We start from the raw sequence: 72,089 nt of genomic DNA on the forward strand, positions 1-72,089 counted from the left end.
ACATAAATACCAGTGGCGGATCCAGGCTGGACGCACCGAGATTGCCCCCTTTATTTCTGGTTAAAACAATAGAAATAAAAAGATCCGCCCCTGTATACATACATTATCGCTACTACTACTACTGCTGCTGCTGCTACTTGAGTTACTTTCAACACTGAACAGCAGCAACTCATGGTATGTCCACATGATTACAGACTTAAATTGTGTGTTTATGAAACTAGTACATGATTACCCAACCACAGCTCCCTCCCTCCCTCGCTGCATGTGTATGGATGCATAAAGTACGGATAAAGTTTCCAAGAAGGTTACATGCAGAAGAAAGGGTGGGAATGCGCGGCGGCGGGCTATTGTAGTGACTCAGGATTCCAACGGATGACCAACACATCCATTCAGCCCTGCCCGACTGGACAATAGGGGATCCAAGAAATGGCAAGTATATTCATGCCACACGGATTTGTTTGCAGCCTTGGACACAGACAATAGGGGTATACAGCCGCTTATTGAGGGGTACGTGGTCACTCAGAATTGGGTCACTCCTTTGAGCCTCTCACGTACTGTCCATTCCCAAACGCAACTGGAAGAACTGCCCCAGAGGTTTTGTTGGAGAAGACGCCCAATGATCACTCCAAACTTACCAGCCATTCAATGCTCGACGTGTAATACACAATCATGATATTCATCTTTATTCTTCTTGATTTATTGTGACAAAGGATTCTTTTTTTTTCCTCTCCGAATAAAGTGAAACATTTTACATCCAAGCGATAGGAGGCGTCGTCACATTTTGTTTATTAGTAGTTTGTATCTTTTTTTTTTTAATTCGTCGAGCGTTCAACATGTTCAAAGTACATGTATGATCGCTGATATTTGGTATGCAGTTTCCAACTTACTGATGTATGAAATTATTTGTCATGGATAGTAGCACCAAAAAAAAAAAAGGTGATGACAAAACACAGACACAGCAAACTACATGATAAGCTTGAGATAGTAGAGAATTCATGTTTGCATACCATCCGTTAGACCATGATGAATACACACCGATTTTGCTTGGCTAAACATTAAGAAGCACGGATCCTCAACGTTTGAAATAAAATGAATAAAATAACAAATAGATAACACACCCACTAACTTGCCCTGACTGACTGCAGTCAATCGGTAAACATTATAATTGTATTATTCGTCACTTTTATCATGTTCATAATGATGGTTGCGGTGCTAAAGCGTAGTACTTTTCAAGAGACAACATGAGTGGTTTTGACGCGGCCAAAGAGGACGAAACACTTTAAGAATTCTTACGGCCTGGGATTTGAGATAAAATCATTCAGAATGTGTACGCATCACCTTGATAGTCTTATGCAAGTTATCGTTTCACGTTACAAACATTGCAGTGTACACTAATGTTCGCCTAAGCTGCTCACTGGAATGACACATGCCCAAAATCGGTACTTTTCAATAGAATTCTAATCATAGAAATGGTAAAGACAATGCAGTCAAACAAAAGTCATGACATATTGAAAGGAGTGCACGACCCAAAGGCAACAGCAGCAAAGGAATGGCCACGTTTTATCAAAAAATGCACCACTTGAAACTGGTCTATTGTAGCATTTTAAAGGTCAACACAAAGCGTAATTTAGTCACGCATATTTTCGTATTGATAGGCAACGATGACGATCCAGTACATCGAGTTCGACGACAACACTCAATGAACGCCCTATTTCGTCGTTTTTGAACCCGTTTCACCCCACCTGTGGATGTACCACATACCTTTTCATACGGTGTGCACTCAAAAGAGTTCAACAATTTTGATTGGTGAATACTCTGCCAGTGACACAGAGCGTGTATACAATGAATGGCTGTGTCGCCACCAGTGCTCGTCTGTTCTTTTGACCGCGCCCAGTAATTTCGGTGAAAACTTCTGCATATGCGTAGACGCGTATTGACTGCGGGCAAGTCGGGCCAAATACGGTCTTTGTGAGTTTGTGGCGCAGAAGTGTTCAGTGAGTGGTACGGTGACACGCCGGAGTTTGAACGTCTGCGCGCTCTAGATTATGCAACTTTGAATCGAAAAAACAGCTCAGATATTGCCGCAGTTCCTGTTAAAAACTTTGTGGTGACATTTTGAAATCGAGGAAGGCCAGTAAAGTACAGCAAAATGGGACGACCACAGGATGAGGTGAGGAAAATCAACTTCTCTGTGAACAGGTCTTTTCCTCCCTTTCTAAGTTAATGGTAGTCACTTCGAATGCAGCCACGTATCACATTCGGCTCATCGATCTCGAGATCAGCCTCGTTGCAATTGATTATTTTTGTAGACGAGCATATAATATTGTGGAAAAACGGAGGAGGACTTTCCCGTCTTTGACAGTGCAAATTAAAAATGGCAAGATATGTGTTTAGTTAAGAGATAGAAGGCGAAAGTGACATGTAGCTGAAAGTTGACAAAGCGCATTCGATTCGTTAGCAAACTTTTCAAAACGTTATGACTAAGACATGGGCGTGATTATCAACGACACATAAACCCACGCACGAGAGAAAAATAGGGTATGTCATTTTTTGAATGTGTGTATGTAATTGGTGCGTATACAAGGAGGCAGCAGTTCTGAAATGAAACGAGAAATATATCTACACGAAACAGTCCAGGGAAAGTGTTCCTTATGTCCCCCCCCCCCATGTCTAGTTTGCGCAAAACGGATAGATTGCTATTTTTATTTTTTATTTTTTTTTTTACTAATAATGGACTAAATAAAGGTTATGCCATTTGTGGGAAGACTTCCCATAACCTTTATTAAGTTTATTATCTGTAAGGGGGAATAGATCTACTAGTTTGTTTATTTTGTGCAAGTTGGTGGGGGGACATACCTAAGGAACTCTTTCTAAAAACGGTTCCATATTTTTCGTATTTATAAAGAGTAAGTTGTTCTTGAATTCATTTTTCGTCTGTGATCAGGGGAGACATCGTTTCTTATCGTGATCTCTGGATGGATTGCCATCTGATTTATAGTCAATGATCAAAATAGTGTGTGTGTGTGTGTGTGCGTGTGTGTGCGTGTGTGTGCGTGTGTGTGTGTTTGTGTGTTCGTGTGGGAGTGTGTTCCGAGTCTTTATGTTTTGTGTATCAGTAAATTCATCTGGGTGTAACGACTTCTTTCTTAGTGATGTATGCAGCAGCAAATCATTTCTTTTTTTTTTTGGAGAGGAGTGTACAATGTTCCGCAAATTGAGAATGCAAAACAGACCTTCACAGGAACGGGTCTGAACAACGACGCTATTATTTTAACTCTTCTTGCCATACATTTTGTTTTCTTCGCCTGTTCTTTTTACAATGCTCCTCATTCCCACCTCCATTCTTTTATGTTCGTTGGTTGCAGCGTGACAATAAGCTTCACATTCTTGCGTTAGGCTGCGTTCACATAGAAATATACTATTCGGGTATACGGGCTCGTTTTTCGAGGGCACGCGAATAGCTTGAATCGAACGATAGGATTTCCTCACACCGGTTCACATGAGAGGGCACTATTCGAAAGTACCGAATAGCTGCGAATAGTATAGCAAAGTGGGAATCGAGCTTGTTCGATTTTCTTGCAGCGTATACCGTCTCTCGTTTACGAAATAATGACACTTTTGGTCTGGATTTGCCCTTTAGCAAAAATAAGCATGTAGACTGACATTCTGATGCAGTTTAGAAATTGTTAATAAGGTTTGCTGGGATGTAGGAGGAAGAAATCCTCACTGCATGGGATGGTGAGTTGACGGTGCGGGTGATGGTGTATTCGGTGCCCGAATATAGAATAGCGAATAGCGAATAGCGAATACTTCTATGTGAACGCAGCCTTAAGTAAGCATGGACCTTAGGGTTGAGCTAAATGAAACAGGAGAAAACACCTGAAGAATGCAAACAGTATCTGATGCATTCTTTAAATCTGCTCATTTCTAAGCATGTTTCCAGCCCTATTTCATGTCACTCGAAATAAGGTACCTTTCCAGACATTTCAAAAGTAATACAAGCCCCTTTTACAAGTCTGTTTTCATTATACCTTTACACGAGATTCTGGAAAATGCTGTTGTCACATCAGTCAAGTTTCCAGTTCTTGCTCTTGTGGTCTAGACTCTTTCTTTCTATTCCTTTCGTTTCGATTCACCCTTCTCTACTCTTCTCTATTCCTTTTGTTTACCACTCACATGATTATCACATAATTATCTGATTGTACATGAAACTTTTTGAGATATATACACTAGGAGAAAATTAGTTTGACACATTGTTTCAACATTGACCTATCAACAGTTTTAGAAAGTATTTTTTTCTTTCTTTTTTCGACAGTCACTAAGCATTTATCATTATGCAAGCCTATACCTTATCCACAACTCTGACCTAAGAATCATTTGGTGACTTAAGAAACCCACTAAGTATTCGTTGTAATATATAAAAAACTATTGAAATATATATGTATACAATTTTGCTCTCTGTCCCAAAAAAAAGGAAATATTGGCAGCAGTAACATGATAAACAACAATTCCGTAGAAATGAGTTTCCTAACCTCATGGGTTGGAATATCAACCTCATTGATCGTATACATGTAGTCATAGATATCATCGACAACATAATGATGAACAATGATAAAGTACTAGACCACCCACCCACTTATTTGTCGAAACGTCATGGGTAAACATTACAGTTATGAAGTCTCTCAGTTTACTGTGATGAGGTTCAAAGGATATCTCCCGAAATTGTAAAACCAGCGTGCATTCCTTAGGCCTAGAATTTGTGAACTTTCATCCAATAACTTAGTCGCACAAGCATCATAAATTGCTTAAACTAACTATTTCGTTGTAAAACTGACATAAAAGGTAGATAAAAGAGCTTGGCTGGCTGACAACACAGACCCCCGACTGGTTGTTTGCTCGCAAGGATAAGAGATATTCATTGGTCTTTTTATTTTCAATGTTCCGAGTCCACATATCCGACTGTTTTTCCCACTATAGCTTTGCTTTTTATATTTTTTTTTCATTCCTTGCAGAGCTTTCCTATCTCTCTCCCCTCTCCCTCTCTCTATACTTGTCTCTTTCTTTTGTGGTTGATCTATTGTACTTGCTTGATGAAAAGCAAGAACCCAAAGGGGGTATGTATATAGGCTTGTTTGTGTGCAGATAATCTATGTCGCTCCAAAGAGGTTGCACGCAAATTGTTAACAAAGGCGATCTTTTGAGCGAAGGTACTTTCGGTTGTTGGGGACCCACACAAACTTTGCACAGACACACGTTTATTGAACACGCCCATCAGCCATCCTGAGTCATCTACATAATACTCACTTCAGGATGAATAACGACAGTGTAAGATTGTATACGGGTCTGCTTTTAGTATAACCACTTTTATTGTGACTGTACCAGAGTGATACAGAACACAAGAAACAACAACAACAACAACAACAAAAATCACCACCTGCCCAGAAGAAAGTCGCTGATTTCAATATCAAATTTTAGATTTCAGCTACCAAAAATGAAGATTCAATATTGTCTGTAAATTTGCTGCAATTATTCTTATACGAGTCGATCCTATGTTGGTATCGTAGGCTACATTGTACATGTAGCTATCGATCGGCTTTGACGTGAAACATTTTGTAAAGAGAATCAGCGTAGACTGCTTCGAAGGGTTGTTTGTTTCTTGTAGGTTGTGGCACATTGAAACAGGATTTTAGGTTTCGTCAAAGGACACCAATTAATATTCTTGCTGGTTACCTGTATCGTCATGAGTCTTGATATTAAATGATATTTACATTTACATCGTATCGTTACGTCTAGCTCACCCAGCTAGCATGTCGATAGCTGGTACTTTACTTCAAGGCCCTAGGTTATGTCGATTGTAGTCTTCATACTGATAATGCATGTGTTCTCTCATCTGATTAATGATCTAATTATTGGGTCTTTTGTTTTTTGTTTTTATTTTTTTCACTACAGTGCAGACAAGACAGAAAAAACAAGTTTAGGGTTGGTGGTAACCCCACTTCTAATGAGAAGTGGAAAGATTGTGGAGTCATTAACATAGTTATTCAAGTCAGTTGAATTTTGAGTCTATTTTGATGCTGAGATATTTTAATGCTCCAACATGTCATAATATGTCGTAACATAACTTAACACAACATAACGTATCGATATAGGGCACTTTTTTTTTCTTGTTACAAAGCGCTCTTCGAAGAATGAAAACACTCATTATTTTGTACAAATTTATCCAGACCGTACGTCGCTTTCAATCCCATGAAGAAGAAAACCTCATGAGTATTAATTTTGTCATTTCATTTTTTTAAATCCATGACACGCATAAAAACACACACAAAATGGAAAGAAGCCTGTCTGACATGTCGGAGTCGATTCAGTTATTTTCATACATGTATAGGAGGAAAAATGCGTGTATGTATTTATATGATACTACACGTACTTAATCTCAGCAAGCTGTTCCAAATTCCCTAGTTGTCGGAATTTCTTTTGAGCAGAATACAAAACACAATCGACGCGGGGGCCATCACTTTTTGAGGTGTCCGATCTCTTCGTCAACCTGCCATGCCTGTTCTTTCCTCAACAGCATGAAGAATTGGCGAAGAATAAAAGATGTCTCACACATTGTACAGATTCTCATACAGCATGCTTTAACAGCACTCCTGCAATTACAATAGCCAAGATAAGCATAGACAAGAATTAGTTAAACGAAAAAAAAAAGTTTTCATAAATCGGGCCTCCAAGAATTTTCACAGTGATGTAAACAGCCAATGCTATAGAATAAAATACAATAGAATAAAATACAATAGAATACAACACGACAAAAATACAATACATTGTATGTTCGATACACTCTTTCCATGGGGCTTAGAGTGCTTAGAGTTCACTTGCACCACCAGGAGAACAATAGACAAAACGCCTCAGTCATGTTATTTACTATCTAAAAAACATGTGATATAATACCCTCCCCTCTCTCCCCTCTCTCTCTTTTAAAGTATATATATATATATATTTACATTCATATATATTTTCCTTTTTTTCCTTTTTATATTCTTTTCTTGAGTTTCTGTTAGCTCAGTTATCAGTTATTGTTCGCGAGGAAACTGCAAATGTGTACTATGTAAAAAAGACCTGTGTTTCAGAATTTCCATCCATTTCAAACCATTTGGTTTCAGCACAGTCATACAAGTCACGGTAAATAATAATACTTCCTTTATAACACTGTTGTATTGATTATGAAAAAGTATTAACAACATGAAAATGTTTTGCTGCTTTTGCATTTTATTGAAAATGAAAATAAATGAATTATTGGATATGATAATGTTTGGCTACTGTAGAAGTGTCCTGTAGAAGTGTCCGATAACCAGTCATAATAATTATCATGCAGGGCTTGGATGGGTAAAACAAATGCACAATCAAACAAACACACCCTTACATAAATACTTACATACATTCAAACAAATATCAAAAACACTTTCTTCAGGGCCACAAGAGAGAAGGTGAGAAGGAATCAGAAAAAAAGTTTTAAACATTTGAAAATAATATCCAAAGAGTTTTCCACACGCATGCTATATATTTTATCATTCATGTGTCGATGTCTCCTTAAACTACTTCCTGCAATGGCATGGAACTAAAAACTATAATCCTTACATTAAAGAGATTTACAACATGAAAAGAAATGGGGAGGAGGGGGGGGGGGGTGAACTCTCACAAACACCAACAGTTATGGCAATGAATTTAAGAAATGCAGCCTTGGTTCTCACAAGGAAATGTTATCATTAAACATTAATTGTCATTTCAGAAATGAGATGTGCTGCCTCGATGGCTTTGTTCAGTATTAACGTAAAATCCCACCAAGTTTGAATTTCATTGAGTAGAGTGGGCAATAAATACAAAGAGAATTATAGATATTCATCAAATTTGGCATGTATTAATGAGGTTGTGTGTAGGACCTTGGAAGTGAATAGTGGCGTTGCTACAATTTAATTACTAGTGGGTGTGTGTGTGTGTGTGTGCGTTTGTGCGTAAAATTAATAAGCAAATTTTGTCTTTTTTAAGCAAGATTTTGTTTAATAACAAAACAACACTGGGCTTTAGGGGAAGGGTTGTAGTTGATGAATTATTGATCAAAATGTTAAAAGAAATGAATACGTATTTGTATAAAAGACCGGGAGAGTTATGAAAATATCATAATTTCATCCACTTTGCATATGAGATTTGCACTCAGCACAATTTTCTTGTGAAAACATAACACCACTTCACATCATTTAACCTTACCTAAATAAAGTGGGAACGAATATTAGCTGTAAGTTGTGAAATTGATAAGAACAATGCTTATGGCCGGGGCATTAGAATTGATGTTATGTCTGTCATAGAGAATACATAATATTATTGGCCTGTCTTTTATCAAGAATTTTGTTAAATCATTTAAATGTATTGTTTACCATTGCGAGCAGTGATGTAAGAAATGTTCGAGTTATCACATTTGATGCATATGAGTGGGTCAGTTGTATCACAAAGCATCCTACCATATTATGAACATTTTGCAATAAAGCCTCAAATATAAAGATATTACTGTTTTTCTCAATAAACTATAGATGTACATGGTTTATTCTATAAATAATTTCATTTTTTTCTTCCCGTAGCGCTTATAAGCTTGTAGATACATTTCATGTGATAATGGGCTATATAAATGTTGTGAATTATCATCATTATTATTATAACCATTTTGCACATTTTGTATATTTAACAATACTTTACATTGATTATAGTGTAACAATTTTTACATTGTTTTTTTTCTATCCCTAACTCATATTTTGGAACTATTTCGAAGCACTAAAGCTGGGTTTTTTTTTTCAACCGCAAATGGTAAATAATGCCTCTAATATCTAGCGCGGTCATTTAATGAATGCTGTATCAAAGGATGACACTTCTACTCTATTTTGTACCCATTTTCACAGGGAGCTGTGGAGGTTAAGGAGTTTGAGGGGGATGAGAACACCGAGAGGGGTAACTGGGGGAATAAGCTGGACTTCATCCTGTCCTGTGTGGGCTACGCCGTCGGTCTCGGAAATGTCTGGCGTTTTCCCTATCTGGCATACGAAAATGGAGGAGGTAAGACAGGAATGGGAATTCTTCCGTTTTCCTTGAAAAAAAATTGTTGAATGAGCGTGCATTCAAGGTATAGCTCCCTGTTTTACTTTACTTTTTTTTCAGGCTTACCGTAAGTTTATCATTAGTTTACCCTAACCCGATTCCTGGTTTACCGTACACTTTTCCTCAATCTACCTAAAGCTTGCCTTTAGTTCACCTCAAGGTGTATTATGTGCCGTGGATTACTTTATGCTTATTTGTTTTTCATTTTTTATTATGTGCTTGCCTGTTATTCATCAGGGACTTGCCTTCGGTTTACCTTGCATTGGTATTTATAATGTTGGTTTACCGTAGGCTACAATGTATAGATTGTCTTTGGTTCACCAGGAGCTTTTTATCACCACACCTATGCGTGTTTCCCAACATGTGTGGTTAATATACTTTAAAGGGATGGTATAGTCGGTGGAGATGAGAACTGGGCTTTTAACTTTTGGCGAGATACCAAGAAATCACTCATGTACAAAGTAATAGTACATTATTTTCAGACACCCTACCGAGCTTCACGCAGTGAAAGTAATAATTGGTGCACTTTTTTAAAGGTACAGTTTACCTTCGGGAGCAGTGATTTGAAAAATGCTCGAGATATCACATTTGATGTATACATAATGATATATGAAGGTCAGGTGTATCACAAAACATTCTATCATTTAAAAAAAATGCAATAAAGTCTCAAATATATGGAGATATCACTAATTTTCTCAATAAACCATAACTGTAAACTGTTTTCTTTATTATAACTTTTGTTCGCATTTTGTATATCTAACAATACTTAACATTAATCATACTGATTCACATTGTTACATTAGTTGCTTCTATCCAAAACTCACATTTCAGAACTGTTTTGAAGCACTACAGCTCGGGTTTTTGTTTCATCTGCAAATAGTAAATTATGCCTTTTAAAATATAAATCACATTATTTCGTCATCCTCTTCTCAGGGGCTTTCTTGATCCCTTACGTGGTCATGTTGACGTTCGCCGGCCTGCCCCTGTTCTTCATGGAGGTGTCCTTCGGACAGTACTGCAGTCAGGGACCCATCACTTGCTGGAGGGCCATCCCCATGCTTCGGGGTAAGCATCCTTAATCCTTTGTGTGTCATGGACTTGCACGACGTGTATACAATAATGAAATTTATGTGCCGATCTGCATGCGGAACAGACATATAGTTAACATCACTAAAGTGAACTCACATTTTCCACTTATTTATGAATTTATTAAACAATAAGAAAAAACTAATGACAAAGAAAAGTGAAAAAAAAGCTGCTCTGAAGAATACACAATAGACAAAGTTTCTTCTCTTGTCAACTTATTTTTGAGCAACACAAGAATAAAGATCATTGAGACAAAATATAACTGTACAGCGTTAGCGAACTCGCTCATACATTGTACAATGATCAATTTCATAGATGGGCGATGTTTGGTTATTTTGCACTCAGACAACATTTTCACGACACATTACATGGGTGCCAACTATTTAGGAAGTTTACAAATTCATCACTTTAACCCTAATTCATTTGCTAGCAAACTGAGGACAACATTTTACATTCTTTTATTATTCTAATTCCACCTTCTTTCAAATGTGTGTAATGAGTGCACGGAAAGGGAAAAGTAATGATGGCAAATAATTCGTCCACTAGGCAAGATTTTTTTTAACCTCAATTTTTCAATTGGTTGCTGTTAAAGACACTTTAGTGACGATTTCCTCTTGTCTTGAACAGTGCGGAAGATACAAGACACACTGAATAAAGCTTCCAAACCTATTAAACTTTATGACACCATACTGATATTACAGTCTACTTGTATGTGGTGTTGTCTCCGGAAGTGTTTGTGCAGTCAGTAACCAGACAATTCTGTGGTGTTTTACTGTTTTACAACGTCATAAAAATGACCGGTCATCTTTGTCCTGTGTCAACATCGACGGCAAGTTTTCCCCGAAAGTTAGGGGTGACACAAATATGTAGGATGCATTAAACTGTCTTTTATAATCTTGTACGATTGTTCTCCTTCAACAACTGTTCAACTTGCGAACAATCTAGGTCAACTATGCAGCCACATGTTATTTTCATTGTCAAGTTACTCAAAGATCTTGGCCGTCTTGCAGCTATCAGTAGTTTTGTCCGCAGTTTAAAAGGGGCGTTTAATCTAAGCTCTAAGTTGGATAAAGCACTGTTTTGGAAATGCGGAATGATTATCAAATCAGTCTCTTTAGTGTTCAAAAGCAAAAAAGAAAAAAGATTCATCAATTAATTTGATCAGTACACATCTGCCGAAAGAAGAGAAATTTTGGAAATACTGCACTAAGGTTTAAATTTTACAGATTTTATGCATTGCAAAAGAACAGCGTTTATTTTGTTCTGCAACCTGAGGCCATGAACATTTAATAAGCCATTGTGACTTTCCCCCCCTCATTAACCCCCCCCCCCCCACAAACTGAATAGATACAAAGTTGGTATGGACCTATACCTTTCTGCTTACGCATTAAAATGTCTCCTTCCAGAAAGTAGGGACATGTATCACTTTATAAGCATCTTCCCTCCTTTTTTTTTCGGGAGGGGGGGGGGGGGGGGGGGCAGAAAGTCATCAAGTTGCCCAAGGTGCAAATTTTCGGCACCTCTATAGGCTTAGATTTCCAAAGAAATCCTAAGGAGGTGTTCACCTCGTATACCTCTTTGAAAATTCTCACACTTGAACATGCTCGATTACACTTGGGCCAAGGGGCTGTCGAAATACAAGTGTCAAACGGACTCTCCAGCTTTTGGACTCTTTGCACCGTTCCTTTCAGCAATGCAGAGAGAGGAGTGGGATGAATTATTTTTTCCCTACAGTACATTCCATCATCATCAAAGTATTGGTGATGGAGCTACCCGTTGTTAAGTGGTGCAGCTCCCGACTTTGCGGAGTTTTGGGCAGACCCTATTCTATAGCTACTTCTGAAACTTTTCTCTTTTCCCCCCACAACCACGATTGGGGGGGGGGGGGGGGGGGAGGTGCGCAAAGCACACACCCACGACTGCTCTCTTCTATTCAAAAATTGTAGTTATGCAAATGAGTCAGTTTCATCGGTTCACTGGTATTTGACAATAAACTGCCATCATCAATAGCTCTTTTGTAACTCAGTTTCATTATTCATTCGTGCAACCCGCATAGCGGCTTCAATTGTTTCCTGGCTCCGCTTGTATAAAAAGGCAAAAAAAGACACTTTCTAAAGAAAAATAAGAAATCAAAATAAAGTTTTCTTTTTTTTTGTCAAGCTGGGTATACCATGCTCAGGTTCTTAAAACTGATCAAGCGTGGCCAGTGCCCTTGTATGTCGTGTTTTGCGCAGTTGAATAGGTTGAATGCGAGGTCGGAGTTATTTGGGGTTCCTGCACTGTTGCTCCATACAACCAGGCTGATCCTAGCAGTCGGTGCCAAATCATACAACGCTATGAAATGCGCACTGCTTGTTTGCTCGACTTTCAGTTGATCAATCTAACATGTAGAGCTCGAGGAAATTATGTATTGTCTTTCTAATGGTCTGTCATTAGTCAAACTGTAACATGTATACAAAGTACCACCAGGAAGTTATCACATACATAAGTGAAAAAAAGTTAAGAATTTGAAAGAGATTGATTGTCATGGGAAATTTAGAGTTTGCAGAAATGAGCGTATGACAAGGTGATATCATAATCATAACTTAAAATAAGTTTTCAGTTGATTTGTAATGCATTTTTTTTTGTAGAAGGATAGGATAAAGCAGAGCAGAAATGTGAGCCAATGATTTCAGTTTTCATTAACTTTTGTGGTTGAATGATTCTAATGACCATCAACATGACGACTTCTCAACCATTTGAAAAGAAAGCTTCACTTCTGCTTTTTATGCTTTGAATCGTCTTTTGGTTTCCATTGTTTGGGTAATTTTTCTTTTTAGATTTGAGCAAAACCTGGTGAAAGTCTCCGGCAACCTTTGGGAACAAATTTCAAACAAACTTTAAACACATCTCACCCCCTCCTCCACAAAAGAAATCTTGACTCATCAAATTCTCATCTCAATATGATGTTTGAAATGAAGAAGGTAACACAGTCACCACACCAACACCCACAATATGTCTGTCGTATCATTTGCATTGTTATACTTTCCGTATTATTTTGTGATTCATATTTATTTCAGGTATCTTGACCATTTAAACTGAGGCTACCCCCAAAAACAACAACAACAACAACAACAACAACAACAACAACAACAACAACAACAACAACAACAACCAATTCTAATCATAACAATCACTTTACTAGGTTAAAGATAAGCAATAAGTAACAATGTAAAGCACCAGCTATATACTTCCTTCTTCTCTTGCACAGCGTCAACTCTCCTTTTACTGAATCAGCAAATTTGACATCTCAACCGACAGCTTTGTACCTTCTGGGTACGTCGCGTGTTTCATAATCTCGACCTGCACAGCAAACTTGTGTGTCTATAGGCATAGAGTATGCTTACACTTGACAATGATTTTATGAGGTGAATATTTGCTATTGACACTTCTTGTTCGATATTAGAATCGCTGTGAGAGCACTTTGGTCATACTTTTTCTTTTCTTTTTTCCCCCTTTTTAGGGGGATATGTGAGCTTACTGAGCTGTAAATCCGGGATGAGGTTTGCTCCTCCAGCAAACAAAACCCTGATTAGATTACTTCATACGGATACCATTAAACTATTTTGGAGATTTGCAAATTTTAGTAAGCTGGAGTGATTCTAGAGGAAATGTTTCCCCTTCATGTCCGTAAATGTACATCTCAGTAATTAGGTCCATAACAGATCCCCCTACCAAATATCGTAAATGAAAGACATTCTGATGGCGAGGGGTATTCTTTTTTAAATATCAAATGTCAGGAGTCTCATGACAGCATTATGGCCTCTGTATCTTTCGCCCCCCCCTCCTCCTCCTCCCCCTCCACCTTCGTAATGTATTGACATGAGTAGTGTTCGCGTCAGTGCAATGTGCTCGATGCAAACTCAATACGAGGTAAACAAGTGTACCCATTTGATATGAGAAATTCGCAAATGTTTGCATAATATTCTTCTCCTCCTCCACATTTTACGAGTAGACAAACAGGCAACTTCAAAAAAAAAAAGTTATGGAAAATCAAAATGAGGCAAAGTAATTCTCAAGAAGAATAGTTAAGGATGTCACTGCACGTTATGTCCACCAATAATATTGATGAAAGTCCAAGTGGAATAATAAATAGGAACGGTGAACGTATGTGACATGACTTATCCCCCCCCCCCCCTTTCCTGATGTCAGCACAGATTACAGGACACGAAACTCGGATCATATACATATCAATTGATATACCTATGCGTATATATTGTCATAAAGATGATTGATCGTAAGATACAAACGGGAGTGCATTTCACATCTCGTGATCATATCAAATTCCCAGAGCATGTACTTATCTACCCTAATGGTATAATTTTTATGGTATCGTAAAATATCTGTCAGTGATAAGTGTATCTTCCATCAGTTATACGTGATGGACCCATACTTTCAAACGGATTCCGTAATCCAATTTGTATCAATATGACATATGATAAAAGCTCATAAATTAAAATGCAATCCCAAATACCAACATTTACAAGTCATTCCCAAGGTTCTGCATCCAAAATACCAACATTTACAAGCCATTCCCAAGGTTCGTTATTCCGAAACACACAAATCATCTATACACTGTACCTTGATCGAAAGTAAACTGAGGTTCGATAATCCGAATATGGGGGTGGGGGGGGGGGGGGGGGGTGGGGGTGGGGGCTGCGTATACAAACGAACCCCCGGAGTTTCGACCCTTATCTATTTTTTATTTTCGGGTTAAAGATTCCATCTTCGGAATAACGAACATTTTCTCATTTTCGGAGAAACGAGCTTTCGGAATAAAGAACATTATTTCACTTTCAGATTAACGGACCTCCGGAATAACAAACCTTATTTCATCTTCGGATTACCGAACCTTCAGACTAACGTAATGTAACCACTTCGATCGGGTCATCGAGATGTCGAAAATCAAACACACCCTTTGTTAAAAGTGCAGATAACTCCACAAAACAGATACCCATCTACCAGCCATAAGAATCTCATGAACTTATAGAGTCATGAAAACAATTGGGGTAATAATAATGATATAGAATAGAAATACTTCTGAACATCTCCTCTTTTGTGACTTTTCTGTCGATGCATTGTTACTCGGAGAAGCAAAGAGGCAGGACATACCTGGACTTTGCGCCCTCGTTTTGGACTTTCCCGGATTGCAAGTCGATGTTTGCTCGCCATCCATCATTTTTAAGTGCTTTCATCTCTTGATTTTACCATGTATATACGTTTTGTCTGATTTTTGTTTGTCTCCTTTTCACGTTGGGTTTATTGAGCGAGCAACCCCACCCCATCTTGTTTACACTTTGATCAATTTCATGTCCCGGGCTCATGTCTGACACATTTTTTTTTTTCCTTTTCAGATGTAGTGAATGAGCCACTGATGTTTAGGTAACGTTTGAAACCGTACACCAATGTATACGCAAGTAAATTGGGACTTTTTTTTTGGGGGGGGGGGGTGGAGGGTTATGAGCCTGAACTAGAATGACGTGAATTAGCAAAGATCTCTATATATCCCCTTCCAAAAACAGACAGACAAACAAACAAACAAACAAACAAACAAACAAACAAAAAACCCAAGCAGCAGAAACAAACGAAAGTTATTTAACAATTTATTATATTTTTTTTTCTAAGAGAGAAATAAAAAAAGATAATAACACACTAGGTATTTCAACAAGTGAATATGAGGGATTTTGATCAAATTCTTGTGTCCCGCAGGTGTTGGATACGGCATGGTCCTGACGTCAGCCTACGTGGGCATCTACTACAACGTGATCATCATGTACACCATCTACTACATGTTTGCTTCCTTCACGAGCAAGCTGCCGTGGACAAGCTGTACCTCCTCGTGGAACACCGATTACTGTAGCACCCTGTACACAGACTGCATCGAGGATGAAGTGCCGTCGGTAAGAAATATGCCACATGAGGAATTTCGATAGACTTTCCAATTCAATTGATGCTTTTTGTTAAGATAGAGGGTTTTTTTTCATTCATCACAATAGAAAAAAGTTTTCTTAATAATTGTCTAAAGGGATTTTGATTTAGTATGTTGAGTGTGCGCAATTTTCAGATTTTTAAATTAGTTATATGGTTTTTGTCTGAAAATATATTTTTTTTCTGATTAAGCACACCTATATATTTTTCGATCTGCTCAGGTTGTCAGCCATGCATCAGGCAAAAAAAAAAAAATAGAAACAAGGAGCTAAACATCATTAGAAGGATTCTACAAACAAAGGCATTTACAGGCATATCACAAACAGAAGATGCACTTTACTTCATATATCATGGGCGCATATACCACGGGATCAATACGAACTTAATCATCATGCTACAAGACAACTTTGAAAGCAGCGAATGATTGGAGATGATCAAAAAGTGGTTTAGTTAAAATATTCCGTGTAAGTAAAGATTGGGTCTTTCAGTGATTGTGATAGAGTTACTATGTCACAATCATACAGTAAGCATACCCCCCATAACATCTCGATCATTGGCCTATAGAGAGAATAGGTGGCGACCTGGGCCCCGTTTCATAAAAAGTTGATATGATAACAACTCTTGCTGGAATGTCAACTGTCATGGTAACGACATGAATGCAGCTTCCTAATTGGCTGTTGCTATAGGAAGTTGTCATTCCAGCAAGAGTTGACATCCTAACATCTTTTATGAAATGGGGCCCTGGAGGTGACTCAAGTCTCCACGACGTCACTCGGAGACTATCAGGGTCTCTAAAGGAGTCGCGAATTGTGTTTTGTTGCAGAATTCCTTATAGCTTTGACGCACGTGAAGTGAATCAGTCAATTGTTACAAAATTCGTTCATCTTACAATAAAACCTAGAGGTCTGCTCACGTCAGTGTAGGCTCATCTGTGCGTATCTGCCAACAGACAACACAAGTTAAATCGTCAATAATACATCTCGTCTCCACATGCACAGACCTTTGCTACAAAACCGATGGCAAAAACTCTGCAACCAGAGTTCTGAGATTTTTTCATATGTAATTGTCTTTCAGATCCCGATGTAACAACAACGTTACGCTTTAAATTAAAAAAAACCCTCTGAGTTTGCTATAGCGAAAGCCAATCGTACTAGTTGCCTTGCTATTCATGCATTTTTTTTTGTTGTGGTTCATTGCAACATCAGGTACAATGCTCTCACTTATCCATATGCTCACAAATATTTGTTCAAGTCATGTGTTATGCTCTCCCCCTTATCTGTTTTGATCTTTTTTTTTTCAGATGACATACTTGCATGTTGGTGCCTTCACTGAAAAAAGTCGGGTGATAGATATGAAACATTGAGCTGGTGTTAAATTTCCGGTGCTCATTTGTGGTGCAAAATTAACACATCAGGTTGTCACTTCAAAACATGAAACTCTCTTTAGGTAGGTAATTCCTACAGTTACTTTTATTCTTGTTGATTTTGAACTTCGACAAAGGAGGAACAAGAACTTCCCGATCAAGTACCTAATTTTTGAAGAAAAAAGTTGTGAACACATTTGCACCACAAAAACCCTAATATTGACATTGGGCAGGTGTTATACACTGTAAAAGCATCGGTGTTAGATTTAACACCACGGGTGTTAAATCTAACACCGATCAAACTTCAATAAAGTACCACACCCACAGGTGTTGAAAATGCACTGTGATGGTGTTGAAATGTGTTCACCTGACACTTCGTGGTGTTAATTTGACACTGTACCTGGTGTTATTTTGACACTGTACTGGTGTTAATTCAAAAATGACAACACATGGTGTTGATTTGATATTTGTTGGTGTTGATAACAATGGTTTAACACCCGTCCAGCTTCAATAAGGGACCACACCAGCTGGTGTTACTTTGGTGTAAATTTATTTTCACATTTTTTCAAAAATCTAGTATTTTAATGTAAAATTCTTGATCGTCTTGTTTAAATTAAAAATCAACAAGAAGTGCAGTTACTAAGAAACTCTTCAAAAAACAGTTTAAAATTTTGAAATGACACCCGGAGGTGTTAATTTAACACCATAAATGAGCACCGAAAATTTAACACCAGCTCGGTGTTCACTATTTAACACCGGACTTTTTGCAGTGTACCATTGACATTAACGCCAGCCATATCAAGTCAACACCATGTAGTGTCATTGTTGAATTAACACCAGCATGACCTGCGCAGTGTCAAAATTATCACAAGCTATAGTGTCAAATTTACACCCAACAAGTGCCAGCAGGTTAACACTTTTCAATACCATCACAACATTTCTTTCTACACCACTGTCGCTATGGTCCTCTATTAACACTTGATCGGTGTTAGATTTAACATCGATGGTGTTGAATCTAACACCGCTCTTTTTTTGCAGTGTTTATTTTGTATTTTGTTTTCTTCTCTTTCATCAGTAAGCATGTACAAATTTCTCTGCGTTGACATACTGATTACTCTGCAGATCATCATCAGCAACGGATCCTGCGTTCCCATCGCAAACCTCACCTCTGACGAACAGACTGCCTACAACGTCACGAGGAACGGCACTGGCTGGGACACCTCCAACTATGTCGACCCCCTTGCTGACCAGCGAAAGCGACCAAGCGAAGAATACTGGACGTTAGTGTTACACTCAGTTCTGCATCTGGAAATCTTTGGAAGGAAAACTAATCGATAGATAGATAGATAGACAGACAGACAGACAGACAGACAGACAGACAGACAGACCGACCGACCGACAGACAGACATGTATATATATATATATATATAATATATTTATATATATATATATATATATAGATGGATAGATGGATAGATAGATAAATAGATAGATAGATAGAAAGATAGATAGATAGATAGATAGATAGATAGATTATTAGGGAGATGGTAGAGGCGACAAAAATAAAAAAGTGCAGATGTACTTCTTTCTCAGCTTTGTGATAGTTTACATTACGTACAGTCTCTGCTTTCAACTAATAGCTTCAAATTAATTTCAATAATGTTTTTCAAACCTGTCAACTTATTGAACCTTGATACAATAGCATGACTTATAAAATGCATCGATAGGATAAGACGAATGATATATTTTTATGTGACTCCTTCAAACTTGTAACGTCAATAATTCATATGAGTTGAAACATCAGAATACGATATCCGGAGGTTCGCTATAGAAATATGAAGGGTTTACACACACGATTTTCTGTGCTGACCAACTTTCTTTATCAGCTTTATACCAATTTCAAGTCCAGAGGGGAATCAAACGTCTGACTCCATACAATATTTTTCTTCAACTTGATATAAAATAGATATATGTTATGATTATGATGTCTACGAAATGTTGAATCTTATAATAATATGTGCCTCTATCGCTTGTAGGAATCAGGTACTGCGCGAGGCCGATTCTATGAACGAGACCGGTAGCATTGGCTGGCAGCTCGCTCTCTGCCTCCTCCTCGCCTGGATTATCGTCTTCCTCTGCCTCATCAAGGGAATCAAGTCATCCGGCAAGGTAACAACACTATTACCCCCCCCCCCCCCCGACACTGTTTCATAAAGCTGTTCATAGAGTTACGCATGACTATAAAGCCCCGGTCACACAGCACTCCACGTCTAAATCACGTTCAAAAAGTTATGAAAATCTGGTGGACGCGGTCGTAAGTGGTAATTTTTTAGCTAATTTTGGTTTGGCCGTGCTTTGTACGGGGTATGGCCGTTGGCGGCTGTTCCACTACTGAAGCACTGCCTAAGCACGGCTAACCACGTCCAGCCACGTGTATGTACGCGGAAAAATCCATTTGTCAGTGATAAGCCGCTAAACACACGCTATTTCCCGTGATACCAACGCGTAGCACGCGTCAGATGACCATGCTCTGCCCGTGACAGACTGCTAAACTTTCGCGTCTTACCCACGTCTTACCGCGTCTCCCGAAGTTTTAATCACTGCCGGAACACGGATTATCGCGTGTGTTTCACGCGTGTTGCACGTCTTTACCACGTGTGCTGCCCGAGGTTGTCCATGGAATAAAATTTTGAGCAGTTCAAAACTTTTTCCGCGTCCGACACCGTTCCGATTTTCCCCGCGTCCTGCCACGTCTATAAATCGACCGTAGCTCGTCTTAAACTCGACATCAACGCGAACAACATTGTCTGCTTCACGGGAGACCACTTTTTGACGTGTTTTGGCCTTGAGTAAGCCGCAAAGCGCTGTGTGACCGGGCTTTAAAGTCGTGCGTAACTTTCACGAACAACAGGGCCCACCAACGGGAACACATTAAGCTATTGGACCATTAAGTTGTTGGAATCGACAACAAAACGATTACTTTTGTGAATCATAGTCATCATCAAGACTGTTAGCCAAATGTTTGAGATACGTAATAGTACACCCGCAAACCTTGGAGAACCTTCAGAATGTTAACTCTTTCTTGTCTTATATTCACCTCTATGATTTATTGGCCTACGACTTAGGAAAATTTGGTTTCATCGCAAACTTTATCATTTCCCGTATTTCCTTTTCAGATAGAAGGATGGGATATCTTCTATGATATCTCCTACTCAGTTCAAGAGGGGGGGGGGGGGTGGGGGGGGGGGGGGAGGGGTCTGTTGAATTTTCATGATAAAGTGTAATCTTAATGATAAATACACTTTTGATGAAGTAATGCTTGTGTAAGAGCTGGCTGGTAATGCTGAAATCCGTGACATATGAATTTTGACTTATGACTTACAAATTGGATACATCATTATCCCTACTTTTTTATATGTTAAAAAAAAGGGGGGGGGGTGGGATAAATTAAGATTATCAAATTCTGTCAAAGGAAAATCCTACGAAAATTGACAAAATACTAAATAGGCAGTGATTTTATTGAGATAGGGGACCTTGAAGTATGGGTCCTCAGTGTGCTGCTTACAATACGCACAATATTTCAGGAACGAAAAGGAGAGGGCTTCTGATTATGCGCATAGAAAACGAGTTCAGTCCACAGATCATCGTCTGTACAATACAGAGAGAAGATTAAACCCTGAACTTTTGGTATCATACACCAACAGGTGGTGTACTTCACTGCTACCTTCCCCTACGTTGTTCTCCTCATTCTGCTGATCCGTGGAGTCACACTTCCGGGTTACTACGAGGGAATCCTCTTCTTCATCGTACCGGACTGGTCAAGATTGTCCAATCCTCAGGTAAGAGAACCGCATCTTTGATACCACTCAGCGGTCCACGTCTAGTCCGGTTCTTTAGATGACGTTTGAATCATTTCCGGTATTACGGTATATAAGTAACCGGTGATTATCAAGTGCATACCTTAACAAGTTTGATAATATCTATCAATATGCTAGTCTGAAAGGAGATCAAGAGGATCCTTTTAAGTTGTTGGAATAAATATAAATGCGTAGAATAGATGAGATATGCTGATGACTTTGTGATTTATCAATAAGACAAGTGATAATTATGCAGAGTAAATTTCACCTTTTTTTTTTAAATGTAACAATCACGTGAAAGGCAGGTAGAAAATATGTGACCAGTAATATTTGTTATTATGTGACTAATTATTTATTCTTCATGTTTTTGTCACTTTCCTCTTGTGATTGAGATAGTATCCTGTGGAATCGAGCTAATAAAAGCAGATATATATATTTTTTTACTTATTATGAAGCTAGGAGACACTTTAATTGTAAGAATACAAAATTTCCATGACATGATTGATGTCATACGTCATATGATTATAATTCATCTACATGCATCTATTCACTTCTTATTTTCAGACGGGATTTTATTACTCATCGTATTATTATCACATTCAGCACAATGAACATATCGATTACAGACCAGTACACGCATAACCACGATTTTATCACCGTTACTGTTGTCACCACTGGGGTTACTAGTGACGTCATAATGAAATAAAAATACCATTCTATTTACCCAAATCTCCTAGGTTTGGCTGGACGCTGCCGTGCAGATTTTCTTTTCCCTCAGCGCGGCTTGGGGAGGTCTCATCACACTGTCTTCCTACAACAAGTTCCACAACAATTGCTACTTGTGAGTAAACCACCTTCACGCATTCTGTTTTCTTAGAGCAAGTTCCATACACAAACAGCTACTTAAAAATACAAAAGACATCTACAACTGTCGTCTTTTCTTCTTTACAACAAGTTCCACAGCTAGTTGATATACTTATATACATTACACAAACATATTATTGTCATGTTATTTCTTTCACTCATAATATTCCCTCGTTTGTTTTGTTATTTTTGTCATGTTTGTGGGGAGTGAACTACTATATGGTCCGTGATGATAAATATCAAGTTTTAAAGGGACTTTTGGTAACCTCAATAAATGCTGCATGAATGTTTGTTTTTGTTGTTTTGTTTTTGGTTTCTTTTCTTAAATCTCTGTCCATAATCGTGTATTTCCGCTGAGTGCACATCGAAAGCAGTGCTCAGCGAGAAAGTGCGCTGAAGCATTTAAGTCCCCCCCCCCCCCCCCCACGATATGATAAAAGGACACAATGTGTTGGAAGGAATTTTGCCTCGATCCAGATTAATGATGGAGATAGATTTCCGTTTACCTCAAAAGTAACTCTTCAAGGGAGGGCTCCATTAATTGCTTTCTTTGCGTTTTTGTTATTTTCTTCTTGGAGGGAACTGGACAAACGGCTCAAAAAGCAGGCCGCAAGTAATGCCTTAAACCTAGAGGATTATTCATGATTAGAATTTTAATGACACGCTACTTCTACTCAAGGCTTGTAGGCCTAATTACCCTTCCAATGTTCACTGCAGACCAAGATGGGATGAACTCCATCACTTTGAATTCAATCAAAATGTCTATCAACTCGAGAATACCCTCAGAGCACAGGGATTTGCTGGCTTAACCCTTATTGTGCCATCTGCTATGCCATATGGGGTTTCTGTCCCAATAAATCGGCACTCAAAGCACACAGATTGTCAAAGGAGATTGACACATTGCAACCAATCTGAAGATCGCCGCTGTCAAGTTCTGCAATAATCTATTATATATTGGCAGCAAGAATTCAATTGTTTCAGTTGCACTATTAAAAATATGAAATGACAAAGCTCATGAACTCAACACACTAAGGCGAATACCCACGAATCAAAAGAGGTTTAAATCACTATGAACTGCATGAAAAGTGTTTGTGTCTCTATTTTCGAGTGTGAAATCTACAATTTGAAATCTTTCTTTTGCTGAATTATCTATTCAGCACTTTGTTTATTTTCGAGATGGTGATATGTATTTTAACAATACTAATGGAAGATTAATGGACCAAATGGGTTGAAGTACCAAAACGAAGAATAAGTGAAGTTACTTTCATATCCTATGAAAACTTGCCACAGTTCAGAATCAGATGTACAGCTACTACAGCTAACAAAGCTAGAACTTGATCGAGGAACAGTCGTGATAGCAAGTAATTATTGTATGTGTGTTTAGCTTTTAATGACGTAACAATCTTTCAGAATACTTTAATACTTCAATAAATTTCTAACATACGTTAATGCAGTCATATGCAATTGTTATGATAAGGAAATGACTACTCAAAGCTGATGATTATAATGGATAACACGTAGCAGCGAACATTTCGGTTCAGATCACAAAAATGATACGTCTATCTGTTTGACTCTGCTTTCTACCAGTGATGCGGTCCTGGTTGCTACCCTGAACTGTTTGACCAGCATTTTTGCTGGTTTTGTGATCTTCTCCATTGTGGGATTCATGGCCCATACACTGGACCAGCCCGTGAATGAGGTTGTTGATGGAGGTGAGCCCATTGAACCATTATTCTTTGTGCTTTTGTGCTTTAATTGTGGAGCAGCTATAGCTCAAAACATGCTTTTACCGAGCTTTCTCCGCTTTTAGTTTTAAAACGCAGTAAGACTAATTGAAACCTATAGTAGGTCTATTGATCGAGTATACAGGAGTTCTCGGGATTACTTAATCTGATTCCATCCTTATAGTGTTACATTGCACAGCAATTGAGTAATCTGATTTTATCCCCATTTTTTGTGTTACACCGACAATGCGCACGAGACCGCACCATGTTACACTATAATGGCGGGAGCGGTTCAGCTATGGGTAGTTTATTGTTTGCATGGTTGCATTGAAAAGGATTACACTACCCCGTACATTCATGCCATACCTGGAAAATACTAGTATACCGTAGATTTATCAGGCCCAATTTTACCCAGCTAACACAGGACGTTTTCCGAACGTTCTTGAAACATTCCAAGTTCGTTATTTGGACGTTTTATCAAAACGTTTTCAGAACGTCTTTTTGTGGAAGGTTTTCGACGTTTTAAAATTTTTCAAATGGACGTTATAAAAACGTTTTTTAAACGTTAGAAAACAAATAAAAAACCTTTCGGAATTTTAAAGGACCTGCAGAAAACCTTTTGAACGTTGTGAACGTCAGTAAAACCTTTTTAAGAATATTCAAAACGTTCTGTGGACGTTTTGCGGACGTCCAGAAAACCTTTGCAAACCGTCAAGAACGTTCAAAAACGTTTTAAGACCGTCTAAAAAGTCTTATGACCCTTTCCAGAACGTTCAGAGAACCTTCCTTATTCGTCTAGAACGTCCAGAAAATCTTTTAAGAATGTCTAATGTTTAATTTTTATAGGGTATCAAAAAATTAGTAGTTATGAGATAATAGATGCAATCTGAGATTAATGTATCCTAATCCTATATAATCCTATCCTAACCTATTCCTAATGTCCTACCACCTACACTACACCCTATCCCCAATAGATGAATCTGTATCACATTCGTTTATATTACCACCAAAATGTTGTGATGCATGGAGACATGGTTACTAAGATTAGAGCACACACACCTTGATTTGAATATTCATAATTAAGCATGAATATTCATAATAAAGAGACGTACAGAGGAGGAATTAAAAACGTTTTTTATACATTCATTAAAGACGAAGTCGACGTAGCAGACCTAATAAAAACGTTTTGTGGACGTTTACAAAGAATGAAGACATTGCAGACATGATAAAAACGTTTTGTAACGTCCATTGATGTTATTTCTAAAACGTTTTCCAAAAAACCTGTGCTTTGCAGTAAATGCTAAGTTTCCAATTTGACGTATGTACGTTTTAAAAACGTCCAGTTTATACGGAGACTTACGGAACTTCAAAAAACGTTTAGGAAACGTTCTGAAAACGTTCTGTGTTTGCTGGGTACCTATTCAACTTGTCACTTTGCCCACTGCTTGAGAAGGTGGATAAAAGCAGATTAAAACGAAAAATCACGTTCATATTCAAGCTGACTTGTTAACACTGAATTTACCCTGTACGAGTGTTTGCTTTATATAATTATATTTTTGTGAGAAAATAATTGCTAGTCATTTCATGCAGAAGTGTTCCAAAAAGATCTCATATTGGATTCGAGCAGTATGGTGTGTACAGATATCATGAGACGATAATGGCATCACAAGTTTCAAGTGTAATGTGCCATCCATATCAAAGTTTGATTCATCATTTTGTTATTCAAGGACATGCGGCAACTAGCCATTGTTTATGAAGTAATAATTATGTTTCGATCAGCGATACTTAAAGCACATTTTGAGCAATTTATGTTTTTGTTTTCTTTCCTATCCATGAAAAGCAAGAATGCAGTGCACATGCTGGGCGCCATTATACTTTGAACACAAAGTTTTAATCCTCCGTACATCGTAGTCAGTCGTTGGAGTGTTGCTGTAGTAACGGAAGTTGACTCTTTCGACTGATAGGACTTGATTGTCATCTCCTGCATTTTCGTCTCGAATCTTATTCCTTCGACACAGCCTGCAAATAATCGAATCACAAACTGATACATTGCCACTCGTTTGAAATCAACTTTTCTATGGGGAAAATATGATACAGACCTGGGGGTGTTTCATCAACGTTTGTCAGCGCTGACAAGTTGTTAGCGCTGACAATTTCAGCAAAATCCTTGGTTTTGATTGGCTGAGATGCTCTGGTCACTGACAGTTACTATGGTGATTGTCAGCTCTGACAAACACCCCCCCCCCCTACTGTAGTTGAACTCGTTCAGATGCATTTGTTTGTGCATTGTTAGATTTTTGAGTTCGGTATTGGCTCTCGATCATACCAGCTTTTGAAACTATCAGTGTTTTTCTCCAGTCAATCCTAATCTCCACCGACAGTCAGTCGAATGATGGCGCGTGGCAACTGATAAAATCATCCGCAGGTCACAATCATGGTGTATTGGGTTCAGCTGAATGTTGGATTTGTTGTGTCCTTATACAATGATCTCTGCAATGGTATTTCCACAAGACTTATTATTGACAATGACCCAGTAATTCCTTGTGAGATGGAGTGGGGGGGGGGGGGGGGAGCTATGCAATTATACACATGTGGGCTACTTAGTGCAATATGCAACCTAATAGTAATATAATACTTTCAGCTTCTCTTAATTATATGCATATTTTCTCTCACCTATTTTTCCCAGGTTTTGGTCTGGCTTTTATTGCGTACCCCGAGGCTGTGGCCCTCATGCCCGTCTCTCCCCTCTGGGCAATCCTCTTCTTCTTCATGCTGCTCACCCTCGGTTTGGACAGCCAGTTCACCATCATGGAAACTGTGGTCACGGCCATCGTCGACGAGTTCCCCGACCAGCTGCGCAAAAAGAAATCCTACGTCATGCTGATCGCCTGCATCGTGATGTACTTCCTTGGCTTCACTTGCATCACAGAGGTACGGAGTGCAGTGGGTTCGCTGTCTGCAGCTAGCAGTGTGTGTGTGTGTGTGTGTGTGTGTGTGTGTGTGTGTGTGACGGGTTCATTCTCAATCGACGTGGAATCTGGAGAGCCCTGCCCCACGAGATAAATATTGTACAGATAATCATTGTATGGTTGAACTAATCCCTTTATAGTCAATTTCTAATCATTAAAGTGACCCATTTGTCGTTATCATTGAGGAGGCTGAATATTAAAGAATTAACTTCCCCAAATGGTATGCGAAAGTGATTCCTAGAGTTATACATGATGCAAGAGATTATCCCAACTGAGTATAGAAGAGTATTTCAAATATCACCTGGTTACATATGAATGATATAGGAATTCATCCAAAACAATTTAATATGATTATTGTCATGTGAACATGAACATAAAATTTGTTTTTCGACCATTTAGGAAGTACGGAGTGCAACGTTGTTACAGTACTAACAGTACAGTATATTAATTCAGTATACGAATACAACATGTACTTGTTTTGTTTTGATTTTGCATATTCTTTTTTTTTTTGTTCCCTTCTGTTTCATGGCAGGCTGGACCCTACTGGGTCAGTCTCATGGACTCCTATGGAGCCGGTTTTGCCCTGGTCATGTTTGGAATCTGCGAGACTGCTGGTCTCTCCTGGCTCTATGGCGTGAGGCGATTCTGCAATGACATCCGCACCATGATCGGCGACGGCATCGTCGACTTCCCACTCTTCTACTGGTGGCCTTTCATGTGGTCTGTCATCACCCCGGCTCTCCTTCTGGTAAGGCAGCGGAAGAGTTTCCTCAGATTATTCTCGTCAATCATCAATCAAATATATATAAATATGTGACTCTGGATGCAGCTATAGGCCTACAGACACTGTATAGAAAATGTATACTATTAAGCATTTCAGCAGTAAATCATGGATAGGGTGGGATTAATAGTTGAAAACGTTGAGACACCAATTTTGTCTCCTTTTAAGGCCTTGCGTCTTCTTAAACCATTCAATGTCTCCCTAAGATGACATCCAAGAGAATTTCTGTTTTGTTCCCGTCTTTTTTCATTGAATAAGGATAAACAATACAATAATGTTCCCCTAGCTAGGCTATATGGACATGTGCGTGCATGACAGCAATAAATTTGAATATTATGGTCTGCAAGTCTACATAAATTTTGACAGTGTACACTTACATTGATGGATGGATGGATGGATGGATGGATGGATGGATGGATGAATACGGTTAGGAAGGGCCTACAATCCACTGTTAGATTAGCACGATTAACCCCCTTTACTTTTCCCACCGCAGTTCGTCCTGCTCTTCAACTGGCTGAACTGGTCTGAACCTACCTACGGCGACACTCCCTACCCTACCTGGGCTCGTGTCATTGGCTGGCTGATGATCACAGGTTCTATCATCTGGATCCCATTTGTCATGATCTTTGAGTTCCTCCGCAACGAGGGCAGTATCAGCGAGGTGATTAAATCTTTCAATCACAGTTCTAAGACGAATTCAACATCTATTTGATGAAAATCTTTGTGTGTGTGTGTGTGTGTGAAAAAGCTGAGAAATCCCAAAACAAAGTAAAACAAAGTGGTTCCAATAAAAGGCGGGACCCACCTTTTATTCAGACCTCTTAATTTCTGGATATTGCAGTCATTTCAAAACGGATTTTCGTCAAATAAATTTTGAATTCCTCTAAGAATTGCATAAAAATGCTCTCTAACGTTTTGTATGATAAGTTTATAATTATCTCGTAAAAAGGTTCAAACCCTTTGTATAGAAAGTCATCTCAATATCGGCACACAATTTTGGTAGGATTCAGATATGCCCCAAAACAACAATTGCTGATCGCAAGAACATTTCGTAATAATCATATGGCTTGCCTATGCAAGGTGCCAGTTTTCAAAACGTTTTATCACTCTGTGTCCCACATAGGCATTAATTTGTTAGAATATAATTCTTTGTGATCTTAAATATGGATGCAATCATTTTATTGGAGACACTTGATCGCGAGTGGCTGACAAACACACAATGAAACAGCAAAACAGAATCACCTGTCGCGTTTTGATAATAATAATACTGTCACTAATCTCAAGATTATAATTTCAATGAAATGTTGGACGTGAAGTGGAGCCTGCTGTCCACATTACCTTAAACAAAACAAAAAAACCCCAAAAAACAAAACCAAAAAAAACAAACAAAACAAAACAACTTTGTGTAGTATAGAGAGAAGTCAACGAGTCGGATATAAATGAAAATTCAAACAGGGTACACCAGAATGAAGACGGGAAATTAATTGATATTGATGCTTATTGTGTTAATTTTGTTCCGGCAGCGCTGGAGGGCCATCTCCAACCCCACGGAGACCTGGGGCCCGGCCCTGAAGGTGCATCGCGTGGAGGCAGCGGTCTCCCACAAGACTCACGGAACTTCCATGGGTGGTTCCCTGGCCTACGGCAGCGGTCCTGAGCCCACCGTCACTTACACGCCATCCTCCAACGCAGCCTACGACCATCCGTTGTAAACTTTTGATGATGATGATGATGATGATGATAACATGAAATAATAAAATGCAGTATACCCCCATCAAGTTTCAAGCTCACGATATGTTTACGTTTATACACGTAATGTGAAAACATCTTCATGTAGCAACTGTTTATCTCACAACCACGTTGACTGAGAACCAGAATTCGGAGTCACAAAAAAACAACAACAAAAAACCAGAAGGCAGACTTTCTCGGCGATTTCACACATTTGAAATGTTTGCATGCGAATACATACATGCAAGTTCTGCGGTGACACGAGACAAATCGTATGTTTTCGTGCATGCAATACATTTTAATCCCGAATCATATTGCACTCATTGAGCTATGCTGGTCGGTCAAAAATTAGACGGGTCAAGAACTGAATGGGTAAAAAAATTAGACGGGTCAAAGACGGATTGGGTAAAAAAATCAGACGGGTCAAAGACGGATTGGGTAAAAAAATTAGACGGCTCTAAGACGGATTGGGGCAAAATTGCCTGCGACTCTTGCTAAATCAGAATTGTGCGTAAGTATATACTTGTAATATCTTTCAGTCACCCTTGTGATAAAAGGGGTAAGTAAACTCCTTGGAGCAATGGTATGAAACTTGATACACAGTCTGATGTAGCCATTCTGATTCTGGATTCTGGTTGTGGTTGTGAGAATGTATTTCACATTCAACATATTATTATCATTATCAGTCTTATCACATAAATGCAGACGCTCATGACTTGATGAGCAAGTATTATTTGTTTTTCATACATTATTCCCAAACAAACATGTACTCTTTCATCTGTATTACTGCTTATGACCAGTGATATCTTATCGTATCTGACAAATCTTGATTCATTTGTTGGTTGGATAGAAGAAAAGCGTTCATGCGGAGGCGCCGTCAAATCCAGTGGCTCCCATTTTTTTAATCTCTCTTTTAACAAGGCCATGTAGTCCATGTCACAAATCTTTGCATTCTAATGAACTTGCTAGATGTCAAAATAGTTAGCAACACAATCATCAGGATTCTCAGTTGTATAATACACTCTCCCAGTGATCTTACAAACTTTTCTCTGTATTATACTTCTTTTTCAACTCTGTGATATGATGACATTAACGTGTAGTTTTCAGCTTGAATTCTTATTCCATATTGTGAGCAATTGCACACTATGTGACAAATGTATTGTGGCTCTAAAAATTTTATCACATATTATAATATTATAGTTGTTGTTAAGAGGCTTCACAATCAAAGTTAAGCTTGCAAAATTTTGCTTGAACCTTTCACTTCTATTTCATCACAACTGCCAAATTCTATCGTAAAAAAGAGTGTTCCCAAATCGGGTTATCATTTTTGTGTTTGACAACTGTCTTTCAGTACTTCAGAAGTACCGTATGTGCTGGAGTGTTTTCTAGTGTTTTAAACAAATTTGTATTCACTAGTTGTTGGAAATTTCTTATCATGAGATATTTGTCTTTTATCAGAGCACAAGTGTTTTCTGCATTTTCTGATTGTTCTAATGTGTATATATATACTTTTTATGAAAGAAAAGTCAGACATTGCTATGTAATACTCTATGATAAAAAAATTCCTCAAATATTTTGTCTTGCAGAAGGACAGAAAACTGTCTCACGCCAAATCGTGAAAAGGCTTTATAGCGCATCTTGAAACTTTCCACTAAATATAGGATGCTGTTTCTTAGTCTTCTTACCTTCAATAGCGTACTTATTGCTCATTCATTAGTGTTTGCACTCTACAAAATGATGTAGTAATGATTATCCATGTAGTGAACACACACAAGAAGGGATTTTCCATTTGTTTTCATTTAGCTATAACCCTTTTAAGACAAGTCTTCACCTTCCGGTATCTGATGACAGGGCTGAATACCATTCAGACTTAAAAAGGTTAAGGGTTGTGGTTAGTATGCTTCACTTGTTATCATATGTTTGGTATTTTGAGCATATTTTCTTTTTTTTTCTTTTAATTTGAATAAATTGTCTGTGGCCATAATTTAGCTTCAACAGTAAGAGTATCGCCTTAGACCAGTTAGCACCAGTGATATCATTGTATGCCACAATTTACTTTGCTTAAAACTTGTAGAGGTCAATTTATGTGTACATGTAGGATAAAAAAGTCTTTAAAATGTTATGCATCATTCATTTAGTATGAAATTGTTTTAATTTGTAATCAAACTCCAATGCAGTTTCTTCCATTTTTTTAGAACGATTTTGTAATAAAACAGGTTTGTCGGGTAAATTTGTGCCTTCCAGTGTGTTGATCTATGGGTTTACTCATCTTACATAACAGAGCTGCCAAACTGCAGACTAAAAGTCATTATTCTAGAATGGGTAGCGATCTCATTGGTTGAGAGCTATGTGTTGGCTAAAAAACATGTATCCAGAGATATTTTTCTCATTATAAGCTCTTTGTGCATCCAGTACCTTTTTCCATGCATCCAGTAAATACTATACTGGATGCATGATTTTCGGGCTCTCGTCAATGGCAAGCCGAAAGGAAATGCATCCTGTAAATTTGCCATGTGGTAATATGACAGAAAATCTGATTTTTGGCAAGAAAATTACCCATTCTATTAAACATAGATGACACACGTGTCTTTTCGTGCGTCAGTTGGAATATGGTATGCACGTGATAACTATGGAATTTAGCCTAAACCCACTTGGCTTCGCCTCATGGGTTAAGCATTCCATAGTTTCCTTATGCACACAATTCCGACTGACGCATTCAGACCTGTGCGTCATTTGTATACTGACCCATGGTATTGGATGCATACATGCAAGTTCAGAAATGAAGCATTACTCAGTAATACTTCATCAGACATTTGAAAAAAAAAATACAAGTAGCATTTAAATATTTCTTTTTGAAATTATATCTTCCACAGACAGCGAGAAAGAGAGAGAGAGAGAAAAAAAAACAACCACGAGTTGGCAGCTGCATAGAAATTCAACCAGCATCACATTCAGGTAAAGAGAGAAAGAGAGCGAGGGAGAGAAAAATAGGGGGAGAGATGAAGAGAGGGAGATCGATGGAGAGAGAGAGGGAGAGAATTGGAGAACCCACTGGACTGAATGTATTGAGCTTAAAGTGATTCATATTACCCACCTATTTACACCTGTTACATACTGATGCATGTCATATTCTTCTTTACTTACGAGTAATTTGTATTTCTGGTGTGTTATCTCTCAATTTCCATTTTTTGTTTCCTTTCCTATCATCTCTTCCCCCTTGCCCCTAGAAACATTGTAGCAAGCATGTTACAAATATGATGTATACTATAAAAATGAGACACATCGAGAAATACACTTTGCCCCACAAATTCAATGAATGCTTTGTGTGAACAAATAAGAGAACAAACAAAGAGTGATATAAATCTGCTGGCAAAGAGCCAAGAAATGTTCTATCTTGGAAATATCACCTTCTTTACTATGTCAAGATGTGGCATTCTGTATTGACACATGTCATTGGCTAGTGATCTATTGTTGAAAAGATGGAAGCATTGTCCCACATGACAAATGTTCGTGACGAACGTACGGAATCCGATCACAGTCGACTCTAGACTACCACATGACCATGGGTGAATATGTCAATAAGACTTCCAAAGCTTGTTTTTTGAACATTTTCTACAAGCTAGAAAATCAGAAAAATTTGCATTTGAATCTGTCATAAAAACACTCTTGGGCCCTGTTTTATGAAGATTTGAAATTGATTACAAGTATATAGTTGATTTCAACTATAAGTCTATGGCAGCCTGGGTGGTAAGGAAATCTAAATCGATTTTATCTTTTGATAAAACGGGGCCCTGGACTGCTTCGTGTGTTATGAGTGCTAATTGGCACAGAAAATTCAAACAGTACACAACGTCCCTGTCACGGAAAGTGTTAAAGGACAAGTCCAACTTCATATACATGTGGATTGAGTGAATGCAGCAATATTAGTAGAACACATCAGTGAAAGTTTCGGGAAAATTGGACAATCCGTTCAAAAAAGATGAGTTTTTAAAGTATCTGTGCAGTCACTGTTGGATGAGAAGACTATTGTACTACAGTGTATGATGTCACATGCATCTATAGAACGATATAAGTAAAATATAAAGAGAATTTAACAAAATGTTCTTTCTCCAAAAAAGTGCACATTTCATCGACTTGTCACTGATGTAGGTTAAAGTGAAAACATAGTTTTGGTAAGGGTTGGAGAACCCGTCTGTCACCATTCCATATTTGCTTGCAATATATCGAAAGAGTCTACAAAGAAACTTACCTGGCTGACGCGATTTGCCGGGATGATGAGTCGTTTTGGAGTATTTTGAGATAAAAAATAAAAGTCGGTAAACCAACTTTTATTCCAGAAGGATCCAGACTAACTCGGTCTCAGGGAAAACTTGACCCAATTTCAGACAATTTACACGCAGTTCGTGATCGCCATATTATCCTACTGTGTATTAATTGAACAGACAGGAAAGTGCGTGCTAATCCTGTACAAAACAAATGGACAGTGCGCGGTCCTCAAGCGTATTACGCACATCACCCGAGTTGCTGAGACGCGCTGTCTTTGAAGTTGTTGTTGTTTATCAAGCGTCTTAAATTTTTTGTAGAGGTGCTTGATAGGCGCACATAAAATTTGCATGCGCACCAAAGAAGTTTTTTTGATGCACACGTTGTATCAACTCGGACCATTACTGCGAGTAGCCAGAACACGAAGCGCTATACAGGCCGCTCCCATAGTACAACACTGTACAATCCAGAGAGACAACCAAGACAACTCACCCCGCCGTCAAAGCGAGGCCGAGTTGTCCCCGAGTCCGAGTTTAGCCTGACCCCTTTTGGGTAAGTTCTGAGACTGAACCTTTTTGGTTAATATTTCGCATTTTCATCGTTACCCATCGAATATCTTGTTATTACAGCGTTATTCTGCACATTTCTTAGGCATACGTTCACATTTGGGAGCGAAATTTGACAACTTTTGCAGGCGTACCAGAACTATGTTTTGGCTTTAAGAGTAATATCATTCCCCCTGCCTTCTGAAAGAGGCACGTCAAGTGTTCTTCTGTTATGTGAAAAAAGTGAAAATATGTTGAATTTAAAAAAAAAAAAAAAAATTTATATCATTCTATACGTGTGACATCACAAGCATCTCATCGAGCAGTGAATGGAGCAGAAACCTCAAAAATTCATAACTTTTGAATGGATTGTCTTATTTTCCTCAAACTCTCACTGATGCGTTCTATTAATATTGCTGCATTCACTCAATTCATATGTCTATGAAGGTGAACTTGTCCTTTAAGAGTGGTTAAATCACACTTGTCATCATTTGTGGCAGTCTAGTTTTGCGGAAGGTTGCAACGGGGTACAGACACACTCCCACTAGATGTGAGGAGGAGTACTTTGAACTTTGTGACTTGGAACTATATAACAATGCATGACCTTACTTTACTTTTGTTTATTCATTTTATAAACTGGCATACAAAGTTCACTGATCAGCAGCATCATGCCTGCAAGGATCAGTTTACAGAAGTTCAAATAATTTGATGCTCACTAGTCTCATCTGCTTTTACAGAGGTAAAACTACAATCTTCCACCAATCTCTGACTCTGACAAAGTTTGTGCTTGAAATCTGAGGCAGTGTTCATGAAAGTAATTCGCCGCTGGGGTGACAAGACCTTGTATCTGCAATTTTGGTGAAAATGACTTTTTTGGATTAATAGTCAAATAATGGGTTCAGTGATATCCTGTCCAAATCCAAACTGTCTAACTCCAAAAATGAAGCCACCACGGCATGTCAAAGGAAAGGCTATTCCATTTGTTATAGTGCTTTGGCCGCCATGTTTTTGGCTGTCCTGAACATTTGACATTTTGTAGATACGAGGTCTTGTTGCCCCAGCAACAAATTGTAGATTTAGATGACCTCCCTCAAAAAAAAAAACAACAACAACAACAAAAACAAAAACAAAAAACCGAAATGTCTTCCAGAAAATGTTATGGGTCTGATATGTGGGGTAATCATTTCTTCTTCTCTTTTGCTGAGTGCAAGCTAACACTTAAAACACTTGCTCAGGTCACTGTAGCCGCTAATCAAGACATGAATGACTTCAAAATTTACTATTGGTTGGTCACAGAAGCAACCTCTACTGTAAGGGCTGCATCATACAGTTGGCAAAACAGAGTTGTAGAAAATTCAACCGTAATATTCTTGACTCTGATTATGGGACAACAATACTACATGTACACCAGAACACCAGAAAACTCTGGTTAAAACAAAGTAATGTTACTTCTCCCACAGTTTAAATTTCTCTGTAATTCACTATTTATCAAATCAAATTGCTGTTTTCAGCTCACATCACTCATGTGACTGTTAACTAAACTGTAATTACCTATTGCCAGATGTCACTGCACTAAAATGCATTCATTCTCTCCACGAGCATGAAGTATAAAATTTTATGCACACACAAAGGCCTTCATTTCACCTCCTCATGTAGTTCCTACAAGCATGTTGCACACGCACAGTAATAAATACAATAAGTTAATTTGAATATTACATTATAATACATACAATACACACAGTGTAAGAGGAAGAAACTTACCAGTCACTTTGTGCAATACTTCATGATTCTCTTTGAGGGACCTATTTTATTCAGAGTTACCTACTAAACTCCTCAAAATATGTCTTCTGAAATTCCCGTGATTTTCATTTCCCCTTCCAGATGGAGAAAAAATTTGTATGGTTCGTTCATTCATCGGGCTCTAATCTCTCACAAGGAACAGCAGAATACAACAAACTTAATCATCACAAGTCTTTTGTGGTTGAGAAAGTGGATGATCGCAGAGGAAAGCGGCAGGCTACATCACACAATAAGGATATTTGAATTTGCAGTTGGTGTCCATAGTTTCTGTCACTGTGGGTAGGCACCATGCAGCAAGATTTGAGACGCTTTGAAAGACAGTGCTGTGTGATTCTCACCTCGTAGAGCCACTGGCTCCTGAGGAACTTGGCGTTGTTCTTGTTGCCGACAGGGAAACACTCATTGATGGGTGCTGTCCCGAGGTTGCGAGGAGGAGGGCTTCGGGGGACAACAATGTTTCAAACGAGACGCCCCCGACCAGGGGCATGGAAGCTGAGATGTTCTCCTCGTCTCCGCGGAGCATGGATGCTGCCGCCTCCTGCGTTTCTGCAACAACCAGCTCCCCGATGTTACTGGGCGAGGACTGCTGGCTACCGCAGAGGCTCTCGATGCTGATGGTGGCGGTGGCATTGGGGCGGGGCTCCTGTGCAGGGTTGGCGTGGCTGGCAAGCTGGTTCAGGGTGATGGGTTGCGGCTGCACTTGGCTCTGCAGGATGGGGCCGAGTTGTTGTCGTGGCAGGGGCACCTCATCGGCAACACTTACCTGTGTTGTGAGAGGCATGACAACTTCTTGCAGCTGCACATTGACCTCTTCCACATTCACCAACTCTTCGTTGATACTCTGGTTGACCGCAGAGTGGACAGTGATTGGGAAGATGAATTGTGGGGTGTCTGAGCCCTTGCTTGGTTGCAGCGACACGTTGGTCTGTGAGCCTATGAATGGCTGCGAGTTTCCACTACTTCTTGACACATTGGCAGCAGTTCCACTTCCGTTGAGCACAAGGGTACCAGGCTGCATCCCTGGAATAGCCTGGATGATAACCTGTTGTGCCTGCTGCTGTGTTTCTTTCACTTGCTTTGGCTGTTGCTGTGCAGGTATCCCCTGTGTTTGATTCGTGGCAGCCACAGCCGTGCTGTAGCTGGGTGGCTGGTTGGCAGTGCCCGACCCTTGGACCCCGCCACTGATGAGATGTTGCTGCAGCTGCTGGGCCACCATCTGGTTTTGTATCTCAACCAACAGCTGGAGATTATGTTGCAGCATTTTCGGGTCTACTGCCTCGAGCCCCGCACTAGTTGTCGTCAGCTGCTGTGGCTGGAGTTGTGGTAATTGCTGCTGCTGCTGTTGCTGCTGTTGAGGTTGCTCTTGATGGACTTGCTGCGACTGAACAGCAGGTTCCATGTTCACGCCAACCACAGCAGGAAGAGGGTGGATTGTGGGCTGTGTCTGGGTCACCACTGGACGAGACTGCTGACTAGTGGGTGTTACTGACTGTATAGATCCCTGCTGATAGACGGTGGTTGGCTGCAGTGTGATAGTGGCATGGTTTCCCCCTCTGGGCACTGTCATGGTCTGCAAATGAAAAAGGTGAACAAACACAGGCTGGTAAAATTTTAGATGCATAAACTCTGTCCTTTTCTTTCTTTTGTGCATGTCATTCATATCATGCACAAGTTGCGCCTAGAGCCTTTAATTATGAATTAATCAATTTAAAGCAGAAAGATTAGGGGATTATATCATGCAATTTTCAAATAATCGACCTCGCCCGACTTTAGGATCATTTTGTTGTAGCGGGTCACATATTAGCATCATTAATTACTATGATGAAAATTTCCATTTCTTTTTGTATAGTTTGGAAGATTAAGCCAAAGGTAATGCATGTACCGATTTTCATGGCGATTGCGCGATCAACGGCCCAGATCTCCCCTTGGCCACAGAACACCCAAAAAAGCCCCTACTACTACTGCTACTATTACTGCTGCTACTACTACTACTACTACTACTACTACTACTACTACTACTACTACTACTACTACTACTACTACTACTACTATCATTCTGTCCACTTATACTTCCATCACTACTGTTACCAATCTTCGTTCTTTAACTTGCTGAGGAACGAGTCCAGAGTATAATCGGGCATGTGTCTAAGGGAAATGCATGTTGTAGCAAAATCTGCCCCAGTCCTCAACGGGTTAACTACTTAGCACTGAGCACTGATAAGGGTGGTTGGAGTATTACTACCTGTGTGTGAAGGTGTGGGCCAGTAGAGGAAGTGGTAGCCGCGGTCACTGCTGGCTTTGTCTTGCCCTGTGACCTCTGCTGGATGACCTTCTTCTGAGCCTCTACTAACGCCGTCTGCAAGTGACATGAGTGAAGACATGAGTGAAGGGAGAGTGAGTGAAGATCACTCTATCTGCCATACAAATAATTATATGGACCTTTCATTTACATTTTGATGAAGCGCATTCATCTTCGTTTGACAACTTTATATTAACATGGACTGATCTTTCACCCTCTCTGCACGAAGGAAATATCTACCCTTTTATTTCTATCCAATATAACATGAGTTGTTCCCAACATGACTTGTATGTATTAGATTTAATGACCAGAAATACAGCCTGTAACAGAAAGCTAAATTTAGGAGATCTTTGACCTTGTCAATTAACCCTGTAATTTCTATCTTTCTTACCAGTTAAACTTCCCAATGGACAATGTAGCTGAAGTTATGGCTGGAAAATAGCAATGTCACCAAAGTGAGGTTTGAGCTTGACCTATGACCTAATGATGTCTCATACGTTCACAAACTTACTTCAATTGCTGGACATTCCCGGCTGAAGTAACGGCTGTAAATGACAGTCTATTATTTGCAAAATGTGGGTTGAGTGAATGCAGCAACATTAGTAGAACACATCAGTAAGAGTCTGAGGAAAATCGGACAATCCGTTCAAAAGTTATGAATTTTAGAAGTTTCTGCTCAGTCACGGCTGGATGATAAAGTAAGCTTGTGAAGTCACATGAGTACAACGATATAAAGAAAGAATAAAGAAAATTCAACATATTTCAATTTTTCTCGCAAAACAAAAGAACACTCGACTTCTCTCTTTCAGAAGGCAGGGGGAATAATATTACCCGTAACATACGTCAGTAGCAAGTCAAAGAAATGTGCACTTTATTCCAAAAGTAAAGTTTTGTGAAATTCTCTTTTTATTTTCCTTATATAGTTGTACGCATGTGACATCATACACTGTAGTAGTCTTCTCACCCAGCAGTGACTGCGCAGATACTTAAAATATTCATAACTTTTGAACGGATTGTCCGATTTTCCTCAAACTTTCACTGATGTGGTCTACTAATATTGCTGCATTCTCTCAATCCTAATGTATACGAAGGTGGACTTGTCCTTTAACCTCAACCATCAACCTTTCACACATATCATGTTGTGGCAACCACTGTCTATTTACTTCTACTCCTCCTACAAACGTCATCTCACTCTCATACTGGTCATTCCTCAATGGAGATACATGTACAGCACTGAAAAATGCCACTTGCAGCCAAGCTTCACTGGCTATTGACCTTTGACCTAAAGAAATGAACTTTGTCTGAAAGGGCAATGGCACCAACACAGTAAAAAGGCAACAGTAACGGATGAGATTTCGAGGCCTGACCTGCTGCCTGATGTGGGTACGCCTGAGCTGGTGCTGGACCAATTGCTGCTCCACCACTCTCAGCTGCTGCCGCACCTGTTGCTGCTGCTCCTCTAGCTGCTGCTGCTGCCGCTTCAACTGGTCCTGCTGCTCCCTCAGCTGAGCCTGCACAGACACACGATCAGTAGGAGGGACATGTTACCAATGAGCACACACATATAGAAACACACACTTGCATATCAATCCACACACATGCACACACACAAACTCATACAGCAAAGATATTGTATATATCACCAACATACACAAACACATCAATTCTCATTACCTAATGTAGGCAGCTATATGACCTAGATTTTATTTGTCAATTGGCACCAATGTCTGGAAATTGCTTGTCAATGGAAAGAGATAACTCGATTCTCCTATCCCTATGGTGTCACTACGTCCTCCCTGATAGACTGAAACACATAACTATACCTGAGGTGGCTTCCCATAAACCTACAACTGTCAACCAGGGTGAATTGCTGAATAGTGATGTTAAAGGGATCGTATAGTTTTGGTTGAGACCTAATTTCAGGTTTCTAACATTTTTTTGTGAGATAATGAGAAACCTCTTGTGAAATATGAAAGAGCATATAATTGATTCCATGAGGAATTCAACATTTATTTGATAAAAATTGGTTTAGAAATGGCTGAGATATCCAAAACAGAGCGATTCTAATAAAGTGTGGGACCAACATTTTATCATGATCGCTTTGTTTTACTTTGTTTTTGGATGTTTCAGTCCTTCCAAACCCGATTTTCGTCAAACAAGCTTTGAATTCCTCTTAACATGGTATGCTCTGTACTATTTCATAAGTGTTTTCTTGGTACAATTGTATCTCGCAAAAAGTTAAAAGCCCAATTCTCATCTCCACCAATACTGTACATCCCTTTAAGCTTGGCAAGTTACATTAAGTGTCAGGGCACATAAAGGGTCAATTTTTACAGAACAGTGTTATGCATTGCAAGAAGAAGAACAACAAAATCTTATTGTCGGTCAAAACATTTTCTGAATGGGATTGACGGTCAGACGATGGTAGAAGTGATCATGTTGCATGCCATGGAACCTGAGTGTGATCTTGATAATAAAAAAAGAAGAAAATTGCAGGGAGCAAGGAGCTAATTTTTCATACGTACTCCAGGATTTCAAAACTTCAGCATCCTCACACAACCTATTTATCAACATAGTATTTCTCCCAAGAAAATCTCTGAGTGATTCCTACCATAAAGAATATCTTGTACATAACCAACAGAGTATGCCCTTCTGTACCCAAAAGTGCTCGAGATGATATGCTTCATTTTATTTCATATTGCACAATGTGCCTGGTTGTTAATATTCACTAACAATTCCTATTCATGCGGCTTGAAACCACAAGTGCTGAAATTCACAGAGGTGGTGTAAATGCAGTAAAATGGATTAGGCAAGTTTTTGGTCATTTAAATGCCTATTCAGACATACTGTGTATATCATAAGAGATCCACTAAAGAATATGTGCAAAAAATTATGTGCAAGGTACCTGTTTCGGTCCATGAACTCATATTCCTACCATGGATCTGAGTTTTGCTAAGATTGTGAATTTGGCCAGAGGAATCACTATTTATGGCATGTTTTCATACGAGTACGTGTGTGTGTTCTACTGTGGGCTCTTGCAGGGAGATCGCAAGAGCGGTGCACCGATGAAGCAGTACAAAGATACACTGAAAAGCAACCTAAATGAATTCCACATTGCATCTGACACCATTGAGAATGTCACAATGAACCGCACTGCATTGAGGCAACATGTTTGGAAATGGTCAGAGCATTCCAAAGAAACCGGCTATCTGTACTAGAAGAGAAAAGGCAGCTAAGGCACACGCCTGCTGATGTTGATGCCTGGACCTGCAACATAGATTCTGTGAGCATCAATGCACATCCCGCATTGGCCTCCTCAGCCAAAGCAAGAAAAAGATACATGATTGACTTATCGATGCCGACTATACCAAACTGAAATTGATTGATTGAAGACGTAATACTCGTCATCAAGCCACAGGAGACAGTGTGTGGGAGTGCAAGGAATGACACACATAAAAATGGGCAGGAAAAGAACCTTCAGAGGTGATTTCGGTCCATCCATTAAACATACCACTGTCATCAAGCTGGCTTGACCCTGTCCTCCTCCTCCGCCCTCCCCTGCCACGCCTCCCGGCCCCACGGTCTCCTCCCCATCCCCCAGGAGGCAGGTCTTGCGCCTCGGGTGGTTCTTCCAGTAGGTGCGTAGCCCGTGCTGCGGGGGCTCCCTGTCGCCCCCCGTCTTCCACATCTGCTCTTTCACCCTGGCGATGGTGGTGAAGCTGCTTCCAGTCACCATGGCGATGAACTTGGGGCAGTTTGAACTCTGGCCTATGGAGGGGACCACGAGTGAGGTTAGGCATCGAGAACCACAAAATCAGAGCGATATCTAAAAGACTTTTACAGTTATAGAAGACTTACAGCACACATGAAGTGATAGAATTAAATTTTTGAACAATATCATTATCACAACATGAGTCAGCAAACTCTTGTCATGTGAGAATAGAAAGGCTGAGTGCATTGCTCTACATCGAAAATGCACATCAACATAGTGCTATGTCTATTTTTTTTTTTTTTTTTTTTTGGTGCTATTATTTTGCAACCAAAGATATTCTACACCTAAAATGGTATTGGGCTAACTTATAAGACTGACAATATCCTTATCATTGACATTATCTTTTTCTTCCACAAAATACATCCTACACTCTATCTGTATAAAGTTTTCAAATGAGTGGCATGATGCAACTGGTTGTATGTGAGGCAGACACGACACACACTTATTGGTAACATCCATCCCAGCAAAAGGTGGTCTTTCCTGGAGGTAACAAACTGAACAAGAGACCCGGGGGGTCACGCGCTCACCTGAGTACCGCAATTTCACCTTCCATGCATTCTTGCACACTCTTACCTTAGAACATTGGAAACTTAGGTCTGCATATGGATCCCCCCTCAACTCCAGGGTGGGGGCAAGCAGCCCTGGATCTGCAATGAACAAACTTGGAACTAAAGTCATCAATGTACAAACTCATGGTATTAACTATGCTTTATCATTTCTGGTTCTAGAGAAGAAGATTTTAAATATTCCTTAATGTGGGGGGGGGGGGGGGGTGGGCCCCTAGGGGCCCCCAAGAGGACATGGTGCCCATTTGAAGGAATTGAGATTCTATCCCCCTAGGGATTCTACCTGCTAAGTTTGGTCAAAATTCATCATAAGGTTTTCAAGAAGAAGATGAACATGTACAATTCAGGGCCCCATTACAACAGTAGTGTAGGACTTCTCTTCATCCCCTCTCCTGGGGGGGGGGGGGGGGGGGGGGGATTACACCTGATTCTGCAAATCACATGAACAAACTTGAAACTACAGTCATCAATGTACTAACTCATAGTGTTATCTAAGCCCTATCACTTCTGGTTCAGGAAGATTTTTAAAGACTCCTTAATTTTAGGGTGTTTGGGCCCCCCTGGGGCCCCCTACACTGTAGGTGGGCCATGGTGCCCGTTTGAACAATTTGAGATCCTATTCCCCTAGGATGCTACCTGCCAAGTTTGGTGAAAAAATCGGTCGTGGGGTTCTCAAGAAGAAGATGAAAATGTAAAAAGTTTACGCACGACGAAAACGGATGAAGAGCGATCGCAATAGCTCACTTGAGCCTTCGGCTCGGGTGAGCTAAAAAGCTTCCTAGAAGGTGCTGACCCCCATGACCTCAATGCATTAGTCAATCACACACACACACAGACACACACACACAAAGAATATCCCTACGACACCTTCAAGCAACATGTGTGCATTTTTTATTTAATAGCAATCCCAAGGATTATTTCTGTCTATACCTGATGGTGTCAACATCTCAGCTAGGACCTTCCTGGCCTCCGCCTGACCCGAGATGGCTCTCTCTCTCCATTGCTTCAGCAGCAAGCCATGTGTCTTGGCCATCTATCATAAAGAGTAAAGCGGAAACTCGATGTAAAGAGATTTGTTGTACCAAAATAGTTGATATAACAAACTGATTTTTGGGGTCCCAATGAATTTATTTCTTTTGTTTGTTATTGTTTATTGACTATGATATTACAAAATATCTGACATAAATAGAGAACAAATTGTCTTGGTCCCAAGGATCTTGTTATACTGAATTTCCACTGCTGCAAATATCATGGCCATGGTCTCATAAATGAAAGAGGGCAGTGAATTGCTTATCATGCACATCGCTCATAGGAAGTGATTCATTTTAAACTCTACAGCTGGTCATAAGATATAAAGACATGATAATAACCATAACAACAAACAAATAATAACAAATATGAATAAAAGTAATGGTAATAATGATAACAATATTACTAAGAACATGTGATAAAAATAATGATAAATACGTAGTAGCAACAATACTCTTAACAATGATAATCACAATGACAGGAATAATAACAATTACCTTCTTCATCATTATTCTTATCATCATCATCCTCCTCATCATTATCATTATCATTATTATTATTTCTGTTATCATTACTATGATAATGGATGCCTTGGCAGAGTGTAATCGGCTGGTGGCATCTTTCTCAACTCCGTTTATCTCATTTTCTACCCTCCTAATTCATCTTTGTCGACTGCCATGACTATGACAAGACATGAGACCTCATGTGTTCTCATCTTCACAATCTCATGAGAGTTCACGTAGTTCATCCTGCACACAGACACCCTCTGCTCAGTTGTGTGCTCACCAAGACACATTCTCCTCGCAGCACGTCTGCTCTGGAAGAGTGTCGATGTCCATCAGCTTCCCGAGGGCCGCCTGCCCCTTGGTGCGCTCCAGCCGCTGGGTGCGGTTCAGGGGGTCGGTCTTGAGCCGCTTGTGCAGGAAGTTGTTGGAGTAGTGCAGGATCCGCTGCGTGGCACGCTCACACATGCGAAGGTCACCGCGGAGCACCTTGCGGGTCGACAGGACGAAGTCCTCATATTCCTTTGACTTGCGGTGTCCATTGCAAGGCCAACTTTTCTTTGACTACACGAGGTGAAATTACAAAATAGACGAATGCAGAAAAAAGGGGAACAGAAATTCTAATTCTGTCACGGTAACAGACCCACTTTGCAAACTGTAGCAAACTCACCTACTTTTAGAAACAGAAAACTTAAAAGATCCTTTAGCAACAATTTATAAAAAATGTTTTGAAACATTAAACCATGATTATTAAACCACTTGCTCCCTTCTCCTGTCAAAAGTAAATCTTGGGTTCAATACACGCCAAAAGAAACACAAACATTATGAAATGATCCAAGAAGTCTGCTTCAGGCAGTGTGGATACTGTTATATGATATGCATTTCATTCGGTCATTGCTGGGGGCATTATCCATTGGCCCGAATTCACGATGGTGGTACAATTGAAATCACAGTTTAAACCATGGACAATTTGTATGGAGTGCCAAGTGTCACATGGCCTATTTCGTTACAAAGTCAGTCATTTCACCAACAGAATGTTGTCATTTCGGTACGATGAAATGACTGATTTTGTAACGAAATAGGCCATGCGACACCATACAAATTGCATTGTACCACCTTTGTGAATTTGGGCCTTTATGTCCATATATCTCCAGCGAAATGGATTTGCTTTTTTTTTTGGGGGGGGGGAGGGGGAACTGTATCGATAAGGGCAATTGAATTTACACCTCAAAACATTGGCTCTTGTATAATGCATTAACACGGTTATCTAATTAAATGCTAGTTTCACTATTTAAATTATACAGGAATCAATCAAATTGTTCACAGGCAGTAAAATATGTATAATTTGGCAGATCTTGATTCACATTATTCACTTGAAATATAAATTATAGAAAAATATCAAAATACTTCTCTTCTTTCAAAGAAATTTGACAAGCATACATACCCTTTTCCTTTACTCAAAACTTCTTCACGATTGTAAAATTTCTTCTCTCTCAGCTGCTTGGCATTTTTCAGTATACTTAAGAGGCGCAGAGCTCGTTTCTTTGACTGTTCCCCATCTCCTGTGGGAGCCATGATTAAAAAAAAAAAAAAAAATAGAAGACTTTAAAACACGCATGAACGTGACTAACATATATCATCATTCAGCACTTGCACTAAAGTTGTCCTACTTCAAAATTTTAGTCACACACTTGGTTAAACCTTCATATGTCCATTTAAAAAAAAGTCACAGCCATGTCTGAGATAAATGGTAGATTTGATCCATCTTTCAACATGCCTACATATATTACTTCATGTGGGTTTTGCTCTTCCCTTAGCTTATCCCTCTCCCCTCTCAGCACTTTACATTATCATTTGACATTTTATGTGCTCAAGCACTTTGCTCATGTAACTCGTTGAGGACTTAATTCAGAGTATATTCAGGGTGTCTATGAAAAATGTGTGTTATAGCAAAAATCAGTACGTCCTCAGTGGGTTAAACCTGACAAACCTTTTCATCAGTATTCAGGTATCCATCCAATTTGACCAAATGTAAAGTTTGTAGCAGGCCCATTCAAGGGGGCATTTCATGAAGCGTTTGGGTCGGATATTTTTCTGAAAAACTGTTACAAACTAGTGAAATCCTTGCATCTGATTGGCTGAGAGCAAATTTGTCGAACAACTTTGTCAGACAAAATGCTTTGTGAAATGTTCTCCAAGTGTGGCAATGCGCCACAATTCAACAGGCAGGCCATGGTGACACAGTATTATATAAGTGTACACATTAGAGCAAAAATTAACAGTTCTGCGAGCACAGGAGAACTATGTTCTGGCTTTAATGCACTTTAAAAAATCATTTTGTAATAAGTACACTATTACTTTAGTCACACAAGTCATCTTACTTCACAAAATGTAGACAATGTGTACCGAATAAAATGGGCAGATATAAATAATCATCATCTTGTATAACAACCTGTAATAATTACAGATGTTGATGACAAATGGATCTCAATAATCATCAAACTTGAATAAGTGATGTAAGTAAGCTACTGCTCCATGCATGGCAATTCTTGTCAAACTTTGGAGCATAAAGATAAGAATCAGCACAAAATGTATAATTTACCTTCTCCAACGATGAACTTCTGAATGCAGCCACAAGGTTTTGTGTTGTACACAGGGCAGGTCAGCTTTTCAGCTACCACAGGAGGGGAAAAAAAAAGGTGGGGATATGAGAAATTTTCTGAGACACATATCATACTGCCTGATATCTTCAGCATCATGTGATTGATATCTGTACAGCATGTCACAGTTGGCTGAATTTTTTAGTATATGATTCTGACAGGTTTGACACATGACCTTGCAAGTGTCATATGACTTTGCCCTATTTTAACACATCAGGGCCCTGATGCATACAAGCTGAGATCAATTATAAGTCAGAAAATCAAACATAAGTCTCTAAATACTCAGTTCTGATTGGCTGATACCGAAGCTATGTTTGATTTTCTGACTTATGTTTGATTGCAGCTTTTTTATGTAACAGGGCCCAGGGCCCCATTTTATCAAAAGATAAAATTGATTTTAAATTTCCTTACCACACAGGCTGCCATAGACTTACAGTTGAAATCAAATATATAATCAATTCTAACTCTCCATAAAACAGGGCCCTGGTCCCCAAAACCACATATCTATAGATTGGTACTGCATCTTCCACCATAATATTTGTGATTATCTTTTACTAAGATACTTTCCTTTAACTTATAATGTCTCATATTCATTGTTACTCTTTTGCAGAGTAGAATAGATATTTCATTTACATGCCCTCAACTATTATCTACAATAATTTGCCAGCTTATGAACGAATCTAATTTTCAGGGTTGAAAAAGGGACACATACAAAGGTAATTATGTGCCATTCAAAGTCAGTGTTGTAGCTACAAGACCATCTCCTTTTTTTTTTTTTTGATGCATATCTACACATAAATGTGATGGCTATGCAGAACATCAAGTTACTCATTAAAATCCTGATCATGTTTTGCTTTGTTTTGTTCCCCCTTCCGACTCCCCCCCCCCCCCAAAAAAAAAAAAAAAAAAAAAAAAAAAATCATGGAACATACCATCTGGCTCTCCAAGCCCTTCCACAAGTGATGCAGCAAAGAGCTCAGCTCTCTTATAGTAACCCTGCTTGTCTTCCTCCGTGGGCGGTGGATCACGTGGCCGGGGCTTGGCCTTCCTGTCGAATTGCAGTCCTGCAGAGGGAAGATGGGCACACAGACAGGTACACATGATTACAGCAAGCACACAAGAGCGTGTACATTCACGTACAGTAGGAGAGGGCTGACTTGTGCAAAAGATTGCAAGTTCACCTGATTTGGGCAGTCTGGCAAGCCAGCATAGGGTAAAATAAGAACAAAGAGTCTCTCTACTGTAGAAGGTGCATACAAAGTACATGTATCACTCACTGTTATACCAGTGTGATATGATACTGGTAACATGAAATGTTCAACTTGGAACAATTTTTCGCTTCTTTTTAATTGTAATGTAATACCTCATCTACATTGAATGATGTCTAACTATTTACAATACTGACACAACTATAAATACCCTTTCCCGATAGCATTCAAAGGAGAGAAAGACAAAATTTGGTCATAGGTTTGCTTAAAAAGCCCATTGGTAGCCTCAGCTGGACTTTTGAAAGGGCTTTTCTTTTAAAGAAATGTCATATTCATAACAAGAAAAACAAGGAAAAGTAGAAATTACGCAGTGCGTAATATATGTCCCCGCTGGAAGTAGCATTTTGTAGCAAAATGTACAATATAGGTCAAAAATCAAGGTCAAAGGTCAAAGAAGTCTAAGGTCAAAATTCTGTGTAGAAGTTTTGAAGCACTCAACTAGTGCCATCACATAAAGCAAACGGAATCGAAATCGGGTTAGAAATGGCAAAGGTAGCATTTTGTAGCAAAATGTACAAGAAAATGTAGGTCAAAAATTAAGGCCAAAGGTCAAAATTCTGTGTAGAAGTTTTGAAGCCCTCACCTAGTGCCATCACATAAAGCAAACAGAATCGAAATCGGGTAAGAAATGGCGAAGGAGTAGCATTTTGTAGCAAAATGTACAATAGAGGTCAAAAATCAAGGTCAAAGGTCAAAGAAGTCAAAGGTCAAAATTCTGTGTAGAAGTTTTGAAGCCCTCACCTAGTGCCATCACATAAAGCAAACAGAATCGAAATCGGGTTAGAAATGGCGAAGGAGTAGCATTTTGTAGCCAATGTACAATATGGGTCAAAAATCAAGGTCAAAGGTCAAAATTCTGTGTAGAAGTTTTGAAGCCCTCACCTAGTGCCATCACATAAAGCAAACGGAATCGAAATTGGGTTAGAAATGGCGAAGGAGTAGCATTTTGTAGCAAAATGTACAATATAGGTCAAAGGTCAAGGTCAAAGGTCACGACTGAAATTCTGTGTAGAAGTTTCAAAGCTCCCATGTAGTGCTATCATATAAAGCAAACAGAATCAAAATTGGCTCATAAATGACAGAGAAGTAGCAAATTGAAGATTTTGATCACACACGGACGCACACACGGACGCACACACGGACGGACGGACGCTACGACACACGGACGGACACACGGACACACACACGTACGAAGCCCGTTTCATAGTCCCCTGTTCGAACTCGTTCGGCGGGGACAAAAAAACCTACAGAAATTGAATAAGGCCAAAAAAAGAGTAACAATTACATCATTACTGTATTTTTATGACAAATATCAGCCAAGTAAGGGAAAGAAGCATTAGAGTCATACCGCATGTATTGCACAATGTGAGACGCTTCTGTGTTTTCGGGTCAATCTTGTAGCGCGGCGTTGCGACACCCTTCGACTTCTGACCAGGTTTCTGACGAAGCGGATTCACCACGAAGCGGGATTTGCAGTGGTCGCAGCTGAATGACTTGTCTGTGATTAAAACGGAGGAAAACAAGTCAAATGAGCTGTGAAAGTCACAATGCAGAACTACACCGTAGTGCGAGAAAAACGAGTCACAGCATATCTTCCCGTTTTGTGCGCATCCTGCCTGAAGTAAATTTGACTACTAGTATCGATTGTCATTATTTTTTTTCACATGCAAGTATTAATTACACAGAGGAATTATTTGAGATGACACTGAATCAAAATCAAGGATATTCCAAAGAACAATCATGGAGATGGTTGATTGAGTATGACCGGCATGCCAATAGGTAAATGTAATTCAAGTTTCAGGGAGACTTTTGTTGTTTTTTAGAATATGATGACATTTAAGTTTTCAGGAAGTCCCTGGTAGAATCAGGGAGATTTGGCAGTTCTGCCATTAGGGCTTTGAGAAAAATGGCAAATTATGCATTGACTTCAGGAGAATTTGAATTTGTTCCTTTGTTTTTTTGTTTTGTTTTTCACCGATCCTTCTGATAAAAGGCATGCAAACAGGCATACCAGCTACTCTCGCTGTCGCCTGACCAAGAATAGTAAATGCAAATTTGGGGCAGTGCCTTCTTGCAGTATCTCAGGACAATAGCCTTTCTTCAACATTTTCACTCTGGAATGAAAATTTCTTATCCCTTAAACGAATGCTGCTAAAACTACCCTGCTATAATAAGGTAGAATAATTCCACTTGTCTAGATGCGGAGTTGTCCTACTTACTGTAGTATAATAGCAGACATTTTGCAAAAATCATATCTCATACCAAACACAACCTACATGTATGTACATGTAAATCTCGAACATGGGTGTATCATTCTAACCTGTCTTTGCTCTTTTCTGCCTCGGCTGACTTGGTTCTGCCTCCCGCTGAGCTAGATTTACCATTTTCCTCTTCCTAGTACTTTTCCTGGCAATCTGTAAAGAATACAACGTACAACCATAAACAACAACAAAAATATGAAATTAAATATTTTATACTGAACACTGCCCTTACGGTCACACCACTGAAACATCAATATTGGTTGACACTAGACAGGACAAGTGGTGGACAGACAAGCATCCTAATGGTCAGTTGATGGCAGCCATATTGATTATTACTACACTTGTTGTAGGTGTTCAATGATCCAACGTGGTGGCTAGCTACATGAGTGGCACCGGATGATTCCTACTGACACTAAAGTTACAACAACGAAAGAGCACTGGGGAAATAAGCGGAGGAACAATAATTACAGTAGGGCCTACCTGGTACACAAAATGCAGGCTACAGTATATTACGTGTAGCCCGACTACAATTTGTAGATGCTGTGTGACACTTGTTTAATAGCGACAGGGCGGTGTATGTACTGTATAGTAGTACTGGTACTAACCCTGGGGCACTCCTTCACACTGCTATACTGTGGGAGCGCCCTGAGCGAAAGAGTGCTATCCCTGTATGGTGAAAAAGAAACACAAATTTTCGCGCCTCTGTTAGTTTCGTATTTTACCAGCAAAAGGCTTACTTTTATAATACACACGTCTCTCACCTAATTCATATAATACGTTCACTTGTTCATTTCCACACTGATCCCATGAGGTTTTGAAAAGGTGTTTTTATACGAGCAGGGGTGTATCCAGGATTTTTTCTGGGGGAGGAGGGGGGGGGGGGGTCGTGACCATAATTTTTTGGACCTTTTTGCAATGAAAGATAGTATGCGAAGAAAATACGGTAAGGCACATGCACGCGCATTCGAATGTCCCTGATAATACTAGCTAGGCCTTACACAGGAATATTTTTTGGAATTTATAAGAATGATGTGAAGGGCTAAATTGTGGTGCCTGACTTACATTTCTCTTTGCACCGCGTCTGCGTCCTTTCGCTGTGTACAAAGTCTATGGAGATGGACCGAAGGGGGAGGGTGTGGGCCCACACAAAGGATATTTTTCATTTTTTGAATTGAAATTGAATGATCTGGTGCACTCTTATTCAGGGAAATATTGAGAAAATTGTCAATCAAAAAGTATGAAAAATAGATATTCAAGGATATTACATGTAAGAATGGCTAAATTGAGGGGTCTATCACCTCTCCTTTTTTTTGCATTTGCTTGTTTACTGTGTGCTAAGTCAGGGGAGATGGACAGAAGGGGACAGTGTGTCCCCCTCCCACAAGGGGAGCTTTTGCATTTTTAGAACTGGAATTCAACGATCTGGATGCATACTTTGGGGGTGAATGAGAAACTGAAACTGAATGAGAAAAGAAACTGAATGTTCAAGAACAATGGGAATGTCATCTTATGTCACCTCGTTTCCCGCGCGTGTCTGCACTTTTCAGTGGAGATGGACCAAATTGGGGGGGGGGGGGGGGTCGGAAAGAGGTAATTCCTATGAGGGCTCTTTGGTATATATCTAGGACTGAAATTGAATGATCTGGTGCACACATAATGTCTTTGGTGGAATATTTGTGTTTAAAATTGTCAATCAAAAAGGTAGAATAAGGAATGTTCATTACTAATCTATGGTATCTTTCACCTCTTTTTTCTGTGTCTGCGTCTTCACTGTGTACCAAGTCTGTGGAGATGGATAGAGCGGGGAGATGGATAGAGCGGGGGATGGTGTTATTTCCCCTCCTCTTCCACATGAGGGAGCTTTTACATAATTAGGACCTTTTCAGACTTGAATTCAACTATCTGCTGCACACTTTCTGAGGGAATATTAAGAATATTGTTATTTTTCGATAAAAAAGGTGAAAAACAAATATTCAGCACAATGAGAGTGTCTGAATTGTGTTTTTTCCCGGTCACTGTCACTGTATACGGAGGTGGAAAGGGCGGGGAGGAGATGGGAGCAAGGGCGCCAGAAGTGGGGGGGGGGGGGGGGGGGGGTAGGGGGCACTTGCCCCCCCCCCCAAATAAAGTGCCCCCGTCACAAATAATTAATCAATTCTTTAAAAACCTTAATGAACAATAAGGGCATGTTTCTTGTCTAAAAGTTGTTGATTTCATAACTGAAAAAGCGAATACACCAGCAATATACAAGATACATTAATTTTAACTTAATGAGTAAATATACTGTACAATGTACAGTAAAATGAATAGTTTTCATAAGTTATGATCATAGTCCTTCGCAGTGACATCTTTTATTATGTTTAATTCCCTAGAAATTTGCTTTTCAATGCTCTATAAACGCGACTTTTGTATTCTGTTTTTACAAAAAGTCCCTGCCGTGGGAGGGGGTATCCCCCTTCAACACCCTTCCCCCGCTCGGTCGCTTCACTCCCTCGCCAAGGATCGCACGTGCCGTCACATTAATGTAACCCCGTTTATAATAATCATAGTCCTTCTCACTGTTTTTTTCACCATGTGTTATTCCTTAGAAAATTGCTTTTAAATGCTCTATAGACACGACTTTTATACTCTGTCTTTACAAAAAGTCCCTACCGTGGGAGGGGGGTATCCCCTCTCCCACACCCTCCCTCGCTGAAGTCAAGATCTCACACCGTCACATAATGTACCCCCCGTATGTTATGATTAATACACGTAGTCCTTCCAACTGATTTTTTCCTTATATTTAATTCCCTAGAAATTTGTGTTTAAAGGGAAGCAGTCCTGAGATTTTCACTGTACTGATAATTAAGAAGAGTAAAAAATAAAGCCTTTCACCAATTTATACGCGTGGACATCAAAAATTGTCTCCGTACGCGATTTTTAAAAAATAATTCCTGCAAGCGATCGTGTAAGAGCCTGCCAAAAGGTGCAACGTCATTGATGCCCTACTCTCAAGTTGACAGCCGTGCCTCAGAAAACCAATTTAAGTGTTCAAAATGACATATCTGATTTTTTCATAAAATGTGACAATATGTGGTTTTATTATTTCAAACAAAATATTTCAAGCTTATTCAACCCATACAATTAATATGAAAATAAATAGTAAACATGTCTTTATAAATAACTAGGGATGACGAGCAGAACACCGCTGGAAAGAGTTGTGCATCGATGACGTATGACTCTCCGCCAAGACTTGCTCATTTGCAGAGTCACACTTTTTTAACCGAAATGTACGAGCTTATTTGGTGATTTGAAAGTTTGCTTTTGATGAAAGTAGTTCATTGGAGGTACCAACAACAACATATTTTTTTTAATTTCGTGAGGACTGCGTCCCTTTAAATGCTCTATAAACGCGACTCGCTTCACTCCCTCGTCGAGGATCTCACATCATCACATAAATGTGCCCCCGTCAAGATTTTGCCCCCCCCCCCCCAAACCAGAAGTGTTCTGGCGCGCTTGGATGGGAGGGGTCACCCTCTCACACGAGGGAGTTTCTGCATTTTTACAATTCAACGGTCTGGTGCACACTTTTGGTGGAATTTTGAGAAACATTTCAACAAAAAAAGGTAAGAAGATGAATATTGAGGGACAAACTGAATGGCTAAAACATGAAATCTGTCGCGTCTTTTTCCCCGTGTGTGCCTTTGTAGTCTATGGAGGTACATAGTGCCAGAGCTCACTGACAGTAACAAAGCTGCAAGGTAGCCTATGTACAAAAGTATAAGTTCAAACAGTACTACTGACTGGTGTGCAGTTCAACTGCTTGTGACATGTTAACCGCAGCAGCGACCCTAATACGTACCGTGTGTACAGCGCCCCGCGCTGAGGTTAGTGACATGTCTAGGTTTGTGTTGCTGTTCATCACAAAGTACAGTAGGCCTAGCCTATATAGAGGAAAGGCGGCGTGCACAAACAATAACCATGCGTTGTTCCTGCAAACAACTGACACAGGGCGAAGCGCGAGTAACTTTCAGCCAGTTGCGATAAGTTGCTGGGAGACACGAAAATTGATTGCAGGGCGGCTTGAAGTGGATGGCAGACTCAGTGTCAGAATGGCTGGAATTGGGTTAGAATTACGTCAAGCAATTGGCGAAGGTTTTTCGACTCTTTGCTGGTACCTAGTCAATGTTTTTTTCATTTAGGTCATTGTGGAAAGGCCCTCAGAAAAAATTGTATTTTGCAAAAATGTGGACATTCTGATTTTTTTTTTTTTTTTTTTTTCGGGGGGGGGGGGGGGGGGTCGTACAACCCTCACGATCCCCCTTGCATACACCCATGTACGAGTTCATCTCCACACCTCCCGTTCATTCTTTGGCTTTCGATGTAGATGAAATCAGAATCTACAGTACTAGTCAGTAGTAGGCCTAGTAATTCAAATGACATTAAAATTGTAATTAGACCTACAAGTAGATTCTCTGTAGAGACTATACAGTATGCCATGATGGATTCCATTTTCAACTTGTCCTGAGGCTGTAGAGTGTACGTAGGATTCTCTTGACTTAGGCAGTTGTTAGGAATTAACACAATAACAGTTGAGTTACTGAGTTAGCTTAGACTAGAATTTCAGCGTTAGTGAGTATGATTTAGTCTTTTTGTGATGGTACCTACGGCTAGACTAGGAATCTAACATGTTAGATATGTGACCCTGCACCTCAAAACAAACAAAAAGTCGCCAGACATGAATTTTTAGCTAAGACCATACATGTATTCTGAAAGAGCACACTTTAAAATGATGTATATACTCAAATCAATTGGACTCTCCCAACCTATCTAAATATTGGAAAGAAAGCACAAACTCAGGAAAAGTGTGAACTGAGAAAAGAGGCTTTGAAGTACAGTGTCTATAGATTCAAGCGCTTAATCTTTACCAAAACGTGCTGGCTGTGCGATGAATGGGACAAAAACAGGAAGTAAACCACCAGAGTAACAACAATGAAGGGATTATCAGATTAAAGTGAAATTAAGCATTCTCATTAACACATTCTGTTCATAATTAACACCAACTTTCAAAGCAGTAGCACTATCCTTTCAAAAGTTATTAGAGTTGAAAGTGAAGAGTGTGGACAAGGTTTTTCAGAAATGAAAAAGGGATTCTAAAGACACACCTAATTACACTATTGTACCAAAAATGTTCGAGATAAACTGCTAAAAAAACACACTTCCTGCCCGTTTTATGATACCAAATTTTAGCATAATGTAAAAGAAGACCCGCTCTTTCAGAAAATATGAAAAAGTCAAGTTCGGCTAGGTTGACCCATTTCACTTATTTTCAGTCCTCACGCAAAATCAGTGTGTGCGACTTTATGTTCGTTTTGAGGTGCACGGTCACATATATATAGACCTCTAGTTAGTATTAAAAAAAATATGTTAATTGTTAAATAAGTAATAAATTTAGACTTCTACACCGACTACATCGTAGCATTGGGGGTACCACCTATCATCACCCTAAGGATCTGTAGCTTGTTTATTCCAAAATTATAAAACAAATTCGCCTTATTCTTGTCTCAAATATGCCATAAATACTGCAGTTTTGAATGTCGTGACCGTCTCTTTGATTCTGAATCTCCGTTTTAAAATAGCACAATTTTAGTGCGTGCGTTCAATTTTCTCCGCACAGTTTAAAAGGGTACCTTACGATCGGCATCCCCTCCCTCCATAGGTAATACACATGAATTTCACAGCCATGCGTCGTTACTGAGCGGATGTGTAATTGAAACGTGTTTAGTATGGTTTGTTAGTTTATTTGTGAGTTTGATTTTCGTTTCTTCATTAGGTGATACGCTATCAGCGTATCACCTATTGTGATTGTCAAAATTTCTCTTTTTTTTTATTCTTCTTTCTTTCTGCCACATTTTGTGTCGTCAATATCTCAACAATGACATTACGGAATAACATGACATTTTCAGTCAACATGTCTCATAACAATATCTAGCCACAGTAAGGTTTTCATGACAGTAACATATCTATGACGTCATCTAGGCGCCATTTTGTGATTTTCGGACCTTGTCACATGATCGATCATAACTTCATAACTAGATATCATTTCTGTATCATTTTCGGTGGACATAAAGTTCAGGTCACGCTCTATCTTACATTTTAACGCTAGTTACCCAGGTCATCATTACGCGCGCGTTTGCGCGCGTCAAAATTTTAAAAGGCTCAAAACGACTTCCCAATGGGAAATCTCGAAGTTTCAGACAATTTTAAGCGTTTCAAACATTTTCTCGCGTGCGCGTCCGTCCGCGCAATTTCGCGCGCAGAGGGCGTAACTAACATGAAAATGCAATTTTTTTGACCGATTTGGATTTCTGATACTTTGAGTAACAATATTCATTGATTTCCGATCGATTTTGACCTATAACAAAGGAATGCACTGGCGTCAAAGTTGAAATTCCGCGCGCGCGTCTTTCTGCAAATATAGTGAAAAAACATGTCTTTGTTTATTTCGCCATAGCTCTTTAAATCGTCCATTGACCCTATATTTCTCTTGCATATTACAAAAGCATATGAATTGGAAATAACGTTTCAAGTACCGATATTGCCAGGAAAACTCATGACGTCATCATATCATCATCTGAAATCAAAAAAGTGGAATTAATTTTTTTGAGGTACTGTTTCTGACATTCATTTGCTCGTATCTCTATTGTTTAAGCTTAATATTACCCCAAATTCAGATATGTTTTGCTTTGAACATTTGCCTTTCAAGTCCATGTCATGGTTTTAAAATTTGATGACGTCATCATACTTTAAATTGTGATTAAAAGTAAAGACACAAAATCGGACAAGTTTACGTGTTATGTCTATGGGAGGTGATTTTTTTAAAAACCATGCATTGACTTGACAACGTTTAAGCACCTTTATCTCAGCTGATTTTGCTCCATTTCCTCTGAAACTTTAGTATGTTGTAGCTGAGACAATAAGCTGCAGTAATCATGCATTTTATTCTTTGAAATCTTCTCATCAGATTGACAATTTTGCAGTTTAAAACTGAAAATGAAAATGGAATGTGGACAAAACGATTCCTCATGTATCTTTCACATACATAAGTTTACGTTCCCCATATTTTCTCGTCGAGACGTATGGCCGAGTGGATAAAGGCGACGTCTCAGAGACTTGAGGTTGCGGGTTCGAACCCCACAAGATCACGAAACAAAATACTTAGCTATTTTACTTTTTTTTCTTCAATTTTGTATTACATATTCGTCCATGTAGAAATCACGTTCGTATATAAACGCACCTATACACACACACAGACACACACACACGCCATATCCCTCTTTTTTGTGTGTTGGAGACCACATTGCTTCGACTGCAGCAAAATTTTCCAGGTTGACTTTGTCAAACCGATCATAGTATGTAATGACGACGACTGAGGTGTTGTACTTTGAACAATTGTCTTTCAAGACGATGTCATTGTTTTGTAATTTGATGACGTCATTACACTGAAAATTGTGATTAAAGGCAAGGTATCAAAACCAGCCGATTATAGGTTTGATGTCTGCGGGACGTATTTTTCCCAAGTTGCCAGAAATGGCATAGCGACCTCAGTCGTTATAAGGCCGCTTTTCCGTCTAGCAATGCAATAGATGTTCACACGGCCACGTTAGTTGAGTGGGCATTGACTTTCCCCCTGTTACATCTATACATTGTTGTTTTTTTTTTTTGTCTTACCATTTCCGTGGATGACCCGTGGCCGAGTGGTTACAGAAACGGTTTCGCATGCACGCTCAATATAACTTCAAGGTGCCTATATCACATTCTTTTCTTGTCCATCACAGATGACCGTCATTTGATGACCACAAGCGTATCACCTAACTCGTCCTCAATGTGACGAGTTTTCATGTCTCGTTTTTATTGTTTTCATAGCAAATGGCATTTAATCCCATGCGTACATTTCATTCTAGATCTATACGCAAACAGCCATGATACGCAGGGTGCCGATGTCAAGGTACCCTGGCAGGGCTCGACACGAGCTTTTATTTTTGGTGGCCCCATCTTCCTTTATTCTAGCCAAATGTTATTGCTATTTACTTTCGAAAGTAAAAGCAAACATCCGACATTTATTTAATCTTCATTCGGGGTTGAATATCATTGTTATTCATTTCCGAACGTCAAAGGGCAAGGGATCATTCGACATTTATTTTAGCATCTTCCGCAGCTGATCTGTTATTGCTATTTACTTCAAACCTGAATGTGAACATCCGGTATTTATTGTATTTTACTATCTATATGGAGTTGAATATTATTGTTGTTCATTTCCGAACGTCAGAGCAAAATTGATATCCGACATCTATTTTAGCATCTTCCGGAGCTGAATGCTGTTGCTATATTATTCTTAACATTCACCTGAACGTGAACATCCGGTATTTATTTTTTAGGCAGTTTATTTTACTATCTAGAATGGAGTTGAATATCATGTTTATTCATTTCCGAACGTCAAAGGGATCATTCGACACTTACTTTAGCATCTTCTGGAGCTGAATGTTGTTGTTATTTATTTTCCAACGAAAAAGCAAACATCCGGCATTTATTTTCTCATCGTACGGAGTTGAAATAGACTAGGTCTAACTGCTAGGTCTAGACTAGTTAATTTAGGCCTAACGTTACATGTAAAATATTTTTAGAGCTAGGCCCGCCCGGATACTATTTTGTAGTAACATTACATTTTATTGCGTACATGCTTCAGTATTTACCCAGCTGGAAAGGCATAACTAAATACATCGAATTGGGGGATTTGGGTTCGATCTAGAATGGAAACGGGAGCATTTTCCACCAGCCAGGGACAAAAACGTAAACTCCACAACATGTGCACGTAAAGTACAGAAGCGTTGCGTTTGAGATTTCTGTGCACCCACCTATTGAGTTTCACGTTATCGCCGGACGCGTACATCATTCACTCAGTGCCATAATATTATATTCTTTGCGATTTTACGCCTTTCCATCGTAATCTAGACATTAAACGTAAATTTTGCTACTCACCACAGTCTTTGCGTCATTTGTAGGTTCATTGAATCCAATGTCTTGGTTGTCCATGGCGTGAGAATCTTGAAAGACAACTTCTCACACGGCCGACGGTAGACCGGAGTTTTGTGCGTGCCTGTAAACACCCTTGCGGCGGGTACGGTACGTACACCGTGCGTACCCTACCCACCTATGTTAGATACTGAGTACCTAGCTATGCATACGTACGATACCAAGGGGATCCGATACCACCTGGCATTCGGCCGTACGGCAGTCGGACGGCAGCCTGCGCCTGCAGCTGTCAAGCTGTTCTCGGTTGGTGTTGTGGTATCGTATTCCCCTATTATAGATATATCATATTCAACAACCACTTTACTTTTGTTGCAATGTAAAATAATGTAGACATATTTAAATTCTTCCATCATTATTTTGATGTTAACTTACGTTTTGAATAATTGTCATTATTGCTGTTGACTATGACCTGCTGCCTTCAAGAAGGTTTAGGCCTATAACTTTCTTCCAGAAAAAAAAAGTCAAAAATCACGAAGATTTGAAAATTTCTCTGGTTATGTGGTAAAGACAGAAAAATCCGTCTGTCCGGATTAGTTTAAAAACTTTTTTTTTTTTTTTTTTTTTTGGTTACTTTACGGCTTTACGGCCTTCCTCATAAGGTGGGATTCCTGCAGGTAAAAAGAGTTGTGAGTTAATATCTACAAGACCGGAAACAACAAATTACAACACTGGCACCAGAAAAAAAAAAAAATAACCAAAACCCCGAAATCTTTCGATGCATCCTGTTTTTTTCACGGACCTTGGTATCATGTCGATCAAACATATACTTTTGCAATTCGTTCTGGTAAAAACGTCGACCACCATGACTATGGCTTTCCGGAAAGTATAAATCAGTTCGGAGCTCCACTTGCCCATGAGCAGAAAAAGGTTATTTGTACTAACATGCCTGTTGGTTTTTAAAGGGACGGTATTGTATTAGTGGACTTGAGGATTGGGCTGTTAACTTTTTTGCGAGATACCAAGAAACCACTTATAAAACTAGTAAAGAGCATAACATTTTCAGAGAAATTCACAGTTTATGTGATGAAAATCGGTTTTGGAATGGCTGAGACATCCAAAAACAAAGTAAAACAAACCCACCCTAATAAAAGGTGTGTCCCACCTTTTATTACAGTCGCTTCGTTTTGCATATCTCCGCCATTTCAAAACCAATCTTCATCAAATAAACATTGAATTCCTCTTTGAATTACATGCTCTTTCACATTGCAGGAGAGGTTTCTCATCACCTCACCAAAAAATGTTAGAAACCTGGAAGTTAGGTTTGAACCAAAACTCGTGGGAGTATACGAATATACGATCTCTTTAAAATATTCACTAGGCTTACAAGGCCTAAGCATCTGTGAGGAAGGCATAGTGATTATTCATGTTTTGGTCAGGTTTTATTCCTGCATTTTCTTTCTCCAAACACAATAACAAATGAAAGAAAAAAAATGTTACAGTATGCAAAAGCAATTGAAAGTAAAACATACAAATAAATGCAGGAAACTGTCAATTTCGTAAATTCATCATCTCTAATAATCATGAATTAAAGCAACATACAGGGGACCGTCATCTTAAGCAGAGCTTGACGTGGATGAGGTCCTCTCTTATGCGAACGTTGTATACCAAACACCAAACAGACCAAAAATAACAACAGTGACTGTGTATGTTATAAAGGAAGAAGAAAAAACCAACAACAACAACGCAGTGCCTTTGACTAGTTATAGTAAATGGAAGTGTTGGCGGGTGCAAGGCAAGCGAGTGTGTCGCGTGTGTGTGACAGTGCAATACAGTGTGATTTAATGTAGTGTAGTCCTTGAGAATGCTCATAATCGAAGTAATCCTTATAAATGCTGCTTGCCAGCACATTCACCTGACAGCAATTTAGTGGTATTTGGCAATATCAATAGAAAGAAATTGTTGATACAGTACATTGAATACAAAATAATGACATTGATGCTTACCTATATACAAAGTGTCAATATTGACGGATCATTCTGGTCATCTGGTCTACGAAAGTTCATTCTTTGTTTACACAGGATTTATAGGAATTCCTTAAATTGTTACGTAAAGTTTATGCATTATGTCGCTCCGTTAAAACGAGTGAAGCTCCCCTAACCGACCGAGAAAAAAAAAAGAAAGGTCATTTCCTATCAATGTGCCCATTAGCTTTACATTAAACTCCGAACTGGCTAATTTCAACAGTGAGCCAGTGCATTATGGTTATCCTTCTTTTGCATGCATAAAGTGCAACCCTGGGTAACAGTTAACAGTGTCATGAGGCTTACGAAAATGGATAAACACATTATGTTCATCAGTTGCCAATCTAACTTTCCGGTATTAATCGATTATTAGGTAGACCCTACAAGTGGAACTCGCCAAGGACGTTCCACATCTGGCATAAGCACAGCCTAAAAGACCTTCGTTTGTCTGTTCTTCATCATAACATGGACCCTAAGTAGGGTCCATGATCATAATTTGATGAGAGTTTGTACACAAAACGCACTCTCCACTAATGACTGAACCATCTGTCCTGCAAAACTATTATATTCAGAGGTGCATGACAAAACAGAAGAACAACAGGAACTGCAATAAGCTTGCATTGTGTTGAAATACACTTGTGAAACAAACAGTCTTTAAAACATTATTTTAATGAAGACACGGCTTTCACAAGTAGTTGAAATGAACAGGCGATTGAATCGCTCCACAAGCATGTTGCACTACAACTAAGAAAGCTAATTCCGTAAAAATGCTGAAATAAGGATGAAAATTACTCGACTATAGGCATACCCGGGCACTAACCTGATATATCTAGCAATAAAGAATTATACTTCAAGATTATTCCATATAAGTTTCATTTGTGGAAATTAAATGGAAAAGTGATAAAACCGGCTTTCGAGGATGATACAGTTTCTAACATTTTCACATGACACAGCCCTGATTTACACTCTTGCACAAATATCTGGACGGGATTGACTTTTGTTTTACATGCTTTATCATTAAATGAAATTTCATTTCGTTTAATAAATAGATAAGCAAAATATGGCCAACATTATGTTAACGTAGAAATGATAATGAAGTCCGAAATTTGATGACATTGTATCATAACAATAGGGGGGGGGGGTAGGTGAAGTGCAAATACTTTTCTTATTGCCCTATCAAGCTGTTATTAAGCTGTAATTGTATTAATGTTTGAGTTTGTTTGTACATTTGTTTTGGTGTAGTGGTTCATTTGTAGTATAAGTTATTTCATTGTTTGTATACTTTACTTTGATGATCATGACATTTTTATCTGTACATAATGTGAGCAGGGCCCCTTGGTAGAACAGTTAACCAACTGAAAGGGCTACCCTGCTAAAAGAATATTGAAATAAATAAATAAATAAATAAATAAATAAATAAACGTTCAAAATGAATCTTCAGATTCAGAACATCGATCATCAAAGGCACAAAATAATGCACTAGTCCTGTGGATTTTTTTGTACATCAATAGAAAATTGACAACTGTTTGAATAATTACAGCCAGTTGGAACTCCAACTCTGAAACCTCCATGGTGACACGTTTGCACGCCAGACTCAGTCGATGGCCTGCCAACTTTAATAGCATAGTATTCTGCTCAAACGCACAAACCCGCCCAAACCGACCGATAAATCGCCAAATGCCAAGGTGCGATGAAAGCGTTTCTTGAGATTCTATTCCCGTCACATGTATCTTGCATTTAATGTGGTGACTGACTAGAGTATATCAGTAAAGAATGTTCCCTATTGGATTTGCGAGTAAATCATCTGTTTCTGTCACAGCTTTGTGTGCAAAAGTCATACCTCGAAAATGTAGCTATACTGATCATTTTGAGAGAAAAAAACGATCATAAATTTATGACTAAGCTACTCATTTGGAAATGCTATCATAGCTTGATAAGCATATCTATGCCCGACAAACAAAATGACACCAAAAAGGTTTTGCCACCTCAGGTGGTACCAATAACCCATTTTTCGGGTCTTGGCCCATGGACTAAAAGCATGAATACATTGCAGTCTCAGAATTATGTTTTGTTTGTTTGTTTGTTTGTTTGATAGATACTTTATTTTCTGCAAATCAATATACATAAGTTACATAATCATGAAAATGCAGGAAATATACAAAGTAAATTAAACGCAAAGTCGTTTGACTTGCATAAACCAAGATACATACTAAGTACATAATCATGAACACGTAGGACATATGTAAAGTAAATTTAACACAGTCTTTTGACTTGCATAAACAACGATATGAAAGAAATTTAATATACAGTATGCATGTCTATGCAGCAGTGATAAGAATAACATTTATAGTTAAGAAACGATTATGCAGAGGGCCGCCATTATAAGCATTGCTTGAAAAGATGGCCGGCCCGAGGAAAAGATAAGGACGTACTAAATTCGTAACAATATAAATTCTGCTGCGAAGGTAGCAGGGGAAAATAAACTCTGGTGTGCGATGGTGGTGGTGGTGAATGTGTGTGCAGGTGCTTGAGGGTGCACAATAGCAGATAGGCTGGAATTTAGAATAGTGAAATTGGTTTACTGAAAGAGGGGACGATATGCGCTGTTGCTATCAGGAGACCAACATTAGTTACAGGTTTATACAATTTATTTGTTTTTAATTCATATTTGAAATATACTGTAATAAAATGTACTTCTTTAAGTTTGCTTTAAATGAAAACAAGGAGGCACACTGTTTCAACTCCTCAGGAAGAGTGTTCCATGTATCCGGACCTTGATGTCTAATCGACTTTTGAGCAAGTAAAAGCTTCGGATTACTTAAGTGAAAATCATGGGAACGACGGGTAGGGTATGAGTGAATATGGTCATTGGTTACTAGGGTATTATGAAAAAATGGTAATGCATTTCGAGTGTGTTTATACATAAATATGGCAGTTAGGTATAAATGTATATCATGGGCCTTCAAAGTTTTTAGGCGATAGAATATGGGGTCAGTGTGAGCCAAAAAATGTGAATGTGTGCATATACGAAGAGCCTTTTTCTGGAGAAGAAAAATTGTGTTCAATTTTGTTTTGCTACTGTTGCCCCATACAATATTACAGTACATTACATATGGTAAAAATAAAGTGTTGTATAACATAATTAAAGTTTGATCATTAATTAAATATTTTATTCTTCTTAAAACACCAGTTACTTTAGATATTGCTGTTGTAATATTCTGAACATGAGTATTCCAAGTTAGATTGCTATCTAGGGTTACTCCTAGGAACTTGGTTGAATGTTTCTCAGCAATGTTTATATCATCAATAAAAATACTTTGAGGAAGGGTGGGTTGGGATTGCAACGTATGAAAGTGTATAAAACATGTCTTATCAATATTCAATGAAAGCTTATTACTTCTAAACCACTTCAAGATGTTGCTTAATTCCGTATTTAATGTGTCAACCAGTGTTACAATGTCCTTGTGGGAATAAAAAACATTGGTGTCGTCTGCAAATAAGATGAAATTTAAACGAGGAGAGGAGTTGATAATATCATTGATATAAATCAAAAAGAGTAGGGGCCCAAGGATAGATCCCTGAGGGACACCGCATGACACGTTTGAATATGTTGAGTGAGTGAATTTAAATACAACATATTGTTTTCGATGACTTAGATAACTTCTGAACCACGACAGAGTAATCCCTCTCACACCATAGTTATATAATTTTTCAAGTAAAATATCATGATCAATAGTGTCAAACGCTTTACTAAGGTCCATAAAAACTCCAATTATGTGCTCCTTTTTAGAAAGCGCATCAATAATATTATCAACAGATTTAATTATAGCATAATCGGTAGAAAATCCTTTCCGAAAACCAAACTGATTCGCATTTAATATTTCATTTTCAATCATGAACGAGTGGAGACGCTTGTAAACTACTTTTTCTAAAATTTTCGATATTGCAGGTAACAATGAAATGGGTCTATAATTTTTCACCATTAAGGGATCTTCTCTTTTATGAATGGGGATAACTTTGGCCGTTTTGAAGGAGTCTGGATAATTTCCGTTGAGTAGGGATAGATTGAATATATGGGTGAGAGGGGCTGCTAGGGGGTAAATTATTTTTTTCAACAAATTCACACTTAAATTATCAGACCCACAGGATTTACTACATTTCAAAAATCGAACAGTATCAATAATTTTCGATTCATTAATTGGAGTAAAAAACAAAGAATTTTGATTACTTTCAAATAAATAATCTTTATAATTCTTTGCATCATTTGCAGGAATAGATGCTGCTAAAGAAGGACCAACATTAACAAAAAAAATTGTTAAAAATATTTGCAATTTGGTCAGGATTGGTAATAACATTATCGTTATGAGTAATGCTGTCAGGACATTCCGTAGGTTTCTTTTTGAGTATTTCATTAACAGTCCGCCAAAGAGCACTTTTATCATCCTTATTAGATTCGAGTTTATTTGAAATATATGATTTACGTGAGACTCGAATCAAGGTAGTTAATTTATTTCTATATGTCTTATACCTTTTCACATTTTCAGGAGTAGGTTTTCTCAAAGATATTTTATAAAGACGGTTTCGAGTGAGAATGGAACGTATAAGGCCTTGAGTAATCCAGGGTTGCCGAGCTTTTTTCCTTCCTTTTCTTTTGGGAGTTAAAGGAATGTGCTTATCACAATAATCTAATAATTTTTGTAAGAAAATTTCATAAGAAGAATTAACATCTTGGAGTTCAAAGACGTCATTCCATTGTTCTTCAAATAAATCTTGATTCAATGAATCAATATTATGTGGCGTTACATTTCTATGCATTTTCAAATATTGTTTGGGTTGGTGACGTATTGGGGTTGTTACAGATTTATCATTTATCATAAAAATTGGTAGGTGATCGGATATATCTGAGTAAATAATGCCGTTCGTACAGGTTTCCGTTATTACGTTAGACATTATGTTATCTATTAATGTTTTGCTATGTGTGGTGTTATTTATTCTGGTAGGTTTATTGATGTGGGGATGCATTGAATTGGAAAATAATATGTCGTGGAAATGGGTAGGTTCCAATAAATCTATATTGTAATCTCCCATCAAGAAAATGGATTTTCTCTCTCCAAAGATTTCATTAACACAATGGTCGAAGTTATCAAAAAAAGATTGAATGTCATTTTGTGGAGGACGGTAAATAGTACCAACTATAATATTTTTTTCATTTTCATTTAGGATTTCAATAAATAAACTTTCTGCTTCCTGAATACACAAATCAATTCGAATTTTAAATTCAATTTGATTATTGACGTACATGGCAACCCCACCTCCTTTGCCATACTTTCTATCATTACGAATAAAATTGTAATTTTCAATGCCAAATAGGTCCGGGGAATTGGTGTGCAACCATGTCTCGGTAACTCCTATGACGGAAAATGGGAAATCATTGAGGGAACTTAAAAATAATTCAAATATTTCAAAATTTTTATTTAAACTTCTTATATTAAAATGAATTAAACTGAAATTAGCACAAATCTGATTTGCGGTATTGAAAGGAAATTGACTGTTAAATTCGTTGATAGTGAAGTATTGGCTTGTGTGGTTCAGTAGCTGTTGGTCATCTATTCCAAAATCAAAATTCATTTACAATGCGTGACATTATGTGATAACTGCATATCGTGGTGCAACGTGGAGTGCAGTGCATATCGTATGCACGGGGTGTATACGATGAGGTGCATCGGTGCGTGGTGTGCTGTAACAAACTATAAAGGAGTAATTGAAACGAAATACTTAGAGCCAGAGTCAACATAATTACGTTACTACTAGTAGTCATAAAAAACAACAACAAACAAACAGGGGAACTTAGCTATAAATCTGCGTATAAATGCACATTTAACTATTATTCACCTCATTGAGTCCTCAATGCAAACTCTACCAAAACTCCTGCACTGGATTTACTATCATAAGAATAGAACATAAAATCTGGTTCACCTGTAACACACAAATGGAGCTCTTTGATAAGGGGTGTGAAACGTTGAAATGCGGTTATTTCAGATCATCCTGTGTAATAATTGCTTTCGCAATTACACCGCATGCATACCAACCATTGACATTTTCTAAAGTTTCCGTTTTCGATGTAGTGCAGGTGTCTAGTCCAACATACAAAGCGTCACTTGTAGTAGTTTGTAAAATGAATCACCGGTTGTCTGTTGACCTGTGAAGAGGCCTACACTTAACATATTAAGGGTTAGTGACACTCCGGAGCACACCGCAGGGCCAACACGGTCAACCACCGGACCCCCCCCCCCCTCCACATGGTTTTATACCATATGAAGGGAGTGGAAGGGGGCCCGGCAGCCAACCACGCCGACCCCACAATGCACCCCAATGTGCACCATACCTTGACAATATATTACATCAGTAGAGGGAAAAGAAAAAAAATAAATAAATATTTGGTTGCAATGCGCTGAATAAACTGAAGCACCATCACTTCGGCAGTTGACAGGAGAAATGCGGACATGCGTTAAACAGTACATAATGGATGGGCCTCTGTATTGCTAACGACTGTAACAGTATGTACGGATTGAAATTGGGGTCGGATAAAAGACCGATTTGATTCTGCAATACACCCTACGACTATCAAACTTTGCCTCGTAAAACAAGAGAAAGAAAAAAGAATACAGACTTTACCATCTACTACGCAAACAGTTCGGAGATATTCAACATAGAAACTGTTCGCAAACAGTTTGGAGATATTCAACATAGAAACTGTAGTTCATAAATACACCCGATTGTATGATGTAGTAATCAATAATGTGAATGGATACAATAGCGAGAAATTATAAAAAAACGCCGAACTGTGCCGTTGTTTAATTTTGTTTTGTTTTCAGTCTTGTCTTTGGGGCGACAGTAGTATCAACACATATGCTAGGTTAAGCTCACTAAACCGAGCGTCATACTAAAATTATCTATTTAAAACCTAATCACTGAATAAAATGTGATACCAATCGACCGGGGCTCAAGCTCTATTGCGGATATAGATAACCTGTCGACCAGTGTTTACTAAATACCTTAAAGAGGCAAAAATGTGTCCGATACCTGCCCGTACTGACTCATGTGGGTGCACGTCACGAGACAAACACCCACGAGTCATACAGCCCATGAGTTCGACACTTAAGCTAATAACAAAGCCAACGAGACCGACACATTAAGCCCCGTGTTGTTTGTCTGTCAAACTCGTGGGCTGTTTTTACTTAGTGTCGAATTCATGGGTTGTATGACTCGTAAGTTGTATGACTCATGGACCTGTTTTCACTGTCGAACTCGTGCATGGGCTATATGACTCGTATGGTGTCGGCATCGTGGGATAACCACAATAATGACTTGTGTGGCACACAGACCCTTTGGGCACAGAAGGGGGTTTACACTATGCATACACTGCAAAAAGTCCGGTGTTAAATAGTGAACACCGAGCTGGTGTTAAATTTTCGGTGCTCATTTATGGTGTTAAATTAACACCTCCGGGTGTCATTTCCAAATTTTAAACTGTTTTTTGAAGAGTTTCTTAGTAACTGCACTTCTTGTTGATTTTTAATTTAAACAAGACGATCAAGAATTTTACATTAAAATACTAGATTTTTGAAAAAAAATGTGAAAATAAATTTACACCAAAGTAACAGCAGCTGGTGTGGTCTCTTATTGAAGCTGGACGGGTGTTAAACCATTGATATTAACACCAACAAATATCAAATCAACACCATGTGGTGTCATTTTTGAGTTAACACCAGTACAGTGTCAAAATAACACCAGGTACAGTGTCAAATTAACACCACGAAGTGTCAGGTGAACACTTTTCAACACCATCACAGTGCATTTTTAACACCTGTGGGTGTGGTCCTTTACTGAAGTTTGATCGAAGTTAGATTTAACACCCGAGGTGTTAAATCTAACACCGATGTTTTTACAGTGTAACACATAAAGAGCTAGGAAACTTTGTCTGATGCTTACCTTCAAAAGTGACTTCAGAGGAGTCACCCTTTGTAAATTATGTGAACATTATTATCATCTTATATTCTTATTCTGTGCACTTTTATTCGGAGAGCTCCACTCGGAAGCAAATAAACTGCTAAGACTTACACCATTGTATGGAAATGAGGCAACAGCTCAGCGGACGTTTGGGGGTTTTGAATATCGCAGGTTATCTTACGATATAACTTCCTCTCGTAGTTCCTAATGTCATACACACAATTAGGATGATTACGAATTCATATCTCATTGTTGGATAATATATCCATCGATATAGGGATCTCACATGTTTCGTGGATGTTTATTGATGTTTAATCTTTGATAAATAATGAGAAGGGTATAAATTAGAGAAAAGGAAGTAAACTTTGGTATAAGGTTCGTATCGTATCAGGGCAATTACTCCTAGGACATTCCACCGCCCCTCCGCTAAATATTGGCGAAATGATAAGATTAAATGATAAAGATTAGGGTAGAGTTAGGTTTCGGGTTAGAGTTTGGGTTAGGATTAGGATGAGTTTCGAGATTGGGATTAGGGTGATGGGTTAGGGGAAGAGTCTGGGGTAATTTTCCAAGGGGTAATTGCCCCAGAACCGGTTCGTACATCAAGAAGAAAAAATACGAAATTTGTGACATTTCACGCCACATGAGGAGTATAGGGGAAGATTAAGATGACGATTCATGAATGCTCCATGATCGCCATGCAGCAAAAATTATATTCATGTTCATCATGATAATAGATTTTAAAATAGATACGTTAGTACAATGGTTGTTTGATATGTTTTTGTTTTTGTGTTTTTGTTTTAAATGGGAGTGGGTGTGATGAGCGTGTAGCACTCTCGGGAACGCCCTTGACCGAGTCCCTCGATAATGATTTTGTGCCACATGACGGATTGTTTGCATGGTTTGCTCGAATTGCAACGAAGAAGGTCGTTACGTCGCCAGGTGCACGGTGTTAAAAAGTCAACAGGATGCATCAGAAAATCCAAAGCAAATGAGAGTTACATTATGACGATATAGCGTAGAGAAATGACACGCGGGTTTTGTGCAAAACTTGTCGTTGAGTTCATCCCCTCTGAATGCCACTCCCCCAGTGTTCTTTGCCAGTTTTGACTTCATACAACACAATATCGCGAACAGTCTGCACACGTCTAAATTCTACATTGTGCAGAATTACAGATTTACAGAGCGAGAGTGTATAAGGCAACGCATTACAATATGAATCACATTAATCATCAATCTGTTATTGTGTAATGAATGAATTCACGGAGTGCACATTCACAACATCGAAGCTGGGCAGATTCAGGAAAAGCAAAAGCAGGGAGAGAGGTATATAGGCCTATGTATCATATCAAAATTTCCAGGTCGCAGAACATGAGGGCTGCAGTACGACCCCCCCCCCCCCCCCCGCCCCCTCAAACACATTTGGCTCTTCCAGAAAAGAAGAAGAAGAAGAAGAAGAAGAAGAAGTAAAGAGAGAGAAAGAAAGAAAAGACTATTTTTCTTCCCAGAATATTAAACATTGGAGATTATGTCACATACTGTACACGTTGTTGAGAGTGCAATATATGTAATAAAATCATATTCTGAAGAGGGTTTACAATTGTATTTCGGATATTATTTCAGAGAGTGACTGTCATGAGGGCCCATATAGATACAGTATAACTATGTTGCCCTCCTCATATCCCTATTTTGTTCCTGTTTGACTGCATGTTTAATTTACTGTGACTGATACAATAGTAATGTTTTATGTACAGATTTTGACATAGTGTATGGGATATGGGGAAGAAGACCAGCGGCCATGGTAATTAAGTTTACCTTTTTTTTTTTGCCCCTGGCAGCCCTGTTTTCTATTTATATTATGTCACAATCTAGGCCTTTCTCTCCTCTCATTTGTGCTTTGTCTTTGTGTTATAATTTATCTTATATTTGATAATGCTAAATCAGTTGTGTTTTGTGTTAACCCATGTACATGTGCAATGTCTGAAATGTCGAATAAGGTTGAACAATAATAACCATAATAATAAAAACGCCCTCTAACGACAAAAGAAGTAGCAGGTTCAGCTGGATGGTCCCTCGGCATAGGCAGCGACTTGCGACTTCGTCGCCGCAAAAGGCGCATTTTGTAAAAGGAGTACAGCTGGCAAAGGGTCTGGAAACCAGACTAGCTTAAAGGTACTTTTCACCATTGGGAGCAGTGATTTAAAAAAAAAATGTTTGAGTTATTACATTTGATACATATGTGTGTGTGTATCACAAGACATCCTACCATAATAAACATCTTAGATTAAAGCCCAAAATGTAAGGAGATATCACTATTTTTCTCACAATGCCACTGTAAATGGTTTAGTCTCAGACCAATTTTATTAAAAACTATTTTACATCTTGTTTATATCTTGTATATTTAACAAAACTTAACATTGATAATACTGATTGGCTCTTTCACACTGGTTGTGTCTTTCAGTGACTCAATTCTTAGAACTATTTTGAAGCACTAAAGCTGCGTTTTTGTTTCATCTGCAAATGGTAAATAATGCCTTTAAAGAGTGAAATGGGCGATGAGGGAGCCGAGGAAGCTGAATATGGATTTAGTTAACACTTT

General features: G+C 38.9%; 1 protein-coding gene and 1 pseudogene across 1 annotated transcript; one reads left to right on the forward strand and one right to left on the reverse strand.

The window, feature by feature from the left end:
• The first annotated feature begins 1,886 nt into the window (after nucleotides 1-1,886).
• LOC139709201 (sodium- and chloride-dependent neutral and basic amino acid transporter B(0+)-like) lies at nucleotides 1,887-29,692 on the forward strand. Its single transcript, XM_071621151.1, has 13 exons — nucleotides 1,887-2,170; nucleotides 8,946-9,099; nucleotides 10,075-10,206; nucleotides 15,976-16,166; nucleotides 18,680-18,837; nucleotides 19,595-19,727; nucleotides 21,263-21,397; nucleotides 22,153-22,256; nucleotides 23,867-23,991; nucleotides 26,690-26,934; nucleotides 27,505-27,720; nucleotides 28,247-28,414; nucleotides 29,277-29,692. The coding sequence occupies exons 1-13, from the start codon at nucleotides 2,150-2,152 to the stop codon at nucleotides 29,463-29,465; spliced, it is 1,971 nt and encodes a 656-aa protein (XP_071477252.1). The 5' UTR covers nucleotides 1,887-2,149; the 3' UTR covers nucleotides 29,466-29,692.
• A 6,731-nt stretch (nucleotides 29,693-36,423) lies between these two features.
• LOC139709200 (uncharacterized) lies at nucleotides 36,424-50,293 on the reverse strand (annotated as a pseudogene).
• Nucleotides 50,294-72,089: the final 21,796 nt, after the last annotated feature.

The sequence above is a fragment of the Diadema antillarum genome, unplaced genomic scaffold, assembly GCF_040938485.1.
Source record: "Diadema antillarum isolate AM-2024a unplaced genomic scaffold, OU_Dant_1.0 seq00001412_RagTag, whole genome shotgun sequence".
In the NCBI taxonomy this organism is placed as follows: domain Eukaryota; kingdom Metazoa; phylum Echinodermata; class Echinoidea; order Diadematoida; family Diadematidae; genus Diadema; species Diadema antillarum.

Coding starts and splice junctions, on each gene's coding strand:
- LOC139709201 (XM_071621151.1), top strand. CDS start 2,150: ATGGGACGACCACAGGATGAG. Junction 2,171..8,945: donor TGGGACGACCACAGGATGAG/GTGAGGAAAATC, acceptor CCATTTTCACAG/GGAGCTGTGGAGGTTAAGGA. Junction 26,935..27,504: donor GCTTCACTTGCATCACAGAG/GTACGGAGTGCA, acceptor GTTTCATGGCAG/GCTGGACCCTACTGGGTCAG.